Raw genomic sequence first — 72,089 nt, 5'->3', positions numbered from 1 at the left:
ATCAGAGATGCAGGCTTCAGACCTGAGCGCTGATAACAACTTGGTTTGCTCTTGTCCTCTTTAGTCCGGATGACATGGCGTTCCAGTTTTCCAAAAAGAATTTAAAATTTTGATTTGTCTGACCACAGAACAGTTTTTCACTTTGCCACAGTCAATTTTAAATGAGCCTTGGCCCAGAGAAAACACCTGAGCTTCTGGACCATGTTTAGATATGGCTTCTTTTTTGACCTTTAGAGTTTTAGCCAGCAACGGCGAATAGCACGGTGGATTGTGTTCACCGACAATGTTTTCTGGAAGTAATCCTGAGCCCATGTTGTGATTTCCATTACAGTAGCATTCCTGTATGTGATGCAGTGCCGTCTAAGGGCCTGAAGATCACGGGCATCCATTATGGTTTTCCGGCCTTGACCCCTTATCCACAGAGATTGTTCCAGATTCTCTGACTCTTTGGATGCTATTATGCACTGTAGATGATGATAGAATAATTGCAAAGAGATTGAAGTTAAGAGAAACTCCTTCCTGATATTGCTCCACTATTTTTCGCTGCCGCATTAGGGGAATTGGTGATCCTCTGCCCATCTTGACTTCTGAGAGACACTGCCACTCTGAGAGGCTTTTTATATCCAATCATGTTGCCAATTGACCTAATAAGTTGCAAATTGATCCTCCAGCAGTTCCTTATATGTACATTTACTTTTCCGGCCTCTTATTGCTACCTGTCCCAATTTTTTTTGAATGTGTAGCTCTCATGAAATCCAAAATAAGCCAATATTTGGCATGACATTTCAAAATGTCTCACTTTCATTTTGATATAGATAACATTTGATATGTTATCTATATTCTATTGTGAATAAAATATAAGTTTATGAGATTTGTAAATAATTGCATTCCTTTTTTTATCCACAATTTGTACAGTGTCCCAACTTTTTTGGAACTGGGTTTGTGTGTATATATATATATATATATATATATATATATATATATATATATATATATATATATATATATATATATATACATACAGTGGGTACGGAAAGTATTCAGACCCCCTTAAATTTTTCACTCTTTGTTATATTGCAGCCATTTGCTAAAATCATTTAGGTTCATTCTTCTTCCTCATGAATGTACACATAGCACCCCATACTGACAGAAAAACACAGAATTGTTGACATTGTTGCAGATTTATTAAAAAAGAAAAACTGAAATATCACATGGTCCTAAGTATTCAGACCCTTTGCTCAGTATTTAGTAGAAGCCCCCTTTTGATCTAATACAGCCAGGAGTCTTTTTGGGAAAGATGCAACAAGTCTTTCACACCTGGATTTGGGGATCCTCTGCCATTCCTCCTTGCAGGTCCTCTCCAGTTCTGTCAGGTTGGATGATAAACGTTGGTGGACAGCCATTTTTAGGTCTCTCCAGAGATGCTCAATTGGGTTTAAGTCAGGGCTCTGGCTGGGCCATTCAAGAACAGTCACGGAGTTGTTGTGAAGCCACTCCTTCGTTATTTTAGCTGTGTGCTTAGGGTCAATGTCTTGTTGGAAGGTAAACCTTCGGCCCAGTCTGAGGTCCAGAGCACTCTGGAGAAGGTTTTTGTCCAGGATATCCCTGTACTTGGCCGCATTCGTCTTTCCCTCGATTGCAACCAGTCGTCCTGTCCCTGCAGCTGAAAAACACCCCCACAGCATGATGCTGCCACCACTATGCTTCACTGTTGGGACTGTATTGGACAGGTGATTAGCAGTGCCTGGTTTTCTCCACACATACCGCTTAGAATTAAGTCCAAAAAGTTCTATTTTGGTCTCATCAGACCAGAGAATCTTATTTCTCACCATCTTGGAGTCCTTCAGGTGTTTTTTAGCAAACTCCATGCGGGCTTTCATGTGTCTTACACTGAGGAGAGGCTTCCGTCGGGCCACTCTGCCATAAAGCCCCGACTGGTGGAGGGCTGCAGTGATGGTTGACTTTCTACAACTTTCTCCCATCTCCTGACTGCATCTCTGGAGCTCAGCCACAGTGATCTTTGGGTTCTTCTTTACCTCTCTCACCAAGGCTCTTCTCCCCCGATAGCTCAGTTTGGCCGGACGGCCAGCTCTAGGAAGGGTTCTGGTCATCCCAAACGTCTTCCATTTGAGGATTATGGAGGCCACTGTGCTCTTAGGAACCTTAAGTGCAGCAGAAATCTTTTTGTAACCTTGGCCAGATCTTTGCCTTGCCACAATTCTGTCTCTGAGCTCTTCAGGCAGTTCCTTTGACCTCATGATTCTCATTTGCTCTGACATGCATTGTGATCTGGAAGGTTTATATAGACAGGTGTGTGGCTTTCCTAATCAAGTCCAATCAGTATAATCAAACACAGCTGGACTCAAATGAAGGTGTAGAACCATCTCAAGGATGATCAGAAGAAATGGAAAGCACCTGAGTTAAATATATGAGTGTCACAGCAAAGGGTCTGAATACTTAGGACCATGTGATATTTCAGTTTTTCTTTTTTAATATATCTGCAACAATGTCAACAATTCTGTGTTTTTCTGTCAGTATGGGGAGCTGTGTGTACATTCATGAGGAAGAAGAATGAACTTAAATGATTTTAGCAAATGGCTGCAATATAACAAAGAGTGAAAAATTTAAGGGGGTCTGAATACTTTCCGTACCCACTGTATATATATATATATATATACAGTATGGTTTCATGCCGAGGAAGAGCACCACAGATTTCTTATTTCTTTGCTTTAAGAATGTTGATGGAGAAGTATAGAGAAGGACAGAAGGAATTGCATTGTGTATTTGTGGATTTAGAGAAAGCGTACAACAGGGTGCCAAGAGAGGAGTTGTGGTACTGTATGAGGAAGTCAGGTGTGTCAGAGAAGTATGTGAGGGTGGTGCAGGACATGTATGAGGACAGTGTGACAGCAGTGAAGTGTGCAGTAGGAACGACAGACTGGTTTAAGGTGAAGGTTGGACTGCAGCAAGGTTCGGCCCTGAGCCCTTTCCTGTTTGCAGTGGTGATGGACAGGTTGACGGACGAGGTCAGACAGGAGTCTCCCTGGACTATGATGTTTGTGGATGATATTGTGATTAGTGGTGAGAGTAGTGAGCAGGTTGAGAAGAGCCTGGAGAGGTGAAGGTATGCGCTTCAGAAAAAGGGGAATGAAAGTCAGTAGGAGTAAGACAGAGTACATGTGTGTGAATGAGAGGGAGGGCAGTGGAGTGGTGCGGTTGCAGGGAGAAGAGGTGGAGAAGGTGGTGCAGTTCATGTACCTGGGGTCAACAGTGCAAAGTAATGGGGAGTGTGTTAGGGAAGTAAAGAAAAGAGTGCAGACAGGGTCGAGTGGGTGAAGAAGAGTGACAGGAGTGATTTGTGATAAAAGGGTATCTGCAAGAGTGAAAGGGAAAATTTATAGGACTGTGGTGAGACCTGCGATGTTGTATGGATTAGAGACAACGGCATTGAGTAAAAGACAGGAGGCGGACCTGGAGGTAGCAGAGCTGAAGATGTTAAGGTTTTCGTTGGGAGTGACGAGGATGGACAGGATTAGAAATGAGTTTATTAGAGGGACAGCGCATGTTGGACGTTTTGGTGACAAGGTGAGGGAGGCGAGATTGAGATGGTTTGGACATGTGCAGAGGAGGGACCTCCAACTTAGAGGTAAGTGTGGAGGGAATTATGGTGTTGAATGCTGAACTGTAGTCCACACACAGCATTTTCACATAATTCCCTTTTCTGCAGTCCAGGTGGCTCATCGTTGTGTTGAGTGCTGATAGTGAGAGACTTGGATGTGAGTTTGCCCAGCCTCACTCTCTGCTGCCTGTCTGTCAGGAAGTTGGTGATCCACAGACAGATTAGGGTGGGCATGAAAATCTGGGTCAGTTTGGCTGACAGAAGGTCAGGAATGATGTATTAAAGGCCGAACTGAAGTCTACAAACAAGTTCCTTGCGTAGGTCGCAGGTCTGTCAAGATGTTGCAGTATATAATGCAGTGCAGTAGTCGTTGAGGCAGGTGAGGTTTTTTCGGGACAGGAACAATTATGGACTCTTGAAGCATGAGGGGACAACAGACTGTTCCAGGGAGAGGTTGAATATCTCGGTGATCACCGGTGCTAGTTAGTCAGCGCAGGCTTTCCTAACCCGACCTGTGATGCCATCTGATGCTTTACTAGTATTTCCTCTCCTGAATGCCCTCCTCACATCATGCTCCGAGATGGTAAACTTGTTTCTCAGCGTGCATGCTGTTTGTGCCACTAGCGCCACTAGCACGGTTAGCTGCAGCCTCAAAGCGTATTTAGCTCATCTGCCAGAAAAGCATCCACATTCCCCACTTTGGAGGATAGTGTTTTGTAGTGCGTGATGGTTCTTAGTTCCTGCCACAGGCTCCTAGAATCACCATGTTGAAACTGTGACTCTAATTTGCTTTCTTCACCACTATGCACACACATGTAAGCCTTGTACTCGTCCATGTCCATGGTGTCAAGCCCCATGTTGTAGGCAGCGGAGTGGGATCTCAGAGCATCGCGGTTAGTATCATCTGCTAGTTTTCCAATGAATCCCACAACCGCTTCCATAAACATTTTGACATTATCAGAGCTGCACCTAAACATGTCCCAGTCTGCGTCCTCTAGAGCGTCCTGCAGAGCACTGACCGATTTGTCAGTGCGACCTCCCTCTGAACCGGAGCTTCCTGTTTCAGCCTTTGTTTGTATACAGGCATGAGGAAGATGCCGGCATGGTCTGATTTCCCAAACGGTGGACGTGATTGTGCCTTGTAGCTGCTCTTGAATGGTATGTAGCAGTGGTCCAGTGTCCTTTTGCCCCTTTGTGGGGCAGGTGCTGCTGAAGGTTTGGCAGTGCGAGTCCCCCACCACAATGAGCGCAGCATCACGATGCGGTGTTTGGTGGAGTGTTAGTGTCTCGTGTAAATCCCATATTGCAGTGTCCGTGTCCGCTTGAGGTGGAATATAAATGGCACTGACTATGACCAAGCTGAATATCTGAGGTAGATAAAAAGGGTGACATTTGATGGTTAGTAGGTTCAGATTTGGTGTGCAGGAGCATTTATGCCATGTCTCAGTGAAGCAGAGATGGTTGCAGTTCCGAATGTCCCTCTGGAACTTAACCCTTGCCCTGAGGTCATCGAGATTGTTTTCTAGAGTTTGCTAACAGGATACTAGGTAAGTGAGCACGGTATGCACGTGCCCTCAGCTTGTTCCTGACGCCGGCTTGTTTCCCACACGAATGCTGGTACGGGTTGCGTTTTTTGTTCCTCTTCAGGATCTCACTCAGCCAGCATTGGTCCGGGTTTAAAAGCAGCGAAAACTGAGTACATTGTAAACCAATAGATATAAGAGTGGCTCTGTTATATGTGATAATGGCCATCTTATATAAAGAAAATGGTAGATATTAAAATATATATTTAAAATAAACGAAAACAAACAAAGTGTAACCAGAGCACTCCTGACGGAAGCCGACCTCACCAGCACCATCTTCACCAGCTATCCCAATTTCTTTCCCCAGCCTCTTTCTCCATTTGCTTTCTTGCACTTTTTTATTCCACCACCATGTTTCCTTGTAATCCTTTCTATTTCCAGATGTAAGTACCTTCCTAGCGGTCTTTCTCATCACTTCTGCAGTAGTCCCAATCATCCAGCACCTCTTTACCACCACCACTCTCCTTCAGGTTGCATCTCCTGCATAGAATATAGTCTACCTGTGTGCACCTTCCTCCATGCTTATACGTCACCCTATGATCCTCCTTCTTCCTAAAATAAGTATTCACCACTGCCATTTCTATCCTTTTAGCAAAATCTACCTACCCATCACCTCCTCATCACCTCTGTTCCTTTCACCTACATGCCCATTTAAGTCTGCTGCAATCAATAATCTTTCTTTTCTAGGTACACTCTTCACCACTTCATCTAACTCTAGATTTTTCTTTCTCCTCCATCTCGCAAGCCATTTGTGGAGCAAAAGCACTGATGACATTTTCCATTACCCCTTCAACTTCCAGCTTCACAATGATCACTCTATCAGAAACTCTATTCACCTCCACTACACTCTTACCAAACTTTTCCCTCAGGATCAGCCCTATACAATTTCTCTTTCCATCCACACCATGGAAGAACAGTTTAAACCCACCTCCAATGTTCCTGGCCTTACTCCCATTCCACTTGGTCTCCCACACACACATGTCAACCTTTCTCTGCTCCATCATATCAGCTACCCCTCTCCCTTTACCAGTCATAGTACAAACGTTTAATCTGCCTACTCTAACCTCCACTCTCCTCCACTTCTCGTTTCCCTGCTGTCTCAGTAGACGATTCCCCCTTTCCTTCTCTCCCAGTCCCCGTACCCTGTTGGCTAACAATACCTGTGGCAGTCGTTGGCAACCTGGGCCTCAACCGATCCAGTCTGAAATTCTGATTAGTGATCCGCATATGTGATTTGGGACATATTTTACATTGGATGCCCTTTCTAACACAACCCTCCCCAGAGTGCAGTGGCTTGTGCAACCATAATGGCTGGGTTATGAAGTACTCTGGGTAAATTGAAGTAAAAAAAAAAACACAGAAATAAATCTGCAAAGACATTTTATACTGTTCTTCCCTTTGAAGTGTAGATACGATTTAACCTTTAAATGTACATTAAGTGCAGGAAATGAGTAAAGGAACACATGGCTGCCACTATCAAGCCAGATGTCAGCAGGTGATAGTCACCGGTATTTGGACCTTTGCTGGTGTCGACCTCCCAGCAGGTCGGGTTAGGATATTGTTTAAAAGATAATCATGTTCTCAGACACCTTTTTGGTTAGAAATAGTCCTTAATTGCTTGCTCCCTCTCCCAGACTGATTAAATTAAGACTATGATTAAGATTGATTCAACTGAAATTCTACATCAAACTACATAACTGCTTCTTTTTCTTTTGGCTGCTCCCATTAGGGGTCGCCACAGAGGATCATCCATCTTCATACCACCCTGTCCTCTACATCTGCCTCTTTCACACCAAATCAAACTACATAACTACTTTTGTAAAATTTAAGATGTTTCGCGGGTGAGCTCGTTTGATATAGCGTCGGTTGTATAGAGTCTGGCTTGAGGCAGTCTGTAAACTAGCATGGGGGTGTAGTCTGGGTTGAGGCAGTCTGTAAATTCTTACAGTCCACCCTTTGATGCTTTTAGCCCATCACATCCAATCCCTTTACACAGATTACACCTCCTGTCTTAGGCAGGTGCTCAGTGGCGGTGAATACCTATCTTAGGCAATCTGACACCCTTTGTGTAACACATACAACATAACATAATACCTGATAATAAAAAATCTAAAATTACACAGACAAACAGCAACACCTTCAGTAGGCATCACAGCCAATGGGAACATCCTATAGTCATCATAGAATTGTCAGCAACCTGACATCTTATCATGATACTCATACAATATATCACAGTGCACTGACAACTAATGAGAAAAATAAATACACAGACAGCAATTTTGAATGGTATTTCCCAAACACCAGAGTTGACAATAGCCAAATCTCTGTCATCCATTTGTCCAGTAAAAACCTTGTCCTTTTCTTCCAGACCTCGTTGAGCTTTCACAATGTGCTTATCTTTCCTTTGCATTAAAGACATCAGCATATTGTTTAATTCTGGTAAATCGAAGTTCAACTCCAGGATATCTTCCACAAACCTAGTTGATCCTCAGGATTTAAAGACATTGCTTGCATGGTTACATTTACATATAGAAAATAGTACATTCCTATGGACCAGGTTGATTTTGTTATTATGCAAAATTAGGTCTCATTAATTGGGCAAAGGTTTTGGTTATCATTACCAAAGATGGAGAAATGGTCTAGGGTCATGGTGATGCAGGTTATTTTGTCCGAAACTATTACCCTAGAACAGGTTAGGTTGATTTCACAAGCCACATAGTTTTATTGGGGTGTTTCACAAAAGAGTTGTTTTTTAAGGCATCACACTCACAGATAAAACCAAATGGTGTCTTATTACAAACATTCCGTGTTCACTCCTCGCCATTCTTCTGATCGTAATTGAGTGATTAACCTTCTGGAGTCTGAGGGTGTTTTTGGCCCCTTGAGAGATTTTGACATGCCCTCACATGTGGTTCTTTTTAAATATATTATTGACAAAAGACTTATTACACTGTATTCAGCACAAACTGGGCTACCATAATATGTAAACAACTTATATGTGCGTGTTTGTATTTTTGACAAAATAAGGTTTATGCGTGGTTTTTAAAATAGCTATAAAAATTTTTTTTTTTTTTAAACTCTGATATAAGACCACAAAACCGATAGTAAACATGTTTTCCCAAGACTTTTTGAGAACAGATCTTCTAATGTAGGTTTTTTTTTTTTAATCATGTGAAAATCATTCACATTAAACAATACTTTAATTTAAAATTTTAAAGACACTTTCTACTTTAAAAGGCCATATGCGAAGAGGCATCGGCATGCTGTGACTGACAGCTTCGTAGACAATGGGTCGCATAATGAGCTGTCGATTACATAATGAGCCGTGGATCACAGTGAGAAGTACTGTACTACAACAAGGAATGTGTTTCCTTTGTGGTTTATTTAAAACACACATTAGCAAGGACAGCATTAAAAAGGGAATTGTGTAACAATAAAACAATACAGTACAATACAGTAAAAAAATAAAGAGTGCAACAAAAACAATACACTACAGTAGGGTTCTGTAAATCCTAGCCTGTAGGGCTACAATACTATGCATTAAATAATAATAGTGTATCCATTTGAGGAATCAGCAAGAACAAACAACTTGAACCCCCACTTAGTTGGCTTGGCTTTCATGTACTGTGTCCTCCCAGTGTTAACTTTGCATGCTACCATCCTCTCATCCACGGCTAAATGTCTACTAGGATGATAAATTGCTTTGCATGTCTTACGGATTGTGTCCATAAGCAGTTTTACTCTGAACAGACGGTCATGTTCAGATGTGCCCCTCTTTCTGTCATTTTTTTTCTGAATCCGGGTGACTCATGTGTACATTCCACAAAGTTGTCCTGTATCTGTCCCTTGACATAATTGTTGCTGGAAAGGGAACTTTGAAAATTCTGCTCTGTCGCCAGTAGTCTATGATGGAGGGCAAAGTTACCATTGCCATGTAAAATAAGAGCCCAATGTAGCGATACATCTCACTCACGGTTACATCTCTCCATTTGTATTTGTGTCCCTTGGCTATTGACTTGGCAGCTTGAGCATTTGTGTTGTGGCACAGAGTTGACACAACACTGTCCGGGAAAAAACAGTAGTCTATATTTTATATAGACTACGTGGAGAATGAGAGTCAGGAGACCTCAGTTGAGGTTCAGGTTCACGTGCGGGCAGGAATCGCAGAGTCTGTGGAACTGCGTTATCTGTCTTATCCTTCCATGACATGGTGGATTGTGTGTGCTGCCTTTGCCCTTTTTTGGAGCAGGTGCTTGATCACATCTGTTTATGAAACACACACACGAACATCACTAATTGTGTCATTGGTAAAGTTGTTTGCATATGTCATACAATGCAATAATAATTCAAACTAAATATAATTTAAGAAAATATCAAATATGTACTTACTCAGGATGATTCTGGGTCGAACTCAAAATGGCCTGGTGTGAGTTTCCAGTGAAGGCAGGTGTGATGCAGCCACATTCCTAAAAATAATCAAACAATATATTTTAGGATGATGAATAAACTTGAACAATAGATATTTGTTAGCATGCATTGTACAGCCTATAGGCCTATTTGTTGATGGGCAATAGGACAGATAAATGTTTGTTGATGGGCCATAGACCATAATGCATCTCAGACATTTACACCATCACCATTTACAGCTGAGCAAATAATATTGTCATTGATAAAGTTGTTTGCATATGTCATACAATGCAATAATGGTTCAAACTAAATATAATTTAAGAAAATATAAAATATGTACTTACTTAGGATGATTCTCGTTCGAACTCAAAATGGAGCGACGCCTGCGTGGCCTGGTGTGAGTTTCCAGTGAAGGCAGGGGTGATGCAGTCACATTCCTAAAAATAATCAAACAATATATTTTTCAGTATTTTTGATGAACACACTTGAACAATATATATTTGTTATCATGCATTGTACATATAGCATTTACACCTCGGCATATTGGAACATCTCTGTTAGCTAACACTACATAACAGCATTTTAGGATGATCAGTGACACTAAACAAAACTGAACTGAGGCTAAAATATAACTTTATATAACGTCAACAATATTTAGGGCATACAATTACAAACAGTTACAAATGAGCAGATATTGGCGGATTTCTGCTGTAACATTAAAAGGCAATGCTGACAAAAGGTAGGCAGAGATGTCTACAAACAATATGAGTTTTATATGATCAGAATGTAAGACTAAATAACTTACTCATCGTAGCAACTTGCTGGAAAGTCCTCGCTCTTCAAAATGCAAATTTTTTTTTTTTTGGGGGGGGGGGGGTTGACGACTCAACGTGTGAACTGTTTTACCTGTGAATAACGGGGGGGCGTGTCCGCTCGCAGCTTATTATCAGATAATGAGCTGCGGTGGAAAATCTGTGCCTCTACTTGGTTTCACATGATTTATATTCATTGGAAACATATGTTTTTTCACCGACTTATTCTAAAACTACACACTTCTGTCTAAAGATATTTTTTTTTATTTCCGTGTGTCAGCTATTGGCCGAGTTTCAGCGCTTTTTGATGACGTGTTTCTAAACAAAGATCACGCAGACAAAGGCGACAGATGGCGCACCCTGACTATTTTATTCATTTTTTAAAAAAATACAACGTTTTGTTTATATAGTGAGCATACACAAATGAAAGTAGACCCTTTACAGATTTAAATGATGTATTACTTTGACATTTATGATCAAATATGACCGAGCAGTTCAGGGCCGCTGGAAGTAATTTTGAACAGGGGGTGCTGTGAATTTTCTTCTTTTTTTTTTTTGACAAAAAAACCTATTAGCCTATTTAGAATACATTAAAAAAAAATAACATAGGGCTGTGACGATGGCACTTTTTTTTTTTTTTTTTTTTTTTTACCACCACGGTGGTAGTGGACCAAATACCGGCGGTGTTGCGGTGGTTGGGGGGTTGTTTTAAAATAATAATAATAAAAAAAAACCAAAGAAACAACACACTAAAGCCTGTAAAGCATTGAAATAAATATCAGTAAATACTGATAACTTACATAATATAATAAAGTTGAATCCATTAAAAAAAAAAAAAAAAAACAGTTTTATATTTCCACATAAAGACGCGTTATAGCCTACCGCTCTGCGCTTTGAGAGGGATGTGGAACACGAGCGGGAAAGAGACCACCGATCTCTTTTTCTGATATCTTCATGTTGTTGTAAAAGGTATAAAAAGCAATTTTATTTTATCTTCCACAAGGGCAAGGCATTTAGGCTATGTTTGCGCGCTGCCAGAGAAAGCCAAACTAAAATCACCCGCGCGTGTGAAACGCGCTTTACAAATGAACTTGAAAAATCAATATAATTAAAATAATCAAAATAATTAAATTAAAATAATCAAAATAATTAAATTAAAATCCAAAATACACTTAATAGCCTACGTGTGTCAAAATCATTTCCTAAAATATTCATAAGGAATTTATAAATTGTGCAAAATATTTTTAATAGGCCTACATTTTTAAAAAATCTCTCTCTCGCCAATAGGGGGTGCTGCAGCACCCCCAGCACCCCCACTTCCTGCGGCCATGTATGCTTTTGCCTGTTTCTGTACCTTTTTTATTTTTTTATTTTATTTTTATTTTTTAAAAGAACAAGTGTTTAAAATGATCCTAAAGGTGGACAATCTGTGAATATTGCAGGAAAATGTACTAAAGAAAAGAAAGGACGTGCTTTTTTTTTTTTCAGATGCCAGCAAAAAGAACTTAATCTGCTCCATGGCCGCAGGAACCCCCTATTCAAATATATATATAAAAAAAAAAAAATAAAAAAAAATATATATATATATATATATATATATATATATATTTATTTATTTATTTATTTATTTATTTATTTATTTATATTTATGCGTTAAATTAAAAATTATGCGTTATAAAAAAAAAAAAAGTTCACAGCACCCCCTGTTCAAAATTACTTCCAGCGGCCCTGAAAGCATAGCATATATCTGTCTCATAAAACACCAGAACCTGTCAAAACTATTCCCAGCAGAGCAGGCCTAGGAAGTGTCCTTAGGTTTATTGATCACAGTATCATTCCAGCTCTGTTGGTAGATATTTTAAAGGTTCTCCCCCCTGCCGAGAGAAAGGCAGGTGGATGCCTTCCATCAAAAAACCGTAGTCTAGGAGACTGTAAAACCTGCCAGAAATAGGTTGAGGAGAAACTCTGCAATTGGCACTTACCCAATCTATCTATAAAGTTCTTTAAATCATCTGACATAGTATTGAAGCAGTATTTCATTCCAAACCTTTTTATAAGGACCCTTTAGTAAAAAGAGTCGACGGAAGCTTTCCAGCTAATACTTCCTCCAGTATGCGGGTGATTTCTTGATGTTTGATGGACAAAAACTGTATGCAGTATATATTGTTTCTGCAGGTTTTTTTAGTCTGTTATGTTATGATAGTGAGAGCAGATGTGATTGTGATATTTCCTTTTCTTTACTCAGTCCCTCTTGCAAATATGCATCTGTTTGCATAACATGTCCAACAAGGGCTTTCAGTTTGAGTTCAATCTATGTTCTTGAGCACTGATCTAATTGGATATGCCTAACCCCATTCCAGCTGCCCCAAGAATGCTATCAACAAATCCTAACAGTCCCTCGTGGTGGTAATTCTTTACCATAATGTCATCACCAAGTTCAAATTTGTTTGTGTACATCCTGATCATAATACATCCTGTTTGACTGAGTCCAGTTTGCTGAGCTGCCTGGTAATACATTGTTGGTAAAGATTTACACAAGTTCTTAAAAAACATTTCAGTTGTCCATACCTAAATAATTGTCTTAGGAACTTCGAAGAGGAGCTGTTCAGGTAATCTCAGTTTTCTTCCTATTATTAACTCATGGGAAATATAACGTGCTTCTATGTACCATTCCACTTACTAAGATTAGCCAATTGGGAACATTCTGTAATACCATTTTCCTCAAGGCTGATTTTAGTGTTCTATCACCTCCTGATGATTGAGGGTGATGTGCTATATGCAGCCAGTGTTTTATTCCAAGCAGTTTTGCTAGATCTACATAAATTTTGCCTGTGAAGTTGATGCTTCTATCAGAAGTATCAGGAGGGTTCAGGAGTCAAAAGCTTATTTGATATTTCCTTGCACTTCCTGGAGGAGAACAGCTGAGAGTCTCCCTGGGTGCAGCTGTCTGCAAAATAAATGTCAGTGTTCTATCTGGATTATGTAAGGCTGTAGCTTCAGTTAATGCTGCCATCAGCTTTTCAAAGGCTGTCTGATGCTGAGGAATCCAGATTAAACAATTATTCTTTTTTTTTTCTTGAAAGGAGGGGTGTTCAGAGGTTTAGCAATATCTGCAATTCTACTATTAAACTATTCCTAAAAATGATCACTGATACAGGAACTGGTAGTCTCTGAATAATTTATACTTTGTGTGGGTAAGGTGTTATCCTTACTATGATTCCTATATAAGTGTCTTCTGATTTAAGCAACTGGGCCTTTTTTGAATTTTTAACTTTCCTATATAAGTGTCTTCTGATTTAAGCAACTGGGCCTTTTTTGGATTTAACTTGAGACCTGCTTCTTTCAGTAACTGTAATTCTGCCAACAAAGTAAGATGTTCCTCTCCGGTGGTGGTCTGCAACAACAAATCATCCACATATTTGGAAAAAGACTTGGCTTGAGAGGTCTGACTCTCTTTCTGAGAACACAGTTCCTCTTTCTCTTTGCTCAGTCTGTTTATTGTGGCCTGTAAATGATTGAAGTAGTAATTCCCCGAGCCTGTCATTTAATCAGAGAATTTGCACTCTATATGTCATACATGAATAACAAACAGGGTTATCTGGGTTTTAAGGAGGTGGTTTCTCCTTTCTATCTTGAGTAGAGTTACCTTGTCTTTTCCAGGATACTCTGCGATTGCTATTTTGATAGGACTTTGTTTGAAACCTATTACTGACACAGGATGAGATTGAAACTGTCATTTTGGCAATAATGTCATTAAAATCTGGTAGGTGTGTCACATGCATTGCTACAATAAGTGAGGGAATCACATTTATTAAGCATGGCGGATTTAAAACTGACATAATTCAGTGTAATTTCAGGTTTGACAGTGAAAGTTTTGAATGCCTCCAGTAATCGCTCTGAAAATGCCACTGGGTGCTCCCCCTTATTCATGTGCATATCAGATATTTTATCCCAGTCAACTGACATCATACCTAGGACCTCAAGCATCTACTTATAGGCAATTCTATAGCTCTAAAATAGAGTATCCGGCAAGCACATAGTTAACAAAACACATGCATCACCATCGGTAAATCTGTAAATGCCAGCATAGTGTTCCAGGTTTTTCAGAAAATCTAAAGGATTCTGTTTATGCAGGATCAAATTTACCAATACAGTCAACCCCCAATAATTCACGGTTCAGAATGTGTGACTCTGGTTTCTGCGCATCGCTTGAGAGTTCTACTGTACTGGGAAATTTCTCACTTGTGGTATTCTTTATCATGGATTGGCCTCCAAATTGTTAAAGTTTTAACAGATGATTTAAGCATACTGTGTTTCCTTTTTAGAAATGCGATTTCTTTCTGCATTCTGACCTTTTCTTCTTTTCAGATTGTTTCACTGTCTTCGTAATTTTTTGTAGAAATGTCTCCGATACCGAGTCTAGAATGTAGCTGCTTATTTTCAGCCTCTAGCTCATCTAGCCTCATCCTAGTGATTTTATAGCAGTGGTCCCCAACCCCCAGTCAATTGGTACCGGGCCGCACCGAAAGAATACATAACTTTCATCATTTTCGTTATATTTATTTTGTGATTCTGAACGATGTTTTATTTTGGAAAAGTACTGAATTCTCTGTGCCACATTTGTCTATTGATGCATGTCATGATGCTTGCCTCGCTCACTTGTATTACCTACATCCTAGGACGCTAAATTGAAACCCCCAAGCTAGCAAAATGAACAAAAAACAACACGGTGGATTCACGTTTATTATTATATTGTTAAAAAAACAGATTTTTTTTGTTGTTGCAATTTTACCTTATTTATTCCTAGGCATTTTTGAGATCCTTGAATGCTTGCTGCCTCTTCCAGACTAATTAAATGAAGACTTACTGAAATTATACATCAAACTACATAACTACTTTTGTGAAATTTAAACCGTTTTGCGGATGAGTTCATTTTGATATAGCGTGGGGTGGAATCTGGGTTGAGTCAGTCTGTAAATTCTTACAACAGCATGCAGAGTGAAGCTGATGTGTGCTTGAGGGGATGTGCACAAATATACTTTAGTGGCACTACTGTTCTTTTAATAAAATGAAAAAAGCATACATTCAAAGCAGCGGTTAGTCCCCACCGCACCATTCCATTTTTGCATCGATTTGGCATTTCGATTTATTTTGACATTTTTGCTTTTGCTGAGAGGAATGTGCAATGATAGACTCTGCTATAATGCTGCACAGTGTGGGATGTGCTCAGTGTTAGCTGGGGACATTTAAGGTCAGAGATGCCTGGAATTTCTTGTTTTTGTAGAGTTTATTTGAAAACACAAAAGTCTGACTCAATATAAGCCATTATTCAATATAAATAGGTGTTGGAAAATGAATCAGTACAAATCTGCTAAACCAGTGTAAAAACACTAACATGTTTATGGAAAAAAGAGTGGGAGGCAGATGAGTTTCACTTCTAACTACTGATTTACATTTTTTTTTACTTCACGTTTCAGCATTTTAATTAGCACACATGGATATGCACACTATGCAGTTGGCTCTCTCATTGCTTTTCCTTTGCACCTTTTTAATTATCTGAAATCTCACTGCAAGAGAGCACACTCATAATTATTCTAAATCATGTATAAGTGTGTGATCCTCACAATCGCTTCCTTGTTATACCCTCCATTCCCAAACCAGCTCTAGGGCCATGTGCTGCCATATTCTCCCAGCACTCGGTCATGGGCATAAATGTCATTCAAGAGTAGGTGGGGGAAATAAATATAAAATTTCTCATGAGCAATTTTTGAAGGGGACACAAATAATACAGTCAAATTGTACTTGACACAGTGTCCCCACAGTGAAAAACTTTGCTTTTTCATTATTATTATTGTAGCATGGAGACTGCGTCATTATGGTTTTTCTCAGGTTCAATGACAAAGCAAAACAAGGAATTTAAAAAAACGTTACAATTTTATTTAAAATTAATTAAGACACTTAAGACCAGAATAGAAAAAAATACAGTGGGGTCAGTTAGGATGTAGCACAGTGCTCATTTAGTAAATGCACAGCTAAACAATATGCTAATTGTGGCTAATTAATTCTAATTAATGTTAAGTTAACATTATGCCAAGTCGTCCCAAATAAAACACTGCATGGGAAACAGCTTTGGCGTGTTAGTTGCAGTGCACTATGCTACAAGCGATTGTAAACAAGCTAACGTTCACTAGATAAGTCATATTTTAATCGCTAATAGAGCAGATTCATGGAAAATTACATCGCTAATCAGCATTTTTGCCGCAACTAATTTATGAACGAGTCTGCATCAACTACATTAAAGAGAATCGTTTTATTTAAAGTGAATAAAATCCCCTAGTTAATGGAGTTGAACATTAATTGAGCCGCAGACACACACCTGATTCGTGTGTGTAGAGTAGTGATGTCCAGTTTGTGAACGAATCGTTCATTTGAACTGGTTCTTTTTAGTGAACCGGTCAAACTGGTTCACCAAATCGGACTGAATCGTTCAAAACAGTTCACGTCTCAAATTAGCACTAATCAAGAAAATTACTCAAGTTACTCACTTTTAAATGTGTATGACCGTCTATCCGACTCAAAATAAATCAATATCCCTGAGAATGGGGTTCTTCTCTAGTTTCTCCAACAGTACACACATTAAACTGAAACATGCTGCTGAACAAGTGATCATCACTGAGCATGCGCATACCTGCCGATTCCGAGCAGCACACATACTGCTGTTCTCGAGTCACCAGTACTGTATCAAGAACCGTTTCTTTCGGACACGTCCGACATACTACTGATACCAACGAATTGTTGATACTGAGCATGCGCGACCTACCGAGCAGTACGCGTGCTGTCTGACATTAATACACACACACACACACACACACACACACACTTTTTGGACTCCGAATCAGATGCGTTCGACATACTGTAAAGGCTGGTGCTGCGCTGCTGATATATGAGCACAGGTGAACTGAGGACTTAAATGAAAAGTAAGTTTATTTACTAACAACTTAAAACATCAACGTTTTGCACATCAGTGCCTGTATTGGGTGATTTAGTGTAACACGTAAATGTAAGGAACATTTCTAAGATGATGATGATGATTTAATTTAAACAGATAAGCTATATGCCCTCATGCAATAGACATGACTTTATTTAAATGTGTTTAGTGTGTATGTTCATCCGCCGAGTTAATATTTGGATATGCATGACGTCATGACGTAAGGACGCAAAAGAACTGGTGAACCGTTTTTTTCAACCGTTTTTTTTTTAAATGAACTGTCCAAAAGAACTGATTCACAAAAAAGAATCGGACTTCCATTGTTATGCTGATGATACCCAGCTATATATTTCATCCAAACCAGGCGATACAGCTCAATTAGCTCGCATAACTGAGTGTGTTGAAGAAATAAGAGATTGGATGACCCATAACTTTCTGCTATTAAATTCTGATAAAACGGAGATTTTGCTCATCGGCCCAAAAAATAGTACACAGAAGCTCCAGCATCTCAGCCTGCATTTAGACGGTTGTTCTGTAACTACTAGTTCAACGGTAAAAGACCTGGGAGTTATTTTAGACAGCAACTTATCTTTTAAAAATCACATCAATCAAGTTACAAAAACAGCCTTCTTTCACCTTAGAAATATTTCTAAGCTAAGAAATATGTCATCTATATCTGATGCAGAGAAGCTCGTCCATGCGTTTATGACCTCTAGAATAGACTACTGTAATGCATTACTAGGTGGATGTCCTGCATCAACAAGCTTCAGTTAGTTCAGAATGCCGCAGCAAGAGTTCTTACTAGGTCAAGAAAATACGATCATATAACCCCAATCTTATCGTCCCTACATTGGCTTCCTATTAAGTTTCGAATAGACTACAAACTACTGCTACTCACTTATAAAGCACTAAATGGTTTGGCTCCCATGTATCTATCCAGTCTTTTAACACGCTACAATCCGTCACGCTCCCTGAGATCTCAAAACTCTGGGCTTCTAGTAGTTCCTAGAATAGCAAAGTCCACTAAAGGCGGTAGAGCATTTTCACATTTAGCTCCTAAACTCTGGAATAGTCTTCCTGACAGTGTTTGGGGTTCAGATACACTCTCCCAGTTTAAGTGTAGATTAAAAACATATATTTTTTAGCAAAGCCTACACATAACACACATCACACACATCACATCACAACCTTGTGCTCCAGAATATATGATCACATGCACATTATCAACTTGTGCTGTTAATATCATGAACAGCAGCTACGCTAATTCCTCTCCACTGCTTCTCTTTCTCTTTCCCCATCCCGAGGCATCCTGAGGTTTGGCCAGCTCCAGTCACATCCCACCTCGTGAAGATTATGGACCTATGGATGATCATGGAGAAGTAGATGCCGAGTGTTTAAAGGCCCTGGCATGGAGAAGCTGATGCTGGATCTATGATGATCACAAATTGTTCTGTATTGTTGAAAGATTTATGACCAAACTCTTGATGTCACCCATATGAGGATGGGTTCCCCTTTGAGTCTGGTTCCTCTCAAGGTTTCTTCCTCATCAAGGTTTCTTCCTCATATCATCTAAGGGAGTTTTTCCTTGCCACTGTCGCCACGGCTTGCTCATCAGGGACAAACGCACACCATTCACCTTCACTGTTGTTTTCTGTAAAGCTGCTTTGAGACAATGTCTGTTGTGGAAAGCGCTATACAAATAAACTTGACTTGACTTGACTTCCCATCACTAGTGTAGAGTAGGTGAGATGAACTGGGAACGCAGGCAGTGGGTCAAACCACTGTGAGGAAGGGGAGGGGGAACTCAACTGTTTCTAAATGCATTTTTTGCGTTTGTTTGTTTTTCTACTTACACAATTATTTAGGTATACATACATATATTTTTCACAATAGAGAGTGCGATATTTTTCAAATAATATTTTTTGGGGGGACAATCCTCGGATGGTGAGGGGGGGACAACCCTCAAATGGTAAATCCCCCGGGATTTACGCCCATGCTCTCGGTTTAAGCTAGGGCCCCTGACTCGAGAGGAAATCAACCATCAGGCACGTCTGTGCCCCTACTCATATAATAAGTGATCCGTGCATTGGCATCTTTCATGAGGTGGAGCCACTAGAGTGGTGCATGGTCCTGTAAGTAATTTAGAGCTTGATGTGGGTAATACAAGAAGTTGGTGGTGTAAATTCCATTAGTCTTATGCCCCTGTTATACATCTAGGACTTGTTCTTGTGTAAATGTAGCAAATGCTTAGTTGTACATATGCTAATGGTTGAGTGAGGGAGAAGAGGAATGCACGGATGTTAGGGTCAAAATTTGGCAAAAACGGCATGAATCTAAGGACCTGCCTGCCAGGTATCAACAGTCCAGGCTGATGGTATTGACTTGTATCCACTCCAGTCCAAGAGAAGCATCCCCAAATCTTATGCTGTCTTTAAATGATACATTTCTTTAGTTTTACCATTTGATGTTTTCTATGTTCTATTGTGATATGGATTAATAAAAAATTTGGCAACTTTAAAGTGGCATACTGCTGTCAGTTTTTGTTTCCCATTTGTATGTTCTTTTTAAACATATCAAAATAAGGGTGTGCGGGGAAATGGTGGCTCCAGCGGTTAAGGCGCTGGGTTGCCGATTGGGAGGTCTGGGGTTCAAGCCCCGGTATCGCCAAGCTGCCACTCTTGGGCCCTTGAGCAAGGCCCTTAACCCTCTATGCTCCGGGGGTCCCGTACGAGGGAAATATCAACTTCCGTGATGTCGGAGTGACGTGGGGCCGCCTTCCCGTGGGCTCACCACCTGCAGGAGGGACCGTAAGGGATGGTGCTGTGAGGATTGGGCAGCAGTCGAAGGCGGGGGCCTGCTTAGACTGCTGCCCCCGCGACCCGAATTACGGATAAGCGGGAGAAAATGAATGAATGAATGAAAAATAAGGGTATAAGAATGAAAGAGACAGTGAAAGAGTTTGTGTAATTTTAAACAACAAAAAAAAAGCTGCAACAATGCTTCCTGGAAACATGGTCTGCTAGGTTTTTTCTGCTATATAAATTTTTATACAGGAAATGCATTTACCTTTAAAGAAAGATGAGTAACCTAACAGAGCATCTAACTTTTGAGGTAAGTACAACTACTTAAAAAAATATATATTTTTAATCTGAGGTCAATTTATAGAACGATTACCAAGTATGAGAAAACAAAGTTATTTGTGAACTTTTTAAACCTTAAAATATTCTGCTTTTGACATTTGTTTTTATGTCCCATAGAAAAAAAGTTAATTTCACACACTTTTCAATATCAAACCTACTTACTGAATAATTATTCCAAAATTAAAAGATATAAAACAAAATCTGGAAAATTTTAAATGTTAAATCCATTTTAGACTTTATAGGATGTGGGCGAATGTACTGACAAATTACAATAAATGTTTGTAAATAAATTCTTGTTTGCATTGAAATAGATATAGACAACGCTTATGTATTACTCTTTTCTGAAAGTCCTTAACAAAAAACTTATTAGGTGAGTTTTTAGAATCTTAAAAAATGTTCTATTTAAATATGTTACATTAAAAAACTTATATAGATCATTGCATTGCATTTTTTTTATTTCACAACTAAAATGGCCATTTTATTATGTTATGGTAAGGACATTTTATAAAGATTATAAAAATCCCCTGAGCTTAATGTACATGTGTAATGCAGTCAAATTCAGTTCTCACTTTTTAAACTCAGACGGTGTAAATAGTTTCCAAAAGACATGCCTGTTTGTATGAAACTCTATAAATGTCAATACCTTTTTTTAAATGTATCTCTGCTTCTTTATTAATAATAATAATAATAATCATCATTATTATTATATATATATATATATATATATATATATATATATATATATATATATATATATATATATATATATATATATATTAGAGCTGTCAAAATTAATGCTTTAAGAATGCGTTGATGCAATAAAATTTTAATGGCACAAATAAATAATAAATAATTCTGTTTGACCATTTTTATAAAAAATATTAATAAATAAATATAAAAGAGGTGAAATTAAAATGACTCCATAGTGCACACATAGTACACACACACACACACACACACACACACACACACAGTGGAACCTCGTTTTGTAAATGTAATTTGTTCCACATAAGTATACTCAAACCAAATTATACGTATTATAAAGCGAATTTCCCCATAATAAATAATGTAAATTCGGATAACGTGTTCAGGACCCAGAAAATATCCATATAAAATGTAAAATACATAAAAATATCCAGTATAATAATACATTTATAAGTGATTTGGGTTTTTTTTTTCCTGTATTTTGTAATATAATAAAATAAAATAAACATGTATACCTTGGAGGAGAGTCAGTGCTGGCGTGAGGGAGGTGAGGTGGAGTGGAGGATAAGGGTTAATGCTGGGAAGGAGGGGAATCCCCTTTCATTATGATGTCGGGGAAGTACTAAGTTTTAAAAAAAAATCTCTTTTAGTTTTTAACTCACTTGAATCTATTTTCTTTTCAACTTTTACTAAAAAACGATCTAATGAAACTTCTTGGCTGTTGTCGCAAAGTAAAAAGCGTTTTTTTTTATAAAACAAAGTTTTATACGTATTAAGAAACATAATTTCCCCAATGTTTTTGTTCATATAGAAAGAGAGAGAGAGAGAGTGTACATGTAACTGCAGACGTATTTGATACAGTGCTTTTGCTAATGCAATCATTTTTACGTGCAGAACATTGCAATTGTAACTGCAGAACCTGCAGTTACAATCTGAGTCCCTCAGAAACGAATTAATTGGCGGACCGCAAGTTTGTTTAGTCTCCGCCTCGCACTTTGAGCGAATTTTTGTTTATTATTATTAAAACTTGAAAACATACTGTACACAACAACATCAGGTGTATCAAAAAGAAAGTTAGCACAGTGTCACTGTGGCTACTTACACGGTACTGGAAATAAGATTTGTTTTTCACATGCATGAAAAAAACTAAAGAATCCATAGGGCAATTGTTAGCTACTAACCAGGAAGTGGCTAGCGGCTACAGCTATGGATTCTTTAGTGTTTTATGTCCAGCTTCAATAATTTCTCTGAAAATTCTGACTGTTCTGCATAACGAGGGAGGGAATAATAAATAAATGATGAAAGGAATGAAGACATTTATTACAGTATGCTGAAATAAGTAAAACAGTAAGTAGATCATATCTTTATAAAATTTTATATATTTTAATAGTAAAACACACACACCTGTATTACCCAAATGTAGACTATTTTATAACACTTTTTTAAGTATTAAATTTAATATAATCAATTTAAATTGTGCCAATTTATTTTATTACTCAATTTAATCAATATAAATGTTAAACTGCACCAATACAAATATGAATGTTAAACTGCATTAATAAAAAAAACTAATTTTTTTTTATAAATTGCATTTCTTCCCCCTAACTATTGAACCAAAACGTGACTTACATTTTTAATTACATTTTATGTTTTGTTACACACCTATTTTATTTATATATATATATATATATATATATATATATATATATATATATATATATATATATATATATATACACACACATACACACTGTATGTAGATATATAAAAGTATTCAGACCCCCTTAAATTTTTCACTGTTATATTGCAGCCATTTGCCAAAATCATTTTCATTCCTCATTCATCGTTCATTTTTCTTCCTCATTAATGTACACATAGCACCCCATATTGACAGAAAAACACAGAATTGTTTGGCTTTCCTAATCAAGTCCAATCAGTATAATCAAACACAGCTGGACTCAACTTAAGGTGTAGAACCATCTTAAGCATGATCAGAAGAAATAGATAGCACCTGAGTTAAATATATGAGTGTCACAGCAAAGGGTGTGAATACTTAGGACCATGTGATTTTTCAGTTTTTTCTTTTTAATAAATCTGTATTTAATAAAGTATGTGTTTTATGTAATTTTCTGTCAATATGGGGTGCTATGTGTACATTAACGAGGAAAATAAATTAACTAAAATGATTTTAGCAAATGGCTGCAATATAACAAAGAGTGAAAATTTAAGGGGGTCTGAATACTTTCCATACACTGTATAGTAGGTAATTCTATATTTTTTACCTTTTGTATGTTTCATCAGTTTACAGAGGACTATGGTTTGCCAGACAACTTAACCAGTTTCAACATCGACTTTACCTGTGAAACTAAACCAAACATCACACTCCTGTACCAAACTATGCTCCAGCCACTGGTCTACAGCATGGTGTTTCTGTTGGGCATCATAGGAAATGGCCTCCTGCTGATGGTCCTGCTGCGGCGTCGTGCTCACCTACGAATGACTGACATCTACCTGCTGCATCTGGCTCTGGCTGATCTGCTCCTGCTATTTACCTTACCCTTTGTAGTAACCCAGGTGCTGACAGGCTGGGTCTTTGGAAACTTCCTGTGCAAGCTTGTAGGCCTGTTAAACTACCTGAATTTGGTGTGTGGGAGTCTTCTCCTCGCAGGCATCAGTTTTGATCGCTACCTTGCCATTGTTCATGTTGTTTCCAGCCTCCAGATTCGACAGCCCCGAACAGCTCACCTCATCTGTGCTTTGCTCTGGCTATTTTGTCTTGCGGTCTCTGTGCCAAACATAGCATTTCTTTCTGTTGAACCAAGATGGAATGACCGTACATGGCTGCAGTGTTACTTCAACAACCATGGTACCCATGCTTACAACTGGTTACTGGTTAATCGCTTTCTGACACACCTGTTATGCTTTCTCCTGCCCTTAATCGTCATGGGCTACTGCTACACCGCTGTGGTGCTCACCCTGTACCAGAGTAAGCAAAGTCTAGAGAAGCAAGGAGCTATTCGTCTCGCTTTGGTGATAACCCTAATTTTCTGTTTGTGCTGGCTACCCTATAACATAACCCTTTTTGTGGACACCCTTGTGAGGCTAGAGATTATATCTCTGGAAACCTGTCAGAATTACAATGCACTTTCTCTGGGTCTGATGGTGACTGAGAACATTGGTTGTATACATTGTTGCCTTAATCCGATCCTATATGCCTTTATAGGGCTGCGTTTCCGGAATGATCTAAGATTTTTGGCAAAATATTTCCGTGGCTGTTGGCCCATGTTATGCAGCAGATGCTTCACCCATGTATCTGGTTCAGACATGGCTACCCCCACCTCTACTAGCCAATACATATAAACAGAAACAGGGAGGAAAAAAGCTCACTGAAAACATGCAATCATTCAATGATAAAAATGATTTCTAAATTGAAGCAAAGCTTATTTTAATTTTGACTCTGGGCTATCTGTCTGATCATCTATGGCTTATATATTTAGCTATGCAGTAATGCAGTTGCTGAAAATTATTTACAAAGCATCCATGAGTGTGCTGGATCTGAATGAGATTTTGCTTTTCTCATTTGTACATATTCTTCATTATAATGTGCTGCATAGCTGGTGGGTGCTCTTTAGAGGAATATATGATGCAGGATAACAAAAAATGTAAGAAATTTAAATAAAAATAAAACACTTTCCCTGCTTGTGTCTACCTCTCTTTTTTTTTTTGCAACCATTAGCAATACTGTCTTATCATCAAACAACACACATTTCAATTTTTTTTCTTATTGTTTGCCTTTAGACTTCTATTAAACACAGTTATACATAACATTTGTAAACAAGCAAATTGCCTCTTATTTACAGCAATTATACAGATATTTAATAATTATATATAATACATGTATATACTTTCTTGCACAACAGATTGGTAGGCAGAGAAAACAATTAGAAACTGATATGTGAGTTTTTTTTTCTTTCTCACAAAAATGAACACATTTATCTGTCAAATGTACATATTTTACAGACATTTAAAAATGGCTTCAGAATTTGTTGCTCGACTGCAATTTTCCACTATTTGGCTTTTTTTAATTAAGACATTATTACGAATAATATTAGCATCTGATTGCCACAATCAATAAACATTGAAAAAAAAGCACGTCAGGGTTTGAAGTAACCCGTAAGGAGAAAAGATTTTTACACTTTTACCTAAAAATGTTCAGAAAGGCATGTTTGCCATGCTTCCGGGTCCATAGCCCAGCGGACTATCCAAGGACAAGCCCCTCTGTCTGATTCCCTGGGGTCCTATCATGGCTGACTGTGAATGTTGGGGTCCCATCATGGGCCCCTGTGGGGACAAGACAGGCCCTTGCTGGCCAAAGTGCTCCCCGGGAATTGGCATACCCCTCTGCTTAGCTTGCATCATCATGTTATGCTGAGCTATAAGATTGTGTGGGTGTTGCTGTGGTGTCATTGTGCCCTGTGACATATGGGACTGGTGCTGTAAGAGGCTGTTCGCCATCATGGACTGCTGCTGGTGGTGATGCTGCTGCTGCTGTTGCTGAGGGATACCTGTCCTACTCATGAGATGACCTGGATGGCATATTGGTCCAGGCCCCATCACACCACCTGGGCCCATACTTCTGGATCCCCCCTGGGACATGCCTATGCCAGGGCGTAATCCACAATGGGATGGCTGCAGGGAAAGCTGTTGCTCAGCCATCATGTTTTGCAAATTGGCAATGTGTGGGTTAGAGGAGGGTGTGTTGCTCTGAAGGGGGCCAGACGAAGAAAGCTGCTTTAGGAGTTGTGCTGAAGGAGCCTGATGAGGTAGATGCCCTTGATGAGGGGTCTGCTGTAGCTGTGTCATTGCTTCACTCTTGGGGAAGTACTGCAGGGTACTGCTGGGCTTGTCGGCTGGAATGATTCGAGACAGGTCAAATTCTGGGATGCCTGTGTGTGTGGGTCTGATTACCTCACTCAAATCTGGGCCTTCTCCCATGGGCATGGATGGAAAAGAATCAGCTGGGTGAGGTGGACGCTGATTGGACAAAGCCTTCCCAAGATGGTGCATTTGCTGGGAAGGGATAATGTCATCAGAAGGATGTGGGTACTGCTGCCCCATACCCCCACCTGGGGAGTGCAGGGGGGCCTGCATGCGTGAGAATCCACCCATCTGACTTGGAGGATGCATAGGGGACATGTTACAAGGTCCAATCCCATCTGGATGGCCCCCTGCACCCCCCATCATTACTGGCATGGTAATGGGGTTAGGAGAAGGCAACAAAGGTCCAGAGGGGTCAAGAGATAACGGCTGATTTCCTGAAAGGACCATTCCAGTGGGACTTTGAGGGCTACTGTGTCCCATTGAGCCTTGAGAGGACAGAAGCATCTGTGTGGACTGTTGATTAGCCATATTTCCTACAATAAAACACAGCAAAAACAGTCACCTTCTTTATGTCACTATGTGTAAAAATAATAGTTACACAAAATGTGTAACTATTAAGAATATATAACAAAAATGCAAAAGTGTGTTAAATTCTAGGCTTAAACATGCATTTTTCATTTTCTATAGCATACATTTTTACAAAAGTGACAAAACTAACTTATTTTTCAGTAAAAAAAAAAACTGCAAAATTAATTGAAATACTGTTCAATATCTCCATTAATAAGTAACAAGACAGATTTTACTTGCATTGAAATCAGCTGGAAACGCTTCTTTTACATTCCAACAGGTTAAAATCACAATTTGAAGTTTAACTAAAGTTTACAAGGTGGCCTGCTAATTTTTGACACGATTCTTCAGCCAACAAGAATATTGTGATAAAAAAAATTATATTTTTATTTTGCATGGAACAGTAATAGGATTTCAAAATAACCGGGACCTAAAGGTTGTTATGCTAATAGACTGCACCTTGAATGTTGGCTCCAGGAAGGAGCAATCTATCTGTTGGCATCTCATCGTCAGACGTGGCTATTGTCTTGATGGCATCATGATAGAGTGGAATAGAGGTGGGCATTGCATACTTGGACATCTGAGACATTATGAGAGACAGGGGATTCTGTGATGGAGGTGCACCTGGGGAGGAGGTGAATGGCATGTTTGGAGGTTGACTGCTGGGTGTTGAGGTGGTACTCCTGGGAGGAAGGGATATACCTGAAGTAGAGAACCAAGATGATGCATCATTAACAAACTAATAATTGAAGCAAATAAAACATAACATTTCTGATATTTTAAAGTTCTCTTGTATAAACATTTCGTTACCTGTCTCAGTTGAACTGCCTCCTCCATTACCTACTCCTTTACTATTAGATGTCCCTCCAGGGCTGGCCAGGGAAGTTTTGGGTGAGGCAGTCCACCTTGGAGATGCAACAGGCATCGCTGGAGATTTGTGATGTCCAGGAGAACCAGATGGTGACCGGAGTCCAAGAGATGATCCCATTATTTGCGGGGATTTCATGGAGTTGGCAGAAGGTGTTCCTGCTCCAGATGTTGCAGAATGAGGAGGGTGTGGAGGACCAGTAGCTGCTAACTGGTTAGGGGATTTCAGGCCTGTTGCAGAGGGAGAGGGCATGAGGGGAGAAGGTTCCTGGCTAAGAGGAGGTGACTTCATCTGATGGGGTGGGGGCATGGCTGGGGAACCAATTGAGTTAACATTAATGGGAAGGTCAGATGGATGACATGGACCATGATCTGTTTTATGGCCAGTGTTCATAGGCATATGACTAAGCCTTGAGTTTCCGCTAATTTGGGGATTGCCCTGCGGATCAGATCTAAACATCTCAGGACCTACCTGCTGTAGGTATGGCCCATCCCCTTGTCCACCTGGAAAGGGATTCTGATTGGGGAACTGAAGAGTTACATCTGGTCCATGGACCATTAATTTGTTAGCACCAACCCGGCCATTTGGTGCAGCCCTAATACGAGTGTTGTCCTCAGGGCTTGCCATCTCTGACCCAGGCCCTTCTCTTAATTTCTGGGCCAATATATGTTGTTGCTGGTGGAGGTTCATGTTCATGTTTCCCCCTAAAGGAGAGTCAACCATATCCCTCATTAAATTGCCACCTCCTCCACCGATTGGAGAGCCAATCATTGTGCGAGAACTGGGAAATTCCATTGGATCTCCACGTGAAGGTGGACCTCCTCCCATATTAGGATTTGGAAAGCCTGGCCCACTAGGGTTATCAATCATCCTAGGGCCTCCAAGGCCACCCTGTTGCTGCCTAGATAACTGCTCCAGGTCTAACCTACGCAGACCTTGTAGTTGACGTTTTTCCATAATGTGAAACATCTCCTCCCGTGTTAAGGGACGATCCATACCACCCTGCATTTGCTGAGCGGGTCCTCCAGGCCCCCCTGAACCATAGCACCCATGAAAAGGACCTACTCCAACCATATTTGATGGCATGTCATCCAACCAACCCATTCCTGGTCTGGGAGATCTTTGAGATCCAATTGCTTCCATGGTTAGAACTCCACCTGGGCTTCCTGGGTATCCACCACCACCTGTGGGTCCCCGCTGCATCTGTCCAAGAAACCTGGGCCCCCGGGGCCCCTCCTGATGCATGTCCATCATCCTTAAATTTCCTCCCATCCCTCCTCCAATTATAGGTCCTGGTCCCCACTGTTGGTCTCCAGGTTTGCTGTGATATGGAGGTGGGGGACCTCTCATCATGAGGTGTGGCCCCCCTGGCATTCCCATTTCAGACATCATGCGAAAATGCTGGGGGTGTGTGTGAGGATTCATCTCTTGCCGCCGCCTTTTCTCTTGATAATATTCCTCCTGCAGCTTCCTCCAAGCTATCTGTTCAGGTGTTAGTCCTTCAGGACCTAGCACAGGCACCATATCTAATCCCGAAGGTGATGACAGGTGGTGATGTGTGGGCAAGGTGTGATGCCTTAACATCAAAGTGTCATCCAAAGGCCCACTGAGGTTCTGTGTTTGTGAAATAATGGATTGCAGAGGCTCTTCATGCTTTTTCATTCCACGTATAGGGGGAACACCATCAGAAAGGCAACTGCTCCCAGCCCTCCCACTGTTATGTTCCTCATCCTCAAGACCTTGGTATCCATCAGTATTATTGTTGCTAATTGGCCCATTGTTGGGATGGTTTGGGCCTCCTGGGTCTCCATGGCCAGCACCAGCCCCACTGCGCAGAAGCAGCTTCTCAATGTCCCTAAGCGTCTGCAGGGAACGCTCTCGATGCTCTAGCTGCTCTTTAGACAGTCCTTCAATACTCACTTGTCCTCCTTGCTGGCTGGAGTCACCCTGAAGCTGCACAGATAACATTAATTGATTGGCACTTGGAGAAACACCTGTTCCAGGATGATTTATAATGCCTGACCCATCTACTCCACAACCTTGGGCCACTCCTCGCTGTGGCCCTGAGCCTCCAGGTCCTATTGAATGAGATGTTGCACAGTTATTGTGACTAGGTGTGGCTCCCGGATGGACATGGGTCACCTCACTGTCCGGCTGACCTGTGGAAGTAGGAGTATTGCCACCTGTCAGGTGTCCTCCAATAACTCCACCAACAGAGGCAGGACGAGGTGTACCGCTTTGAGATTTGGGGGTGCCCATGGGAGGGGTGCTACTTGAGCTAAGCTGCTCTGATAGCCTGGGGAGCTTTCCAACACCCGTGCACTGCTGAGCAAAATAAAAACAGAGAATAAAAGAGAAGAGAGAAGGAAATAATTAAAGATATTTAGAGAGAAAAGAAAACAAAAACAAGAAAGCTATCAGATGTTTATTCTTACTGTATTTTGCATTATGACATTAAGTATGCATATTATGTGCCAACTTCTTAATAACTGAATTACATTTATCTTCATTTTAATTACAATCTTTACAGACATCATAACTAGATTACAAAATTAATTGAGGCAAATTATTTGTAATTTAATATATATATATATATATATATATATATATATATATATATATATATATATACACACACACACACACACACACACACACACACACACACACACACAGTGAGGAAAATAAGTATTTGAACACCCTGCTATTTTGCAAGTTCTCCCACTTAGAAATAATGGAGGGATCTGAAATTGTCATCGTAGGTGCATGTCCACTGTAAGACAAAATCTAAAAAAAAAATAAATAAATCCAGAAATCACAATGTATGATTTTTTAACTATTTATTTGTATGAAACAGCTGCAAATAAGTATTTGAACACCTGAGAAAGTCAATGTTAATATTTGGTACAGTAGCCTTTGTTTGCAATTACAGAGGTCAAACGTTTCCTGTAGTTTTTCACCAGGTTTGCACACACTGCAGGAGGGATTTTGGCCCACTCCTCCACACAGATCTTCTCTAGATCAGTCAGGTTTCTGGCCTGTCGCTAAGGAACACGGAGTTTGAGCTCCCTCCAAAGATTCTCTATTGGGTTTAGGCCTGGAGACTGGCTAGGCCACGCCAGAACCTTGATATGCTTCTTACAGAGCCACTCCTTGGTTATCCTGGCTGTGTGCTGTGTGGGTCATTGTCATGTTGGAAGACCCAGCCTCGACCCATCTGCAATGCTCTAAATGAGGGAAGGAGGTTGTTCCCCAAAATCTCGCAATACATGGCCCCGGTCATCCTCTCCTTAATACAGTGCAGTCGCCCTGTCCCATGTGCAGAAAAACACCCCCAAAGCATGATGCTACCACCCCCATGCTTCACAGTAGGGATGGTGCTCTTGGGAGGGTTCTCATCATTCTTCTTCCTCCAAACACGTTTAGAGGAATTATGACCCAAAAGTTCTATTTTGGTCTCATCTGACCACATGACTTTCTCCCATGACTCCTCTGGATCATCCAAATGGTCATTGGCAAACTTAAGACGTGCCTGGACATGTGCTGGTTTAAGCAGGGGAACCTTCCGTGCCATGCATGATTTCAAACCATGACGTCTTAGTGTATTACCAACAGTAACCTTGGAAACGGTGGTCCCAGCTCTTTTCAGGTCATTGACCAGCTCCTGCCGTGTAGTTCTGGGCTGATTTCTCACCTTCCTTAGGATCATTGAGACCCCACGAGGTGAGATCTTGCATGGAGCCCCAGTCCGAGGGAGATTGACAGTCATGTTTAGCTTCTTCCATTTTCTAATGATTGCTCCAACAGTGGACCTTTTTTCACCAAGCTGCTTGGCAATTTCCCCGTAGCCCTTTCCAGCCTTGTGGAGGTGTACAATTTTGTCTCTAGTGTCTTTGGACAGCTCTTTGGTCTTGGCCATGTTAGTAGTTGGATTCTTACTGATTGTATGGGGTGGACAGGTGTCTTTATGCAGCTAACGACCTCAAACAGGTGCATCTAATTTAGAATAATAAATGTAGTGGAGGTGGACATTTTAAAGGCAGACTAACAGGTCTTTGAGGGTCAGAATTCTAGCTGATAGACAGGTGTTCAAATACTTATTTGCAGCTGTATCATATAAATAAATAGTTTAAAAATCATATATTGTGATTTCTGGATTTTTTTTTTTTAGATTATGTCTCTCAAAGTGAACATGCACCTATGATTTCTAAGTGGGAGGACTTGCAAAATAGCAGGGTGTTCAAACACAGTACAGTGTGGTTACCATTTTTAAAGTAATTTAAAACTGATTTCTAATTTTTATTTATATACAGTGCGTTCAAAGAGTCCCTTCACCGTGGCCGTGTAGGTAGTGGAGCAAGTTTTTAAAGCTGGCGATAAATGCATGGATTTAGTGCGTGAAAAATTTCAAGCAGCTTTTCCGGAGACAAGAAAACCACATTGCGATACTGTGCGATATCCAATAAATAAATACATGAGTGAGAATAATAATGAGTTTTATTAAATTAATATTTTCCCATAACCTACTGTACGCAGTCACTGCAGAGTGACTTTTTGAATGTACTGTATTTATATTTATATGTTGAAGTAATATGGCAATTAAATAAACAAATTTAGTTTTCACAAATATTCTTGTGTGCAATTTCAGCAACAAAAATTGAATTTTTTCTAAAAAGTAAACATTCATTTTAAGAGATCCATCTTATTTTCGCTTATTTTCTTATTTAGTATTGCTGCTGAATAAAGAACATGTAATCCTTGTCCGATTACTCGATAAATTGTTGGAAAAAACGTTGGAAAACTAATCATAACAATGTTTTAGCTTATGTCCAAATGGATAAGCTCGTAAAAAAAAATTTTTTTACAGACAATTTACTACATTGTCTTACTCAAATAAAGCATACAGAAGTGGAACAAAACACAATGACTTAAATAGATATTTAAACAAATGTGGCATCCCACACTCATCACCACCTGCATAAGCAGTAAACTATGAACGTGCATATGTTCTCCTTCCTCTTTTTGGAGCACAAACATGCCAAATACATGTATTTACATGTGAAACACAAATTGCTCTCCAAAACATGTTCATTACAGCTAGCTGTAAATTCTGAACATTGTAGTGTACATGAATCCTAAGCTACAGTATTTATTGTCTGAAAGGTAAGTATGCATGCATACAAACCTGGTCCAATTTGGTGCGAGGAACATTTTGCTGGTGAAAAAGGAGGATGGAATCTGTATGGCCATGGATCACAGCCTCTGCAGCACTGCAAAAAACGAACACACAGGCAATTCACTGGTTGCACTTAAAAACACACAGTGTACATATTAAGTTATAGTTCAGTAGCTTCAATTATTTGAAATGGCTTAAAATAATAGGAAACTGAAAACCTAAAGAAACACATTTAGACACATTTGTCAAGAAATATTTAACCATTTTTAAATAATTTAATAATTGAATTCTTTAGGTTTTCAACATTACTGTACACTAAAAATTAACATTGGACACTGTGGTACATCTGCAGACATTTGCACTCAGGGACTAACTGTTTGCTATAGACATCTGTTCATTCTGTTAAAATATGCACATTGGATATTGCACACACTTGCACAAGGTCACCTCTGACTGTGCATTCGCGTGTTACTCTTGTTTTTACATTACTTACATTTCAATATCATTTCTTACATCTAACTCATTTATCACACCTTAGCATGTTTAGTGTTTTATGTTTAATGTTGACTCTTGCTGTTTCACAGTTTATGCACCTTGGTCCATTAGAAAAGGCATTTCATTCTATTGTATACTGTGTTGTGGATAGTGATGGAAAGCCAGATTCTTTTTTGCGAATCAGTTTTTTCGGACGGTTCGTTTTAAAGAACCGGTTCACCAGTTCTTTTACGTCCTTACGTCATGACGTCATGCATATCCAAATATCATCTCGGCGGATGAACATACACACTAAACACATTTAAATAAAGTCATGTCTATTGCATGAGGGCATATAGCTATCTGTTTAAATTAAATGATCATCATCATCTTAGAAATGTTCCTTACATTTACGTTTTGCACTAAATCACCCAATACAGGCACTGATGTGCAAAACGTTGACGTTTTTTGTTAGTAAATAAACTTACTTTTCATTTAAGTCCTCAGTTCACCTGTGCTCATATATCAGCAGCGCAGCACCAGCCTTTACAGTATGTCGAACGCATCTGATTCGGAGTCCAAAAAGTGTGTGTGTGTGTGTGTGTGTGTGTGTGTGTTAATGTCAGACAGCACGCGTACTGCTCGGTAGGTCGCGCATGCTCAGTATCAACAATTCGTTGGTATCAGTAGTATGTCGGACGTGTCCGAAAGAAACGGTTCTTGATACAGTACTGGTGACTCGAGAACAGCAGTATGTGTGCTGCTCGGAATCGGCAGGTATGCGCATGCTCAGTGATGATCACTTGTTCAGCAGCATGTTTCAGTTTAATGTGTGTACTGTTGGAGAAACTAGAGAAGAACCCCATTCTCAGGGATATTGATTTATTTTGAGTCGGATAGACGGTCATACACATTCAAAAGTGAGTAACTTGAGTAATTTTCTTGATTAGTGCTGATTTGAGACGCGAACTGTTTTGAACGATTCAGTCCGATTTGGTGAACCAGTTCGACCGGTTCACTAAAAAGAACCAGTTCAAATGAACGATTCGTTCACAAACCGGACATCACTAGTTGTGGAAGAATGACAATAAAGCTTGAGTTGAAATAAGTTATGGTTGTTTACATTCACAGCATATGCAAAAATATATTTATTATGCTCCTCCATTAATATTAAATCTCACCTGTTTGCTAGGCTAGTTGTGAAAACATACACCACTTGCTGGGAGGTGTGAGTTGGCTGGTCAGAACGTAGACCTGAACCAAGGCCACATCCTAAACCAGGGCCACTTACTGACTCAACAGTGCCTGAAAGGGACTGGCCAGGACATGACATCACATGCTCCCCTGAAAAGTGAGAAAAAGGAGAAAATAGTTAGCGGAGGAAAGAAGAAAAATCTTATCACCATACAACTAGAAAACCTCAAATTAGGCGCAAAAAAAAAAATGCTGACATTGGTAATCCAGCAGTTTAACCATGCTACTTGAGGAAAAAAAAATTATAAATTAAGCACAGAGCTGTCATAAACGCTTACCTGAACTACCATATCCAAACATGTATTATAATCTGGTTGAGGCCGAGTGCATCTACACATGAGATGCAGAAAAGACCTGTCTGCATGTCTACAATTACTTTTTTTTTAGTGAAAGTCAGAAACATTTGGTCACTATGTGGATGATGTTTATCTTGTGTATGGTAAGGGCTGGAGCAAGTCAAAGGTAACCGGAGCGGTTATTAGTGCACATTGCACTTGCATGTCCAAGGTAAGCCTGTAAATCTATGCCAATAGTTAAGCACATTGCTAACTGAATTTTATTCAATTGTAGGGAAACAAATTTAAGGTTATAAATTATGTACTTCAACTTTAAATAAGATCTGGATCTTATAATAAATGCTTATGATAATGCCATTAAAGCAATGATTTGGAATCGCAGGACTTGTAAGTGGAGAGATAAGATGCACTCACTGTTCAATCCGCTGTGTCTTATGTAAGAGTTTCACTTCCTGATGTTCAATAAACTCTTGTCGATGTCTGAAGCCAAGAAAGCTTAGAACCCACCAATGCGCATGAATTATGTTTCATTATAATTTTTTTCATACGTTTAGAAATGTTTGTGGTTAGATTGAAGTGAAGTGTGTAGCAATGTTGCTGTGATCCTTGTTGTGTTGGAACAGTGTGTGAGGGTTCGAATGCTTCATCTGGGACATCGGAGCTCTGTGTGTGGTCATGAATAAACAAGAAGCTGTATGCAATTAAATGCTGGCTAAAGTGTGTGTGAAGTTAGTTCATGCTAGTTTTAATTTAGACATTTTTAATCGCAAGGATAAATAAACTGTCGCAATATCATTGTTTAATGCAGTTCCTGCCAATGTGTTTTAAATGTGTGCGTTAGCTAACCAGCAGCATCCGAGGACCAAAGACATCACTTCATCACATGAAAGATTAGCCGTTGAAATGGTCCACGTAGCACTACTGCCGATACAACGTGCCAGCTACATTTCATTATGTACTTCTTTTTGAAAAGAAATTGGAACTTAGCCACTAGGTGATGCTAAATACCACAATATCGCACAAGGGTGTTGTCGGTCATGTGACCTTCACTTGTTTACCTGCATTTTGTGCCATGGAATGACATTATGATGAAATGCAAGGCCACACTCAGATCAGAAAAGTCTGTCTCAGTTACATGTTTTTTATGAATATACATATAGTTGCTGGTGCTTGCAACTGAGTCATTGGTAAATCAAAAACATCTATATAACTAATGTTTAATGATGGAAAGTCACAAAAACATGTTTTTTTTCCCCTCACAGATTTACATAAAATGTGCATTTCTGTGACCAGCTGTTAATGTGTATTGGGTGACTGGCCTTTTTAATGAGAAAAAAATAAACATGTTCTGGTGTTTTGGTAAAACATTTATTTGCAACTGAACTGTTGTACCAGTCTATGTTTAATTAGCTGATTTAGAAAAACCCATGGTAACATTAAAAGCTAGTATGATAATACTTAAGTGTGTGTGTGTGTTTGCGTGTGTGTGTATCCGTATAATAATTTCTAATAGAATTTTATTTTTTTTCATATGTGTGTATACTCAAACTATACTGAATTAATCTAAATCATTGCTGATATAACATATTATAGGAAGCAAGGGAAATAAGATAATTACAGTGCCTTGCGAAAGTATTCGGCCCCCTTGAACTTTGCAACCTTTTGCCACATTTCAGGCTTCAAACATAAAGATATGAAACTGCAATTTTTTGTGATAAATCAACAACAAGTGGGACACAATCATGAAGTGGAACGAAATTTATTGGATATTTCAAACTTTTTTAACAAATAAAAAACTGAAAAATGGGTCTCTATTGAACTAAACTTAACAGATCTCTGAATGATCCAATGTTGACCTAAATGACTAATGATGATAAATAGAATCCACCTGTGTGTAATCAAGTCTCCATATAAATGCACCTGCACTGTGATAGTCTCAGAGGTCTGTTTAAAGCGCAGAGAGCATCATGAAGAACAAGGAACACACCAGGCAGGTCCGAGATACTGTTGTGGAGAAGTTTAAAGCCGGATTTGGATACAAAAAGATTTCCCAAGCTTTAAACATCCCAAGGAGCACTGTGCAAGCCATAATATTGAAATGGAAGGAGTATCAGACCACAGAAAATCTACCAAGATCTGGCCGTCCCTCTAAACTTTCAGCTCATACAAGGAGAAGACTGATCAGAGATGCAGCCAAGAGGTCCATGATCACACTGGATAAACTGCAGAGATCTACAGCTGAGGTGGGAGACTCTGTCCATAGGACAACAATTAGTCGTATACTGCACAAATCTGGCCTTTATGGAAGAGTGGCAAAGAGAAAGCCATTTCTTAAAGATATCCATAAAAAGTGTCGTTTAAAGTTTGCCATAAGCCACCTGGGAGACACACCAAACATGTGGAAGAAGGTGCTCTGGTCAGATGAAACCAAAATCAAACTTTTTGGCAACAATGCAAAACGTTATGTTTGGCGTAAAAGCAACACAGCTCATCACCCTGAACACACCATCCCCACTGTCAAACATGGTGGTGGCAGTATCATGGTTTGGGCCTGCTTTTCTTTAGCAGGGACAGGGAAGATGCTTAACATAATGGGAAGATGGATGGAGCCAAATACAGGACCATTCTGGAAGAAAACCTGATGGAGTCTGCAAAAGACCTGAGACTGGGACGGAGATTTGTCTTCCAACAAGACAATGATCCAAAACATAAAGCAAAATCTACAATGGAATGGTTCACAAATAAACATATCCAGGTGTTAGAATGGCCAAGTCAAAGTCCAGACCTGAATCCAATCGAGAATCTGTAGAAAGAACTGAAAACTGCTGTTCACAAATGCTCTCCATCCAACCTCACTGAGCTCGAGCTGTTTTGCAAGGAGGAATGGGCAAAGATTTCAGTCTCTCGATGTGCAAAACTGATAGAGACATACCCCAAGTGACTTACAGCTGTAATCGCAGCAAAAGGTGGCACTACAAAGTATTAACTTAAGGGGGCTGAATAATTTTGCATGCCCAATTTTTCAGTTTTTTATTTGTTAAAAAAGTTTGAAATGTCCAATAAATTTCGTTCCACTTCATGATTGTGTCCCACTTGTTGTTGATTCTTCACAAAAAATTACAGTTTTATATCTTTATGTTTGAAGCCTGAAATGTGGCAAAAGGTCGCAAAGTTCAAGGGGGCCGAATACTTTTGCAAGGCACTGTAGGCTGTATTAGTCTGGAAATTAGAAAGATCTATAAACGCAGTTTACATAATCCATAAATAAATTAGACTTCTCCAATTCTCCGTCAAAAGATTAGTTAACAAAAAAGTCGAACATAGTAAAGTCTTATTTGCTCTGGTAGTAACCTTACTGCAAGCCGTCACAGAATATGTGTAACTGAGTAAAAAATCAGAATCGCTGTCTTCAACTGGCAGTAAACACTCTCCAGACATGATTGTGGAATAATGGTTTAGATTCTTACGACCACAATATCTTTATTAAATGTTACCAACTTTGTTACTTATTACATTTTGCATTATTTTAAAGGTAACTTGAAGCCTGGGAAGGTCCTGATGGAAGCTAAGCCTCAGGAAGCTAAGGCAGGACATGTGTAACCAAAAAAAATAATTTAATATGTCACTGGATGTTTCTTTTCTGCAGTGTTTTCTTTTTTACATGTATGAAGTTTGTATTTACACTATTGGGCTCCACTTACTGTGTGAAGTGGTGGAGGGTTTCTCCTCCTCTTCCTCAGTCTCGGCACCTGAGCACCACTCATCTCCACTATAAGGCTGCTTCTTCTCCAGCACACACCGCCGCTTTCTGCGTATTGCGCCATCTAGTGGATAACACCAACAAAACACAATACCAAACTAAATGACGGTTTTGTGAATAATTTTGTCAGGAAACACTAGTTAAGGACTCTTTGGCTTGTATATGTAAGTGATTGTCCAGTGAAAGAGTTCCAAAATATTTTACACACAGTCCACTGTTTACAAGACAAAAAATGTCTGTCCACAATACCTGATTACAATAGTATATACCGCACGCCCTGTCCTTAATAGGGAGTAACCGATCCCTATTTCCATTTGGGCTTTTCCCCAAACACTGTGTGCCAGTCATGCATTATTATTTAAATAAAATTCAAATAATTTTCTCTGGCATGCTAAAATGATAAGATGAGAAAATATTGTTCATTATCTCACAACCTTAAATACCAACCAACCAGACAAAATATGAGAGTCAGACAAAGAAAATGCATGCAAGGGGGTGTGAAGTTAACTTGTGGTGTCATTAGCCTGTGCAAGCATTGTTGGAAGTGAGCAGAGATAAAGAGCTGACCTTTTCTGCATCCTCTTTTCATACATCATATTACATAAACGTGAGTCGGCTCTTGTACTCTCTGTTGCTCTTTCTATTCCTCTCTCGCTATCACTCTGAGCCCCCCCAACCCACCAACATACACACACACACACACACACACACACACACACACACACACACACACACACACACACACACACACACACACACACACACACACACACACACACACACACACACACACACACACACACACACACACTGACAAATCACTAGCCCTGACCAGGTGTGTGTGTGTGTGTGTGGGGGGGAGCAGTTTGATGTGGCACAGCAACTTGCATTTCATTTGAATGAGTCTCTGTTTGTTTTTCCTCAGGCTAAAATAAAAAAAATTAAAAGTGCAAGCAAAAATGAGAGTGGACAAAAAGCCCAAAAGTTCAAATTCAAAATCCTGTCCTCCTATTTTCACTGACTTTTTCTCACTACTCTGCCAACCTGTTACTTGTTGCCAGTTGATGGTGACGTTGATGATGTATCACAGTGTGCGAGTGTGTGTCTGTGTCTGTGTGTTCTTATATATGGTTGTACAAAATAGCTTAAATTATTTTATATTCAGAGTTCTTTTTTGAAAGACGCACGAACACAAATATGCTTTGCAACACACAACAAAATGCAATAAAAAATAAATGCAAATTAAAATGCAAACCAACCCCCATACACACAGTGACAGCGCCTACAGAGTATTCTCCTGTCTAACGTTAAACACGTTCAGGTTTAAGAAACCATGCTGCTGTATATGCATTTTCATGTGACTGTGTGTAGGCGGTGCAAAAACATTGGTATACAGAAACTAGTTCACTAGTCATTCTCCTTTGTTGTGTATTTATGCATTATCAGCACATATATATTTTTTTATTTCTATTAACAAATTCTATGTAAAAACTCTAAGTAAAATTACAACAGTATGGCTTCTCATATGTAGTGAAAATAAACGTGTGTGTATGCACGTGTGTGCAATTCTCATTACGTTGGACTGGGCATGTGTGTAAGTGTTTGTGTACATTTATGTGTGAAGGTTTTGGCATCAACCTCCAGCACTGAGTTAAGTAGGGAGCATGCAAGCGTCTGTAGACAATTTGAGTGTCTGTTCCTGTAGTTTAAACAAACATCTGCAAAGGTCAGTAGAAACTAACATTTATTTGCTTTGTCTATCAATGCTACTGCTTTGTCCACCCCTGTCCCATGCAAACCAGTCTTTGCTTATAATCTCTGATAATATTGAGAAACGCAGACCATAAAATCTAACTCCTCAATACAAAATCTCATAGGCCCAAGCTCCACCTTTGTAATCTCTACTCTTTTGCTCCCTCTAGAGGTTATTGATGGGATTTAGGTCATGGGTAAGATATAGACATGTCCTAAAGCATGATTAAACCATTTTGTTTAGCCTTGATATAAAACTTTATGGGTTATTGTCCTTTTGGCTGGTATACATGACCAAACTTTTTATTGTTAAATCTTTGTCATGTATTGTAACAAGGTTCCCAGGGGCTATGGAGGAAAAACAGCCTCTCATCACCACAAAGCATCCTTCTTTTTAAACTGTGTGGATGAGGTTCTTTGTGCATAACCATTCTTCTTCTTATACCAGCTCCACCTTGAATGTTTGTTGCTAAACAACTTTTTGTTTCATCTGACAACAGAGCATTGTTGTAGTACCAGAAAGTGTTTAGCAAACACCAGACATTTATGGCTGTGTTTACTTGAAAAAAAAAATAGCATTGGTACAGAATTGCTTATCAGCTTGGAGATTTAAAAACACCAGAACGCTATCATATCCTAAAGAGTTTCAACCTTGATTCTTGAGGAACCTTGATCCTTTCAATACAGCTGATATCGAGAACTGGCTGTTCTAACCTTCGTATTTGGGACAGTTATAAAAAACAAAAAAGGGGAGACTGGAAAGAAATGCAACAGAATTCATACATTTAAACAAAAGGCATTTCCATCTCAAAAAGGGAATGTCTACTGTACACCATTGCACATTGTAAAAATACACACACTAAAAATGTTTTCCTTTCTTTTGCTTTAATGGAAAGCTGTCACTTCATAGTGTATTACTTTGAATTGGAGGTTCATGAAGAACTGTTTTTAATCTAAGTCAAACCTGCTCTCAAAGAATATCTCTTGCTGTTAGTAAAAGCAAAACAAAGTGAAAAACAGTCCTTGCACTTTCACATGGATTCTGTCGAAGATTAGGTGTCATTGGTTGACCTGCACGCACTATTTAAGCTCACTAAGCTACTTTACAACCCTGCTAGCAGCTATGCACCTTTCTACTTGTGCTTCAAGTTGAAAACTTATTTTTTTTTTAATTTTTTAGATATCTAGAACATCCACAAATCTAGTAGTATGAAAAATTGTCAATTTAATAAGTTATTCAAAAAGCAACAAGGTTAAAAAATTTTCAAACAATCATAATTGGTATTAGACGAAGTAGGTATTTTAAAATAATAATCTGCATGTTAAATGAAGAAAAACTGTACATTGAGAGTTTCTCTAACCAACCAATTTGTAAATCAGGTAGTCTAGTAGCTAATGTTCTAGTGAATGCCTGATTTGTTAATTAAAAAGAAATACAGCTTTGTCTAATTTCATTTGTGTATTCACTTCCCCTTGTTGATAAATGACTATATAAAATTGGCCTCAGTTTCACCTGATATGTATACCCTGATATACAAGTAGAGCAGGATGTAATGGATAACCTCATAGGAGGTTGTAAATACTATGAGTTGAACAAAATTGTAAAATATATATTTTTAAGTTTCATTTTGTTCCTATAATTTTCAGTAGGTCAGTAATTGTGACATGTTGCTTTGTTAAGTCATGCATATGCATATGTCTGGCGCAAGACATTACCTTTAGCATCAGACTCCATCACTGGTGCAAGTGTATCTTTTTGTTCTCCAGCATCCACAGAGATGCTTCTCTCCCTTTTGGATTTGGTCTTCATGATCCCAACCACACTTTTTAGTCCTGGAGATATCTGGTTGGATTTTACTCCATGGCTCCCTGGCCCAGCGCCCTTTGACCCTAAGTTGCTCGCAGGTCCTTGCTGTTCCTGCTGATTCACATTTGGGATCTGTGACTGGGCACCACTGGTCACTTGCTTTCCATGATTGGTCAGTTTATTTTCAGAGTGCATTTGATTAGCTGATGATGTAGAGAAATACACGGGGTGTTGTTAAAGAAAGAAGATGTGTTTGTATGACAGTGAGCCTTGCACTGTAAAAAAAGAATGAATGGGAGAGTTTCAGAGTAGATCCCTATATGTATGCGTCCATTTATTTAAACAAAATTATATGCCGTCTCTCTTTCACACTTTAAAAACAAATTTATTCACACATTGTCCTTAATCAGAGCTCAATGGTCAATGTCAAGGACACAATGTCGCTCATGATGGGAATAAAATGAAGGACAAGCAAAAGAAAAATAAAGAGTAAAAGTAGCAATGGAGAGAAATGATTTCTAGCAAAAGTTTATTTAGCGCTTACTTTCCTTTAGTAATTGTAGTTGTAATACTATAAGACAGAATATGTTGACTTTGTTACAGAATTTCAGGAAAGTTAGTCAAGCAAAGAATGCTGCTATTCACTTATATGAGCTGAGACCTCCAAGTTATGAAAATGATGATGATATATCTCACGACTCACCTCACTTTAATAAAAACCGAAAGCTCTGGGTCATTCCTGCTTCAGATCTCCTCACTGACCACACATTGATCTGCAACACAAATATACAAAGATTTAAATGACAAATGACAGGCAATGGTAATGTTAATGGTAATTGCATTGGTAAATACAATTTATTTTAAATATGAGGGTCACAGCTCAGAAAGGGCAGGGAGGAGAGGAAGTGTTTAACTGCACCTTTAAAAAAAAAAAAAAAAGTAGGTGGAGACTGTTGCCTAGAAGTAAAGTTTCCCCTTTATTACAAGGTTCTCATATGACTCACAATTTAAAACCACATAACTACCTTACATTCAACACTATTAAGTGAATTGGTGTCTTTGCCTTCCTTTTTCAAATTTATTTTCAATTTATTACAATTTTAAAATACCATGATATAAAATGTTATAGTGATATAGAAAGTTTGGGCCAGCAAAATCATTAGTACATGCCTCAAAACAATACAAACACAACTAGGTGAGGTCACACAAACACACTTTTTTTGTCATACAGTTTTCAAGTAAAATTCAACACACACACACACACACACACACACACGATACTTATAATACCTATTTCTTAAGCAAAAGCAAAACCATCATCAAAGCTATAAAATATTTTTAAAGGCTACTCAGTTTACTACTCTTCTAAAGTTAGTATAAGTCAACAAATACACTGACTAGGCTGGACAAGTCAACACACACCCTTTCTGACTTAATCAGTGCTGCCAGGACTAGACGTAAAGCTCTCTTTTTACTGATATTCACATTATACATTATAGACAAGACATCCCCTCCAAGGGCTTTGGGTGACAGGATTACAAGATGCAATCGACAAATTCAACACCTTTACATCTGGAGTTAGTGCTGTCCAATTGTAATCCGACTGCCCAAAACTCCCATTAATACCAAAGTGAGAATGAGTAAGTGAATGATGACACAGCATTACTTTTCTGTAATTTACATGGGAAAAGGCACCTCTCAGTGCAGTCTAATGCAGTCTAAAGACTAATGCTGAGGCATCACATACACATCCAGGCCAAGCAGCTGACTGTCATAAACTACACTAGGAATCTTCTGTGTGTGTGTGTGTGTGTGTGTGTGTGTGTGTGTGTGTGTGTGTGTGTGTGAGAGAGAAAGAGAGGCTCTTTATTAGCGAGAGGGTGTGCCTCTGAGCCTATGAAATAGGTGTTAGGTGTTACGGATCATTGTGCAGACTTGTAAGAACATGGGAACTCAGTACATTTCTTTCTGTGTCTACAGGCCTTGACAAGTCATTTCCACAACTGTTGCACAAGAAAGACACACACACACACACACACACACACACACACACACCTTCCAGTAAGATGAAAGACCTTAGCTGGTGACGTTGACAGGCTCCCACACAGCTTTCCATCTCAGAACCATTTCAGGGTGATGACCTCAAAAACACCTTCTTTCAGACCACAAATGTCTTTCTGCTCCTGTCTGTGTCTCTCTCTCTCACTCACTCACTCACTCACTCACTCACTCACTCACTCACTCACTCACTCACTCACTCACTCACTCACTCACTCACTCACTCACTCACTCACTCACTCAAACACACACACACACACACACACACACACACACACACACACACACACACACACACACACACACACACCCCCAAATCGCCACTGCATCTCCCTGAAAGCTGCTTTTCCCTTTCAAATGCCGCCTTTCAGATACACCTCTCTAACTTTAAACAGTAACTTTCTCTTTTTTAGGTGCAGCTGTTGCTCATTTAACCATCTGTATTTCTTACTTTTCATCACATTTATTACTTATCCACCCATTCTCTATTCTTTTCACCAGTTATAGTCCTCACATTGCGTGTCATGGTGGGTGTAGTAGTAAATATTCAATAACTAGCATACGACCCACACAGAATATTCCGTTGCAGTCTTCACCATTCATTAATTTTTTGAGAAAACAAAAAATAGTATTGACTTCTAGACCACTTTATTATGTGACTCTATTTGTCCACAATATAAAGGTGTCAACCGTCTTCTGCTCATGAGAGGAAAAGGAAATAAAACCTAAAACATGTTCAAAGTTTTACACACATTCGCACAACTATTTTCCTCATACAGTCTCACTGCCAGATAAACGTCAATATAGACCATACACTCAAACAGAAACGATCTTTGGGAGGCCTTAGTTTGTGTGTGTAAGCTTAACCCCAACCCCAATCTTAACCACAGTAACCAAAAGCAATACCTATCACACATTTAATTTTGCAGGGATCAAACAGCGGTTTACATATACACATACATACATGCTCTGACAGCGACGGACAGTAATGAAGTAAATGTCGTTACTGTACTTGAGATGCTTTTTCACGTATCTGTACTGAAAAATGTTTTATTTGGGGGAACTTTAACTTCACTAGAGTTTAAAATCAAATATCTTACTTTTTACTCAACTACATGTTGTGAAATCAGTCGTTCCTCTTTATTTATAAATCGATAAAAACTTGAGCCACCATGCTCTGTTTTTAACATGTTTTGATTGTCGCTTGGGGGTATCGACTTAGCAAGAGCATAAAGTTCAGCGTCAGTTCAACATTTTCAGAATAATAAATTATGGACTCCTGAATCTAACTTGCCACAAAACCCATGGCCTTGTGTGTGTGATTTTTTTGAAGCAGTTGAAAAGAAGGTTTTGGGCTCATGATCATTTTAATAGATATCAATCAGTGTTTGACTTTGTTGACAGTTTTTGTTAAGTCTTTTCACATAAACTGTTGATTAAGCAAAGAGTCTTGTGAGAGAAATTATAATAGAACACAATAGCCATAATAAATCATAGTACTTTGGATACGTAAGTACATTTAAAGGCAATATATATATATATTTTGACTTTTAATTATTTTCAAGGGATTACTTTTACTAGAGTTATATTTACCTAATGTATCTCTACTTACTGAAGTACATGGTTTGTGTACTTCACCCACCACTGTGCTCCAATACCAACTTATCAGTTAGTCACCTAATTATTCCACATATGGCATTTTAGTCATTAGTAGCATATAATAGTACATGTCCTAACACTAAAAGAGTATGAATTTATGTTTGTATGTATGTGTTAATGGACCTTAATATTTGTTTTAATGCTTAGAAATGTTGCCTGACATTTCATGAAGTCTATAAATACTGTATGATGAACTGATCAGAGGTTGATCCCACCTTTACTTTGTCTTTAGGCCTTAACTTTTATAGTATAATAATGTAAAATACAATATAATATAATAATGCCCAAACCATTTCCAACACTGTGGGGTCTTCATTCTTAACTACAAACTCTATATGACCAAAATGATGTGGACCCCTGACCCTTACATTAATATGTTTGTCTTCCCCGCAAGGTTTTCACAAAGGTGGAAGCAGATCTCTTTGGATGCTATAGCATTATAATTTCCCTTTACTGGAAATACGGAGACTTGCCCAAACTTGTACCTGAACTTTAAGTGAGTTCCATGAAGAGTTCTCAACCTTCAAGATGTAGCCCAGGCCTCTCTGTCTAACAATCAGTGAATGATCATGTTCAATAATACTCTTAAATGGAATTAATGCTTTTTGAATGGCCAAATCCCCATAGCCACGCTCCAAAATTTAGTAGAAAGTCTTCCTAGAAGAGTGAAGGTTATTATAACAACAAAAATGTATGTAATGGTCAGGTCTCCAAAATAAATTGGCCCAATCAAATAAATAAATCCATTTGATATTAGGAATGCCCAAACCAAATCTGTAAAATTATGTTTTTGTTTGACCAGTAAAACATTCAGATACATTCTGACAAATACATTTATTACTAACCTCAATAAAAGTATTTTATGGAATGCGAATTAGCTGCCATCATTTGCTCTCTCTTCATCAGCATGCTTCGAAATTATGTTTCTTTATCCTCTGTTGACCAATATGGACATTTTGCATGTACTGCACATTGCACTGGTTTCAGAAAAACAAACTGCACTTAAATAACCTGCTATTGGCCTCTGATCAGGGTTGTGTCTCCTTACTTGTACTCAACCTTAGTGTAGCTTTTGACACCATTGATCAAAACATTATACTTGCTAGACTAGAAAATGTTGCTGAAATAAAGGGAACAGCTCTTTCCAGGCTTAGGTCTTATTTGACTGATCACTATCAGTTTATAGATGTAAATAGTGAGTTCTCCACACTCTTTAAAGTAAAGTTTGGTGTTCCACAAGGATCTGTCTCAGGCCCACTGCTTTTCTCTTTATATATGCTGCCTCTTTGTGAAATTATACGTCAACATGGAATTAGTTTCCATTGCTTGATGATGATACATAATTGTATATTTCAGAAAAGCCATGTGAGTGGCTCGGTAAATTGGGATATTTGTATGCTGTCGTACCCTCACGCTTGCATGTTCTCTCAGGTTTGTTTACGGTGGTGTGGTGGGCCGTCTCTTATACCAGAGATCACTCATGTCTGTGTTATCTTCTGGCTCTCCCTTTTAGTTTTAGCGAGTCTTGCCAGAGTCTCCAACTGCACAGTGTCCTAAACTTAAGCCACTCTGTGCAGCTGGGAATGGTTTCAAATCAACGGCCTGGGGATCCATGAAACTACGGAGTGACACAGGAGCTTTGATGTATTTGAACTGTACTACTTTTAGCTGTAATTCAGTGTAATTCAGACATTCGGTGCCACCTAGATGAGGATGGGTTCCCTCCCCAGTCTGGTTCCTCTCAAGGTTTCTTCCTTATGCCATCTAAGGAAGTTTTTCCTTGTCACAGTTGCCACCAGCTCGCTCATTGGGGGAAATTTACACTTATAAAGAACATCTTATTTATTCTTTCTTACCAAATTATCTGAGTAAAGCTGCTTTGAGACAATGTCCATTGTTAAACAAATAAAAATGACAAATACCAATGAATTAAACTTGTGCATGGCAACAGTGGAAATTTGAATGAGGGGAAGAGAGAGAGAGAGAGAGAAAGAGAGAGAGAGAGAGAGAGAGAGAGAGAGAGAGAGAGAGAGAGAGAGAGAGAGATCAACAGAATTGAGGCAATATGAACATTGGATAATGCTTTCCAATTTCCATTTATTTTCCCCTTCATTTCCACCAAAAGTGTCTCCTTTGTTTGTTCTTCTGCATTCCTGTAGACCAACTCAGTTTTTAACAGTACTAAGTGGAAATTGCCATCCTGTGGAATTCTAGTCTTTTAAAGAACGGCAACCCAAATACCTCAGTGTTCCTGTTTAGGCAGCCACATGCTCCATAATCTCTTATACAGTCTCCAGTATTATCAAATGCACAGCACATGTTAAATTAACAAATTTGCTCCCAGATTATTTCTCTCTGTCTCTCTCTCTCTTTCTCTATCTCTCTCTCTATCACACTCACACTGACACACACACACACACACACACACACACACACACACACACACACACACACTTAAAAATCACCTATCTGCCTAGTTAACACAGCAGATCAAAGGTCAGTTTGTTCCATGCTGTTCTTTGGCCTGCTCAATGTGGGACTCACCGAGAGGTCCACTATGTCATTCAGCCTGAACCTTGAGCATAAAGAATTGACTAGAATGGTACTTTCATTCTTTATAAAAATCAGTTTTTCCGTTTTCCTGTGGTGCTGACTGAAACTAGGCGTTACGTAGACGACCACTTTGAGTGCAGAGAGTGCAGTCTCTCTCTCTCTCTCTTTTTTTTTTTTTTTTTTTTTTTTTTTTTTTTTTTTTAAAGAAATGAACCTGTGGTGCAATACACACAAATACTTTTTTTAGAAAACCTAGCACAGTACACAGTAAAGATTTTAACCTGCTCCAGAGTGCTCTGGACCTCTGACTAGTGTGACTATTCATCTTCCAACAAGACAACGAACCCAAAGCACACAGCCAAGATAACAAAGGAGTGGCTACGGGACAACTCTGAGAATGTTCCCGAGTGGCGCAGCCAGAACCCAGACTTGAACCCGGTTGAACATCTGATGCTGAAAATGGCTGTTCACTACTGCTTCCCATCCAACCTAATGGAGCTTGAGAGGTTCTGCAAAGAAGAATGGGAGACACTGCCCAAAAATAGGTGCCAAGCTTGTAGCATCATACTCAAAAAGACTTGAGGCTGTAATTGGTGCCAAAGGTGCTTTAACAATTTGTTGAGCAAAGGCTGTGAGTACATGTAATTGTTTTTCTTTTTTTTTTTTTTATACAGTTGCAAATAATGTTAATAATGAATTTAATCTATTTTGGAAAAAGGCTGTAACATAAAATGTGAAAAAAAGTAAAGTGCTATGAATTTTCAGATGCACTGTACTTTAGTGGAAATCTTGGACCAGTCAATATAATATGTAAAAAATGATTTTGGTGAAGTTCATTGAAATCAGAGATGGAGGAAATGTACACATTAATAATCACATTATTCAATTTGAACATATTAATCAAATCTTCATATGAATTAAGTGACAGTTGATCAGTCAGCTTCAAGGTTACTTGTAATTGAGAAAAGCTTTAACAAATACACTGAATGGACAAAGTATTGGGACACAACTTTGCCAGCCATATGTGGTTCATCACCAAACTGTTACCATAAAGTTGAAGCCACACAATTGTATACAATGTTATTGGATGTGGTAGGAAAATTTCATTTTCCCTTCACTAAGAGACCCAAACCTGTTCCAGATGACAGTGCCCCTGTGAACAAAGTGAGCTCCATGAAGATAAGGTTTACATGATTTGGAGTGTAAGATTATAAATAGCCTGCTATAGAGCGCTGACTATAGACCTAGTGTACACATCTGAAGTAAATTGGAATGCTTTCTGCACCCCAGGCCTCCTCACTGTACATTAGTACTGACTCTAAAAGCACCCTTGTGGCTGAATGAACACAAATCTCTAGAACCACACTCCAAAATATAGTAGAACATCTTCCCAGAAGATTGGAGTCTATTATATCAGCAAACAGGGACTAAATGTGTAAAGGGATTTTTAAAATGCACATATAATTCGTATGGTCTGCTGTTCACAAACTTCTGTCGATATATTGTAATATCATTCAGCACTATTTATATTTATTCAATTATAACAAAAATAAGAAAACAAATTAAATTGATTCGAATGCACTAAATTATGAAATAATTTTTAACAAACACTAAACTGAGGAACACTGAACAAAATGCATTATATCTCCAAAAATATGTAGTGATGGCTGACCATCACATATATATGCATCCTATCCCTAAAATGTTGACACAAAGCTGAACGTAGACAATTGTCCAAAAATTGTATGTTGTAACATTACAATCTAACTTGAATTAAGAAACCCAAACATAAAACATAAAGCACAAATTCCATAAAGTCATGGTTTGCTAAAGTTGGGAAGAAAACCATAAATAGCCTGCACAAATTACTAACCTCAACCCCACTGAACATCTTTAAGCAAAACTTGAACGCTGATGGTGCACCTGGTCACCTTGTCCTCCATCAATAATGTGCTTGTGGCTGAATGGACAGAAATGTAAACAACCATGCACTCAAATCTAGTGTAAAGCATATAATTATAATAGCAAAGAAGGGACAACTGTGGAATAGAACATTCAAAATGTGATGGGAAGATGTCTACATAGACTATATGGCCAAATTTGTTTACATCTGAGTATCACACCCATGTTTGGGTCGTCCACTAATCGCTCTCCTCATTGTTCACATTTTATTTTTTCTTGTAGTCCAACCCACAAATTTTTGTATTCGCCTTGCTGTAGCTTTTGCTTTCCTGCAGTTCATTATCTCAGATGTTAGAGAATGTTCGAGCTGAATAAAATGTTACAAGATGACTAGCAGCTTACGTGTAAACCAAAGGCTGTAGGAATGTGTGTGAATGTGTGAGAGTGTGTGTGTGTGTGTGTGTGTGTGTGTGTGTGTGTAAAGTGATTCACTGCCTACACATTAGGAACTGCTTTGACACCACCCACTTAACAAAATGACATATTTTATAAAAAAAAATCATTTAAAAATCATCTGTTAAAAAAAACTGCCAAATTAATTGTTTGTTGGATTATTTTTCAAAATGAAGAAAATACCAACAGAATTTATTAAAAGTATATATTTGTGTTAAATCAGCTGTATTCTGAAATATTAAAATATTCATAAATGAAATACAGGCATAAGTATAGTCAGAGCCACAAGAATTTATAACAGTGACCCAGTTTTTGTAATTGTGCCTCTGCATACCACCACAATGTATATCAAATAAAGTGACTGGAGTGAAAATCTTTTGAGTCGAGATTTACACATCCATTTTCTCAGTCATTCCACTTTTACAAGTTTGAACTTTTTTTTTTTTTTTTTTTAACAACTGACAATCAATAAGAAGTTTCATGACAAGGTTATGGTTCTTCCTTTTTTTCAAATTAGATGGAGATAATGAATCTAGTAAAGAAGTTGCAAACCTAGTTTGACTGTACGCTCAAAGACAAAGAATAAAGTTATTCTGTAATAGACGGTTTGGAAGGGTGAAACGGTTAATATTTTTCAGACATGCATAGTCTATCTGGTGAATAAAAGCAGCCTATGTTTTGGGCATACCATTAAATAAATAACATACAAACATTCTTGCCAGGTTACCTACCAGGTATATTATTTTTGTACAACAGCATGACCTGAATTGTGTTATTGTGCTTATACCACATAGATTTGTCAACAATGGGATCAAAAATTCACTAATGAAGCCTTTTAAACGTATTTATGATTTATTTTTAGATTTACTGATTTATCTTTGCTTGTAACAGAACGTCCATGAGACAACTTACAAACTTCCTCACAGCCTCTCATGTATTCTCTCTTGAAGACACAAATGTGCCTCGCCCTTTTTACTGAGAAACTGGAAGCAAAAAACTTTTACCAAATCACTGTGACCACCACAAAGCACTGACACTCAATACTCCTTACATTCTCTTTCTAACAAAACAAAAAAAACCTCAAAACATCAATGATCATCAATGATCATCAATAATCTTTGGTAAACAGCAACATGCTTTTTCATATGTTTACTTTGTGTATGATAACTTGGTCTGTCCACCATACCAAGTCCCTGTAACTGTGCTGTTAAGATCAATGCAATAATCTAAAACAAGAACAGGGGTGTTAAAATAATCTTATCGTTCATGTTACAGCCGGAACCACTGTTAGAGCTGTGAGGTTATATTAATCCACACTTTCTGACTAATAAGGCAAAGTTTTGTATTTGCTGCTACACCACAGCAGTGTTAAAGTCTCAAATCTGTATAAAGTGTCAGCTTTTAACAATACTGATCAATTAGCGGTTAGTATTTTTACATAACATGTTCGTTTAAGCAACACTTATTATTAAAACTTTTTTATTATTATAAAACACAGTCACCTCACCTCGCCTTGTGTATACATTTACACAACTCTCTGCTACTTACAGCAAAAAACACCCTCCAAATATCATCTGTTACTCGTGTTTTACAGTAAACTATATATACCATCTCTGGACTGTTTTCATATACAATGCATTTACTGCTACTCATAACAGTATTAATTTCTTGTTTAATTCCTAAACAAAGCAAGCAGTCATCCTGAGCATAGTGTTACCATCTTGAAGTAGATTTTGCTTACAGCAGAAATCGGAATAGGTTTTAAGGAGAAACTCATACTTAGGAGCTTTTAGTGCCACTTAGAAGTAGAGCAATCCAATAAAACTATTTAATATTGCATTGCTTGACATAACAGGATGGTTCAGAGCCAGTTCTAATGATAATGTTAAACTCTCATGTCTGTCTGAGGCATGAATTTTAAAAACCGAAACACTGCAACTGTACAGCTGCTTGTTATAATGTAGAGCGTAAATGGGTAAACACAACAAATACAGTAATGTTCATTCTGGAACACTGATTGTATTGATTAATGGAAATCTGTAATTGCTTGCACATTTCTAACATTTATTTGGGCACATTTTATAATTAAATAAAACAGTTGCCCAGGCCCTTAAGCAACAAAAAAGAGACTCTAAACTATCACGTTTGACCATCTTTAACTGGTGGGATGATGTTTTTAGTGTGTTTGTGCTATGCTGATTGTAATAGTATCCATGTCTTCCAAAAAGTTCCATTACTGACTCAACAGTCCACAGAACATTATACCAAAAGTCTTCTGCGTCATCAAGGTGTTTCTGGCAAATGCAATTCAAGCAGTCATGTTTCTCTTCCCCGGCTATAATTTTTGACCACACTTTTACTAATGATGGAATCATGAACACTAAATCTATCTGAGGTGAGCAAGACCTGGGAGTTCATTATGGGTCTCATTTTGGTTTACTGGTGTCCAAGAGCCTTGATATGGCATTTCTAGAATAATTTTTCTTTGAAACAGGGCTGGCAGTAAACATTGACCAGTGAGTGTCCAGTCTAATTATCAGTTTATCAGTTACACAACTAATAAGGTAATTATTTTTGTACACAGGGCAGTTGGTGTAAGACAAATTTCCCAATAAATAACTGGAATAATAATTTATAGTGTATTTTTATTTTACCCTTGTTTTCCCTGTCTCATATAAGATAAATTTTTTTGTTTGAATTTTGCATGAAGATCTGAAACAATTAAGTGTGAGAGAGCTGGCTTTTGGTGAGCTGTGGTAGGTTAGGTGTAGTCCAGACAGGACCAGGCTAAACAAAGATTTGTCTTAAGACTGAGGAAAAAGAAGTAGGGCTGGTCGTGTTTCCCATATTTAGTTTAGTAACAGTATTACAGATAGTCATGTGGTCTGCTCACAGTCCCACATACTGACCTTAAAATTAACTTTCTAGATTACTAGGCACTTGGACTAGCTGTCAGTCAGTGTGTTCACAAGTCAAAACCATTCTATGATGTAACAAAAAAATCCTTCATTCCGGAACCCGTGGGTCTCGTTTATAAAGCTGGATATGTTCCGAATTTTATTTTTTTTTTTTAGCGGATCAAACCTGGCTCATAAGTCAGTTCCACTTGTCACGGCATCTGTTAAAAAGTTTTAAATACTCTTTTTTCCAAACTATTTTCATATGACCTCACATATTTGACTGTATGGACTATACAGCGCATGGAATGATTACAATTGTGGAAAAAAATGATAGTGACTCCATGTTCGTCTGTTGTTAGCTAATTTTCGCTTTAAAATAGCGACCTGTGTAATCGAGGTTATAAATTTAACAAGGTGAATATGAATGTATGCTGACTGACCTAATCCAAATACTTGTATATGCAACATGATTTATTTAAAGGTAAGAAGTGCTGCTCTGATTACCTCTGATGCTGTGCACAAGCTGGTAAGATAAAGGTGCTGCTTATTAAATGTTCCCCCCTTGTCCCAGAGCAGAGGACATATCCATTCCTTTCTCATGATAGAAAACGATTTAACCAGAAGTATTCATGTTTATATGAAGACTTGTGCATTTATGGATATTGCACTGATTGCAGCTGTATTTGCTGCTGTTTCTCACCATCACAGTTGAGGTTTTAAAATGCTACTATACATGCTTCTGCATTAGTAAACACCAAAGGGCACAGTGGTGCTAAATGAGCACATGCTGAGGGATTTTCCGCCAGTAAAGCACTGCAACAGTGCTTCCATGTCAATGGCGGAAGACAAACTGAATGGAGTGAATGGACTCAATGCCTTATTTTGTATCCATCAAAATGACAGTCGGCCTTCGGAATGTACCATCAACGCTTTATTAAAAAAAAAAAAAAAAAAAAAAAAAAAAAAAAAAAAAAAGGAAATTATGGGAAATTCTCAGAAAAAGCAACCCCGTTGCGTGAAAGCCATTGCTTAACCTTGTTATAACCTTTAAAAAAAAAATCATCATTTGAAACCGTGATTTGTGTAAAGGTTTCACCCAAATCCAAATGTACAATTCCAGTATTTTTTTGTATAGTTGACTACAGAGTGCCAGATTATTAATCCCTGCTCTTTATCATCTACCTACAGCCAGAATCACAGTTGGATTTATAACAGTTGGAATAATTGACAGCTATTTAGTTGTTTGCTAAACAGTATCATTAAAGCAATACACTATTATTGAGTGTGTCTAAGGTAGGTTGCCATGACAACAAAATTTGTCACTGGCCTGAGCAAGGTCATGCAGAAAACGAGCTACCTGACAGTCAAAGAGAGGTAAAAAAAAAATTATAAATAAATAAATAAAGGGTAGAAAACGCAGTGTCACAGATGACAGCTTCATAGCTGTGCAGGTTTTAAATCAGAGGCACATACAGCAACAGTGTAGTGATATCTTAACAACACTGACAACCGGCAACACAGAGTATTCATGCTAAAACACAAAGAAAGTTGGAAAATTGAGGACACAAAAGGCAGGCAGAGAAAACAGAATGCAAAGGAGGCCGAGCGAAATCTAAAATTCCATTGTAGATTGAAAATGAACATATTGTGAAATGGATCATAACCTTTAGTATTTATAGATACTAGTCATAAGTATTTCTGATTTGGATTAATGAAAATAAAAATGTACGAGAGAGAGAGTGAGTGCAGTATATGGCCTGGATTGCTGAATATAGCAGCATGCTGGATGTGAATTTGTCTGTGTGCTTTACGCTCCCTTCTTGGAATAAAATTTCTCAGAGCAAGCATCATGTGACCTTTATGAGCCATGACAGAGAGAAAGAGCGGGAGTAAGAGAGAGAACGAGAGAGAGCGAGCGAGCGAGCGAGCGAGCGAGAGAGAGAGAGAGAGAGAGATCTGCACAGGGACAGCACAGATTGTCATGGCCACAGTAGTCAGCGTGTGAGCACACAGTGTTAAGTGCCCTCTCCTTGTCTCTGTACCCGCTCTCTCTTGGACGTGGAAGTAGTAGCTTACTTTGCTTTGGCGGGTTGAGAGAAGGCGGGGTCAAGGGTTGTATCTCTTCCAATACATTCTGGGCTAATGGCCAACTAGACCAAGGAAAAAGAACAAACCACAGCCAAAGCACAGAAAGGCGAGAGACAAATAAAAAGCACTTGGAATGTAAGATCGGCAGTTTAAGGCCTTCAACTAGCCAACTCTAATTACTAGCTAAAATCACATTATATTTCTGTGAATGTATCGGAGATAAAATACTTGTACCATTTAGCCAAAAGGAATTTCTTCAAGTACACAAAGTACATATTTTTCTACAGACCAATAGGTTTTATAAGAGTTTATTCTAATTTGTATTATTTCTCTTAATCTCTTTCAATCATATTAAAACAATTTGTAATGGCAGCTTACATTTTGTAAGCTTAAGCATTGGAGATTTTTGTTTCTTTACAGAAATTGAACAAGCCAGACATTTTTATGCCTTGAAATCAACATGATCTCTGAAAGGAAAAAAATTAAAAAAATTATAATTCCACACTAACTCACACTTGGTCTGTGTGGCACTTTACTGTACTGTAAGTTTGAGTAGTAGACACCAACAGTGGTGGTGAGGGTTTTTTGGGGGCATTTCAAATGGCATAACTACCCATTGTGTATTACACATTGCCATTTCTATGTTCAATGTGTTTGCTCAATATTTACATTTTATGACAAAAATAATATTTTTCTTATTGCCCGAAAAGTGTTTAAAGTATAAAAGAAATAAAGCTCTTTTAGTTTTTTAGTGATAAGTTCAGTAAATTGGGTTCAGTTTAAATACTAAAATAAAACAAAATTGAATAAAAGAATTTATAAATTCAAAAAACACGAAGGATCATGTCTTTTCTGTTTGGTTTTTTTTTTTTTTTGTACCAAGCAAAATGCCTTCTTTGTATTACTGTGATGCGGTAACAGGGGGATTTTCCGTACAGGAAAGGGGAAAAAATGTACATCATATAAAAACATAAAATATATATTTTATAAGATATTCCATAACCTTATTGAGAGCGTGCAGTAATTACTAATAGTTAAAGACTTGGCAGGGTTTTTTCCTACTCGGGAAAGGCTTATGTGTATCAACTTAGTGCTTTTGAAAAGTACCTTGCACATTTAGGAGAGATATCAGAATGAATTATTAGGGCTGAGTGATATAATATCGATAACAAATTATATATAAAATAACTGTGTGACTTTTCTGAGATATTGTTTGTTAGTATCGCGACACGATCTTTTGGTCATATTGGCCAGCCTAACTTTCTATGCACTGATGATAAACACAGAGGGGGCTTGATATTTAAAAGATGCCTATTTTATGCTCATCAAAACTATGCTAATCGACCAGCTGACTAACAGTACAGACTTCTCTGTACTGTTAAGTAGGGAAAGGAACTCCAACCATCGACTCAAAAAAGCAAGGATAAGGTAAGGTTAAGGGGCAATTCTTGGTGAGTCACAATAGCAATACCAAAAAAACCCTATTGATTATAACTAATGTAGCCTGTTTCACAATACATTTATATTCATGTACTAAACTAAAGTACATGAGCCTGAAAAAACTAGTTAATTGTCGATACGTCACGATACTTCAACTGCACTGAAACATTAGTATTTAGCATTAGTATTAGTATTAAGATAAAAACTGCTGATCCAAATCAAAACTAACTAACAAAAAAATGCTGTTCCAAATTGCAGTTTTGAACATCACAAAAGGAGCTCAGGGCGTTTCTGGAAACACAATCTCCTCCACAGGATTTTTATGTAAAACATAGGTGTAGGTTGCTCAAAAAAATGTTCTGTATGAACACAGCCCCAGGTTGCTTTTTCTCCAAACATTTGCGAGCTGTGCGGCAGTTCCCACGAATGTCCCTCACAGAAATAGTTTTCTCCCCCTGTTCCTGCAGTGTAGTGTGAGAACCGAGCACAGACAGTGATGCAAGGCCTCATCTAGACAGTCATGCAGTACAAGTTGCCCTGCCTACCTACAAAATAACACATTTACATATTTCATTTTTGTAAAAAAAAAAATAAAAACTTACCGCATATCTTCCCTTAACATAATGTGAATGATTCATTATTATTTGTGAATATATTTATTTTGGTTGAAACAATTATTGGTGATATTTTCAGATATTTTCAATAAATCTCAAACATCTTATTTGGTCAAATGAATAGACTTTATGTTCAATAACTGCTGCAAGGTTCCCTTCACTAATTAGATAAAGACAACAAAATAACTTTCAACCACCACCCCTAAAACCCAGACAGCACCTAAGCCCTCTAAAAACTTGGGACAAACCCTGGCTTTTCCCGTGTATCAACTTGTTCCTGTTCTTTGGCAACCTGAAGAAAAGACTTCTCTAGATCACATTATTCTTTCAAATTTTTCCATTTTATCATTAATTCCTTGTAGTAACACATCACAAGCTCTAAGATTTCGCACTTATTAGAAAGCTCTTTGTTAGCAGACTGAAATCCTGATGCATATTTTGTATTTTATCAGCTGTCATTAAGGCATTGGAAATTGGAAGTTACTTCACAAACGTTCAAATGCATATGCAAATATGTGTTGAACTCCAATGATTAAACTCCTGTTAGCTGTGGTTTCATTTAGCTGTGAAACACCAGAACACACACAACTTAGGTGCTGAATCTTTTTCCAAAATATCAAAAGTATAAAGCACACATTCTTTCTTTAATTAAACCCATATAGAAGTGTTTGGTGGTATCCAGAGAAATATAAGAATAATAATATGGATGATTCTTGACACAAGAAGTCGGAAGAAGCTGACAAAACGCTGATAAACTTACAGGGTTTAAAGCAGACTGGTCCTGATTCACCCTCTACAATGACCAAAGGTAATAAACCATTCAAAGGATAAAATAACTTACAGTCACATGACTAAAGTGCACAAGCTGCACTACTGCCATACATTCTCCAAGACAATAATGTACTAACATTTTACAACTATTTATAAACTAGGGTTCAAAAATAATTATAATATTTTTGTTTTACCCAACTACTGAATCAGTTGTACACAAATAGATTACAAAAGACGTACAGTATCTTATCTCAGAAACGTATTGACGTCTACACAAGGATTTCCAAAATACTGTGAAGGTCATCATCAACAAGTGGAGAAAAGATGACACCACAGTAATTAACTAGAACACATGAAGAATGACAAGAGGGAAACCTAATAAGAAGGCTGCTGAGAAACGTACAGCATCAGTGAAGGAGCTGCAGGAACATCTGTCAAGTTCTAGTCACTCCATGTTTTTTTGTTTCATTTAAAGAATACCACACCCACACCGAAGCATGGTGGTGGCAGCATCCTGCAACAGGGCTGCTTCTTGTCAGCCGTGAAAAAGTTGGGTTGGCTGCTCAAGATCGTGGGAATAATGAAGATCTTCAACTACCAAACTCTTTTGGCTCGAATCCTCAGGTGTTGTCTGTTAGACATTTGGAGATGAAAAAAAAATGCCATCCTTTTACATAAAAATTAACCAAAGCACAAATCAAAAATAACAAACGAAATGCCTCAATATTTTGGAGTATCCAAATCCAAACCAAGAAAATCCAATTAAATTGTCTTGTGTTGTCTTTACACTGTCCTGTGTTGCCTCGCACTGTCCTGTCCTGTGTTGCCTCGCACTGTCCTGTCCTGTGTTGTGTTGCATTGCATTTACTAGTCCTTAACCCTGTGTTTTCTGTGATTGTTGTTGTATGTAGCACCAGAGTTCAGGAGGAACGTTGTTTCATTTCGCTGTGTAATGCATCAACTATATATGGTTGAAATGACAATAAAAGCTTTTTGACTTGACTTGAAACGGGGCTGTGCACAGAAGACCTTCTTGCAATTTGATCGATCTGCAGTATTTTTGTAAAGAACGGTGAAATTAGTTAAGTGGTGTAACCACACTTGTGCAACCAGGTTATTATACATCTTTACCTAAAACCTTTGTGCTAAATCTAACGATTTAACTTTGTTTCATTTTTTATGTAAATTCTTTTATCCACAATATATTTGATACACTGTGATCATATCCCCATGCATCATTCTAACATTAAAAATGTAACTTGCTAGAAACTGTCATTTTTTTCACTTATAGCCTTCCAGATGTGAGTTTAACCAAAGAGGATCCTTAAGTGCTTGCTACATCTTTTATGTATTTAGAAAGCATTTTGCTTTCCTGCACTCTGCATTTAAATTATAATCCACTGTGGTAAAAATAAAAGACAATTTGGAGCACAGAAAAATTCCAGGTACAGAGCGTCACATTTCGTACACAACTCTTGTGCAGCAAAACCTCAAGCTTAAACAAGTTAGTTTCCAAATGTGACTGGAATGAGAATGGACAATAAGGGGCCTAAATGGTTTTAAGTTTGTGTGCTGGAAAGGCATACTGGAGCTATCAGGCTTCCGGATCAAGTTGCACACTCTGTGTGCTGCTATAAATAGAAGAGTAGGATATCACTCTTACAGTGATGGCTAATGAAGAGACCAACAGGCCAAAGAGCAGCCACGTGCAGTCAAATTATACTTCACACATTCTTCCATCTGCCCCTCTCCCATACACACAGTCCACAATATACATTAAGATGCTGCACGATTTCAAAACTAATTATGACTTATACAAATGACCACAGTAGCCATGCAGTTATTCAGGGTGTTAAGTCTAAGAGCAGTTATGGAGTTAAGATTCCAAGTTACAGTTCATGAACACGGAGCACAAATTCGTAAACTGATATTTTGCACCCCTTCATTTTGCTGATCCCAAAAAACTACAGGACTAATCAAGCATCCCAACAGCACTGTAATGTGCAGTCCACATTTAGTCAAAAATCTGTTGCTGCGTTCATTCTGCCTTGTAAATGATAATTCCCAAGTTGTAATAACGTATTCCCAAGTCCCAATTCTTGACACTTGAAAGTTTAAGTAAAACAAACAATAAGACATTTGTTTGCTTTTTTAGAGCATGTAAAGCTAATAAAAAGCTACCTTAACAATACCTTTGCAGTTAAAGACCTAAATGGCCATTGGAACTGTTCTACTATAGTAAACTCAAAACATTCATTCAACAGCAGTGGACAATATTAAGCAGTTCAGCAAGCGAGCTACTTAACAAAATTGATAACTAACATCGACGATTGCTTTTCCAAAACAGCGAGTTGTATGGTCAGTGTTATATATTCAACCATCTACAATATTTGTACATTAACTAAAGCAATACTGCTATTACTAATGTTAAAGTGGAGGTGTTATTTCACACTGTTTACAGTGTGTGTGGCCATGGTGATTTCATGTTACTCCATAAACATTTCATGTTACTCCTTACTGAGAACACAATCTTATAATATATAATTATCTTATTATAATATTTAGAATAAAAACCTACAAACACATGTAAGTGGCTACTGTGCATACTTAGATTGAAAAACAGCTGCCAGTCTGTCACTCTTACACAACACACTCAGGATTACTTCCCCATTCTTTGTTATTACCTTGTCTTGTAATTCCATCACCTGCGAGTTAGATTCCATCACTTCCTTGATGCGCCAGCCTGATGAGCTCACAAGACCTCCTCCCGTTCATTTTTTATATCATCAATCACTCTACAGCATCTGGTTATGTACTGACTACATTCAAGACAGCTTGGGTTATTCCCATCTTGAAAAGAAATCCACTCTGGATATCTCAGACATTGGCAACTACTGGCCAATTTTACTTCTCTTCTGCACACTTCACATGAACTGTTCCAGTGGCCATTACTGAGTAGCTTCATGGCACTAGATCAGCCAAACAGTCAGTCCTAATCTGCCTTAACCTTTCAGCAACCTTGAACAGAGTAAATCGCTAAACTCTCCAGTCCATCTACATGCGTCTTAGAATTCATGACACAGCACGGAAGTGGTTTTCTTCCTACCTAGAGGGATGCTCATATCAGATGACATGGAGGGAATCCACATTCCGCCAACACTTATGTTTCTGCATAGATCTCATGTCTGGTAGACATCTCATGATGAATGGCAACTCATCATCTGAAATTTAGTTCCAGTAAAAATGGAGCTACTGTACATCCCAGGAGATGCATTCGCATTTAAAGATCTTGTGATCTTCCTGGACAAATCTCAGATTTTAGCATCGGTCCCTTCACACCGCCTTAAGTCACTAGATCTAGGAAATATAACCACATCACCCCTGTTTTAATCAGTCTACACTGCTCCCAATCAAATCTCGCATTGATTATAAAATACTACTACTGACGTATAAAGCACTTAACGGTCTCGCACCGCAGTATCTGAGTGAACTTCTGTACCAGTATGATCCTCCACGCCTACTTAGATCAAAAGGTGCAGGCTGTCTGTTGGTTCCTCAAATAATGAAGACTACAGCAGGGGGCAGTTCTTTCTCTTATAAAGCCCCACAGTTATGAAACAGCCTTCCAACCAGTGTTTGGGACTCAGACACAGTCTCAGTGTTCAAGTTGAGGTTAAAAACCTATTTATTTAGTCAAGCCTTTGATCAGTAGATTTTTTTTCTGAGGTAAAGGCTCAGATCTGGAGGGAACATGGATATTAAGTGTTTGGTGAACTGGGATATTTGTATGCTGTCGTCCCCTCACATTCACACGTTCACTCAGGTTTGTTGACGGTGGTGTGGTGGGTCGTCTCTTATCCCAGAGATCCCTCATGTCTGTATTACCTTCTGGTTCTCCCTTTTAGTTAGGCTGCCATAGCGAGTCTTGCCGGAGTCCAAACTGCACAGTGACATTAACTTTCATACAACAATAAGGACACTTAATAATCCATATTCTTCTCTTTCTGTCACCCTCTTCTCTCTCTCTCTCTCTCTCTCTCTCTCTCTCTCTCTCTCTCTCTCTCTCTCTCTCTCTCTGTCGAGTTAAACATGCTCCTGCGGCTCCAGTGACCACTGTTCCTGCCCCTCTCCCCTCCGTGGATCTTCCCACATCGTCCAGGCCTGCCTCTGGATAGTGTTCTCTTCGACTGGAGGCCACTCTGTGCAGCTTGGGACGGTTTTTTACCAACGCCTTGGGTGGTTCCATGAAAATCCAGCGTAAGAACGGGCACTTTGAGGATGGATTGGACTGTGGTTAATGTCAACAGTGACTCCTACACTGACTCAGGAATACAGTTCGCTTCTGATCATCAACACTGTACCCCGCAACATTGTATATCTGCTTCAAATGGACATTCGGTGCAACCCAGATGAGGATGGGTTCCCTCTTGAGTCTGGTTCCTCTCAAGGTTTCTTCCTTATGCCATCTCGGGGAGTTTTTCCTTGCCACAGTTGCTCATCAGGGACAAACTTACTTACAAAGAACATATTTACTTTTAATCACCACATTATCTGTGTAAAGCTGCTTTGAGACAATGTTCATTGTTAAAAGCCCTATACAAATAAAAATGTATTGAACTGAATTAAGTAACCATGGATAGCAATTGTCATTCCTGCATCACACAACTAACTTGACCTGCTCATGCTGTTTCCTTCTCTACATTAGATGAATCCGAGGGCTTCAATCCACAGAAAGCACTTGGGTGCTTGTTTGGCTCCTTAGTCTTGTAGTCAAGACTACACTTGCTCCTGGGCAAATCTGCCCCTGCACACAATCCAACCTCTGCATCTAATCCAGAATACAGCGGCATAACCTGTTTCCAACTTCCCCAAGGTCTACCATAGTACCCCCTCTCTACACACTCTTAGATTGCTTTCCGTTACAGACTGAAAACAATGATGCTTGTCCATAAAGACAAACAAAGGACTAGTTCCCATTTCCTATAAAGCAAACCCTACATCTTTGGATCAATTATCTTTTAGTGTCTAAGGAAGACATGCATCAAGCCACTTCTATGTCTCTGACAGCCATGTGGTGGAATTTAACACAACTTAACTTTTATAAAGCACCTTCTGCAGGGCTTTAGACTGATGGTATCTTTAATCCCAGACCTACTCAACAAGAATAAGGATGTGCCTTTTATTTCTTTTTATTAAAGAGACTAAAGCTGTAACATGCACTGAATAAAATTACCAATATGTTTGCGGATTCTGTAGATTGACACAGTGTAATAATCAGGGGGTGATTCTGTACAACACTATGCCCAATATCGGTTATTATACATGAAATGGGTAATTCTGTAAATTTAGAAGCAAATCTGAAACGGACTATATAAGAGAACAGTGGAGGATAGTTGTTTGTGAAATCCATGGGCAAACCAGTGCTTGAGTGAAGGTTTAAAAAGGAGTTCATTTTCAATGGGTTTTAGTGTTTCGAGACATAAATACAGCCTGATGGTAAAAAAATGTGATCTGAACCCTCATACATAAGCAAAGATCATGGCAGTATGAGATTGAGACAGTATTAAACATTGGCAATACCTTGAGGGATTTTATCATGCTGAACTAAATGCAAATGTTTGACGGCCCATTGCAGCTAGAACCTAAATTATAGAATCCTAGTGGATTGTTAGATGTGAAAACAATCAACCCTTTGTGCTAAGAACAGTGTTGGGATTGACTGTGAATGGACAATTCAGAAACAGTGCTGGCAATGTTATAAATGAAAGCTCAAACAGGATTTATTTTCAGAAGCCTAAAGGAATGATGGACTTGAAATATCCAGGGACGATGCCCAGTTAATGGACAAGGCTTCATAATCAGCAGACACTGTGATATTACAGCTTGTGCTTATCTTTGAAGAATAGGGCTGTCTGAATGCCTGATTATCAAAAGATGACTGTGCAATATGCACTTAAACTCAGAAGTTTTAAAAAATCCAAAGCTCCTTGCTGATTGTAGTATAAAAAAATAAAAAATAAAAAAAATAAAAAAAACACACACATATACTGGAAGTATATGGTCTATACATCACCACTGCATAGTGGTGCCAAGCAGAAGCTGAATGTCACGTTCGAAGGTGGAACAAATTTTAGGGGGCCAAATCTCACCAGCATGCTTGTCAAAGTCATTCAGACAATATCCTGTGGCTATTCAGAGACATGCGTAGACGTTTCATCAGACTCCACCATGAAGTATCAGACCTACAGTTTTTGAAAATTATCTGAATAAAAGAAGAGGGTATTCAGTGGTCAAACGGTCTGAGAAAGTATGTGCCAAAGAAGAATTCCAACTTTCACTGAACATATTCATTCACACTAACTGTAAGAAATGTGGACTTTCATCTGGTTTCACCTGCAAAAAAATAAAATCATGGAAAAATTTCAAGACAGGGTGGGATAATTACTTATCAGAGTCATGTAAAAGTAGATTTTCTGGCTACCATGTTTTATTAAAAAAACTAAACAAAAAACCCACTACAATGAAGTTTCGATCAAAAATATTGTGGAATAAATGAACTTGTGCACAACCAGTGAAATCAAATGCACTGTACATTTATTATGTCATAACCTACACTAGTACATTTGTACAAATCTTCCTGTATGATTGGTATGGTCACATCATGCAATGGCTTCCAGAAAACATAATAAATATCTGACCACATGACAACACTAGATAGCAAGGAGACAGTCTTATTTGTTTAAACATTTCACATTTTAAGAAAAAAGTGTCAAACAATGAAAGCACCTGAACCCATTTATGAAGTAGCTAAGATAGTGATGAAGACAAATGCCACGTGAAATGTCAGATTGTCTGCATGCAGGTTCAATGACATTAAAAAGTTTCTTCTGTGGAATTCTACAACCATTAGACACCTATGTATGTTCTGCACATCTTGGGTTCTTTTGTAGTAACTATTTCAGTATGATTTTTTTCTACAAAGCACCGCCTGATAAAATAACAGGAAACGAGGTATTGATCTTGAACAGGAAAAAGTGTCTGACTATAGAACATCACATTTTGATTATGTATGGCGGTCTGATGGCTTTTTCCCCATGGCAAGGTTTTGTCATGTATACAATAGGGGAGGAATAAAAAAACTTCTGCATGATCAAAGATGAGCTGTTGTTCATAACTCTCATACCTGGTTGATGCTTTAAGGAATTTTAATCACTGGATGAAAAAATGCTTCACTAACATTCAAATTGCTCAGATTCGGATACAGTACCCTGTGGTACTGTTTCATTGGAAAGAAGAAAGTTAAAAAGGGCACACTTTAAATGGTTCCCTTGTCCAGTGTGCATTCAAACATTGTACTACCTGGACTTCCTGCTTTTTCAGTTTAGGGGTTTTCATTTATACTTTCCATCAGTGTCTTATGCGACCCATGGAGTTTATCTGCAACTGAAAGCTCCAAGACATGCTGCTGCAAGCACAGTGCAACTTGTTGAACAAAGGGAAGTTTGCAGTTTGAAAACAAAAGTTCCAACATAGCTTTGGAGAGTTTTTGGATTACCGTTGAGAATGAATATCCAGTAAGCACAAGTAGTAGCATTGAAAACTGTTTTATCCTCTTCGTCATGTTTGTGTAAAATTGGCTTTACAAACCTGAGGTAAAAAAGTAGAGAACATTTAAGCACAGAACGGAAGCTCCACATCAGTTCTGCACAAATTGCTGCCAAAACAATTCCAGCATTTACATGTACAGTATGTATTTACTTTTTTTATGGACAATTCGTTTGCACTAACACTGGTTTGGTGATGCGGTGTCACTGTTTTCTACGATCACTGTCTTATGCTGTTTTTGCATTAAATGTCATACACATGCACTTTATGTAGTGTCCTAGTTTGTTTTTGTTCATTTATGTTGTAGTACCTTGGTCCTGGGTGAATCCTTTCTTGTTTCACTTTGTTTGGTACTGTATACGGTTGGAATATTAATAAAAGCCTACTTGACTTGACATCTGTCTCTCATTCATACTTGCTAGAATATCAATGCTGTATGCTTTATTTCAATGCATATTTTTATATTAAAAGTATGTGTGTGAGGTGGGAGCACTTGGAAGTTACAAGATTAGCAGGTGCTGTTCAAGATATCATAGAAGCATCTCAATTCTTAGTAAACTGAGAAAGTACCAGAAAACTCTCAGCAATGTGTTTTTTCATGAGATAGACATCATGGAAGAAATGTAAAGAAAAACAGCCCAATCTATAAACTAAACTCGGTTATAAAGTGGAATTCTGTATTCTGTTGCTTGAAGAGTGAACAACCTATGAATCTTCTTCCCTAAAATCTTCATTGAAAATAGAAACCATATGATATCCAATCTGCATCTGCTGGATTCCCAGTAAAAGGTCAGCAACAAGGAAATCCTTTAAAAATGTGTCACTTACCAGTGACTGCCCTCCCCTACAGGAAGCTAATAGCTGACATACCTGCTGACAGAGTATTGCTGGATCACCTACTGGTTTTTTTTGTATGCCTCTGCCATTAAATTCTGGAGGCACTCCATTTTTCCATTTGTCTGTCAATTAGAGATTTTCATTACCACGGTATCTCAGCAACAGGTGTTTGAATGTGTGCAATATTTATAAGAAAACCACTCCATGTGATTTTTACATTGTCAACTGTTACAAATACTATACAAATAAAAAGAAACGTAATTAAATGTGTTATTATCCTGGTAACCAGCAGATATACAGATTAGGTTTTGGAACTGATCCAAACAGGGTCAGGGTCACAGCAAGGATAAATGCCTGAAGAAGAATTTGTTTTTCTATTAGTCATATTAAGATGTTTTTATAGTCCAAGAAGCTAGTTTTTGCTAGGTATAATCTTTGCCATTAGTCAATCCACATTCCTGAACTCAGGAATTAGTTCAATGTACATTTTATACTGAATTTAATTAACCAGCATTTGAACAGATTTGATTTTGGAAATATTCCAAACAGGGTCACGGTCACCTTTCTGTGTGAAGTATATATTTTTACTGAGTTTAAGGAACACACAATAGTAAAAAGAAGGACTAGAAGCACTAGCAGAGGCAACCCATCGATGCTGTGTGTGAAGAGTTGTTTGGACCACTCACAGTAAAGAGTGGAAGAACCCACATCATTTGACATCAAGTCAAAATCCTCCCTGGAAACATGCTTGCATCAACATTATCCCTTAATTTATGGCCAGTAGTCTTATTTTAAGTGTGCAAAGAACAAGCTCTAAATGTGTGTGCATGAACTACCAGTTGATTTAAAAAAATTGGCATTTATTACACTTGCCGATATATGCCACATATTCTAAAATGCGCTGCTTGTGGGTGGTCACACATTTGCAAAAAGGAATGTCCCCAAATCACCATATATGTTCAATATATATGTACATGGGATAAAAGATTAGTCAGTTCAACTGCCATTACCTTTTACTACCACCAGGGCTTCCTGTATCCAAAGATAAAAACCCTTGATAAATTAGATAAATTGTCTGCATGGAAACACAAATTCCATTCTCTGCTTAGTTTTCACACAAAACTATGCATATGCACATCTGATAAATGAGACCCCAGGGAGAACAAGTAAAATAACAATACTTGGACAGAGAAACTAAAAGTACTTAGAGTAAATTGTGACAAGCCATCAACGAACAGAACAGCACTTGCTGGTTATTTAACCCTATCACTGCATACAAGCATGGGAACACTCAATACAAGCATGAGAACATTTCTCAGCACCACAGTCAAAGAAGAAATACTTAAAAAGAAAACTTTCAAAGTGTGTTTTGTGAAATGGAGCCAGCAATAATCAACTAATCACAAAGCCATCAAATGATATCGGTGAGCTGAAGTCACCTAACCATATTCTGTTATTCAATCATTACCACTAAGACCAGGGATATATCATGTTGGATATACCCATACTAAAAAGAAATTTAGTAGCAATGTCTTAATAATGAACTTATCCAAACAAGGTCAAACTTACAGCAAGGTTAAATATCTGAAATATTGTTTTTCTTTGATAGCACCCGTTCTGTTTACTTGCACCTTCTTGATCAGGAACTTAAGGCCCATTTTCTGGCAATCTAAGATTTCTGTCCAGACGTCTGTCTGTATTCTCATAAGCGTGTGTTAAAAACTAATGTTTGAATGCTTGAAGGTTTTAAATAGTACTATCGTTGATTTTGGAATTGATCCAAACACAGGCCAAAGCAGGGTCAAGTGTATGAAGTAGTTTTTCTACAGTAGCCACCATCCTGTTTGAAGTATATTTTAAGTGAGCTGTAGGAATACGCGCTAGTGAAAGAAAGGGCCAGACAGAGGAATCCCCGTTGACGTCATTGGCATCGAGTTCTACTTAATGGTATATGGCTCCAGTCATTGACATATAGCCCGTTCTTCTTAAGAAATCCTTAAGAACAATTCAACACCATAAACACAGCTGGCATTTTCCATCTGGGACATTTACACAGTTATATAATTTAATAGTATATTTGTTATAATGTATATTGCAAACTTTGTATGCTCATTGTCAGCAGTCATGTGTGTAGCACGTACAGTACATGGGTTTTAATTTAATGGAGTGTAAAGAAATTTAGTTCCTGGAATGTGTATGACTACTGTTTAGTTTACAACACTGTGCACATTTTTTAAACTTATCTTTTATGACAGAAAATAAGACAGTAGCTTTTTTAAATGGATTTGTGATCACCATGTTTAGTTTAGATACATACAAAGGCTATCTACACGAATCAATAATCCTTATATCAATGCAATATAGAGCTGCGGTCCTCAAAGTTTTTTGCAACACAGACCAGTTTAACAAAACTGGGTGTCACGAACATAACTAAACACAACAATGATCATATAATATTACTATTATACATACTCTATGACAATATTAATTTAATTATTATATGTATAATGAAAATGTAACTCAACTCACTATAATGCAGAATCATTGGGAGCTTAATTTATTGATGCATACGAAGGAAATGTGAAAAGATGAAAAAAAAAGGTTTAGACCATGAAAGTCAAGGGAATAGAAATAAAATAAAAATGAAAAAGTTCACCCGATGATCCATGACCCAGTCTGTGGGGACCCCTGACGAAGAGCACCCAGATTTTCTAGTCATGAACAGAGCATCATTTAATAATCTCGCTATGGACTTTTAGCCCTCTAAGTATCCCTCTAATACAATCTGGAAGTGCTTTAGGTATGAACAAGGCCCCACATATAACACTACATGAAGTTTATAAAAAGTTGCCAAGAATTACTCTTACATATTCAGTTGAGATGAATAATAATCGCAGTCATTACACATCACCGGTTCAAGCCTAACCATAAGTGCCAAAGCCAGGCCTTTTTGGCACTAATGCAGTTTACTGAGTAACACACTCAAACTTTGTGATTGCATTGCGAACAGGAACTCTTTGCTATCATAAACTACCAAAACCTCAGCTCTAAGTCACAGCAAATCAGGTTTATTTGTTTAGTTTGATCAGAGATCAGGTTTAGTTGTTTCCTGTATGATGAACCAATAAGCAGAAATCCTAATGTTTATACTGTAGAAAAAAACCCTTACTGCGCATGCGTTAGCGTCCAACAGCACGGCGGAGAGACGTAACAGTAAAGTTTGCAGAAAAGAACAAGATCTGAGTAACTTTTTACTCCCGACATGGCGAGGAAACAGCACTGCTCCTTCCTCACAACCTCAGTCAACACTCATGACACCGAGCATTAGCCCCAGTCCCTGTCTCTGACCGTCTCGCCTGTGACACTGATAGCAGACAATTTATTTCAATCTCCTGCCTAAGTGTGACCCATCCCGCTTTAACTAAGTGACATTTACAAAAAGCGTGAAAAATAACCTACAACCGACAAGATGCCCGTCCATGTTCGTTCGTAACGTTTTGTTCTGCGCCATTTGACAGTAATATGGAAACGGCCTGACGTCTGCCTTGTTTGTCGCCAGCTCATTAGCTTCCACTGCATGAAAAGCGTTAGCTAGCCACTTAGCCACGAGCGCTAGCTAACTGCAGCAGGCTAGCTAACACTGCTGCTCTGCTCTTCCGTTCAGCTAAGTAACGTTTCCATACATCTTCGAGAGATATGTACAGCAAGCGCCTCAGCGATCACGAATGTTCACTATACACTATATATTGCACAAAACAGATGCTGGGTCTGTTGTTTTAATAGTTGCAGTGGCTCGAACAGTAGTGAGGATTTGTGTTGTAACTGACACTGAGATATTTCCTACTACCTTTCCGCCGTGTCCGGGAGGAAAGCCGATGACGGTCAGTAGTGACGGCCGAGCTGACATCACCAAAAGTGGCCACCGCGAAAGATCTTCAGGCTCCGGGAAACAAGAGCTGCGAGTCCCCCCGCGATCGGAGCACGAGTAGGAGCACAGGCAGATCGGCGGCGATCAAAAACGAGACGCTTTCACAATCGCCCTCGCTCGGCTCGAGGCGGAAGAGTCCCGGGGAAGACAGCAGCAGATCATGATTCCGCGATCAGAGACGACGGGGAAGGGCAGGACATCGCCTTCATATCACACACCATAGGTACCACACAACACTCGCACGCACGCACACACACACTCACACACACACACACACACACACGCGCGCGCGCGCGCACGGGCGGACGCACGCACATAGAAGCACACACACAGCAGCTGATGGAAACGATTCGCACACCCACTCGAACCTCGTTTGATCAGGTTACCCGGGTTGTCTTGTACACTGGAACAACTACAGAACCTAAACCGGGTTTTTTTTTGGCCAATCAGGTGCAATGATGCATAAAAATCCTTAAATGTAATTATGTATTATAAGTAAAAATAAGTAAAATTACACGCTGTTACTTATTTCTTTTATATAAAAATAATATCAAAAACAATAATAAAAATAATGACAATTATATAAAAAATATATATTATAATTGAATTCAGGTGTTCTAATCATGTCCATGGTTACATAAAACATAAAGAACCTGGGATTGCAGAATGCTTCTACAAACGTTTGTGAAAGAACTGGTCTCTGTCAGGAGTTCAGTGTGGTACTGTGATGGGATGCCACCTGTGCATTAAGTCCAGTCGTGAAATTTCCTCCGCTAAGACGCATAGTGCACAGAGGTCGCCAACTTTCTGCAGAGTCAAAGCTACAGACCTCCAAACTTCATGTGGCCTTCAGATTAGCTCAAGAACATACATAGAGGGCTTCATGGAATGGGTTTCCATGGTCGAGCAGCTGCATCCAAGCCTTACATCACTATGTGCAATGCAAAGCATCGGATGCAGTGGTGTAAAGCACGCCGCCATTGGACTCTAGTGCAGTGCAGACGTGCTTTTTGGAGTGACGAATCACGTTTCACTGTCTGGCAATTCAATAGACGAGTCTGGGTTTGGCAGTTGCCAGTAGAACTGTACTTGTCTGTCTGCATTGTGCAAGTGTAAAGTTTGGTGGGGGGGGGTATGTGGGGTTGTTTTTTAGGAATTGGGCTCGGCCTGTTTGTTCCAGTGAAAGGACTCT

The 72,089-nt window shown here is 38.6% G+C and overlaps 2 protein-coding genes and 1 long non-coding RNA gene across 6 annotated transcripts; 2 read left to right on the top strand and 1 right to left on the bottom strand.

Annotated features, from left to right (window-relative positions):
* Positions 1-16,942: 16,942 nt before the first annotated feature.
* cxcr5 (chemokine (C-X-C motif) receptor 5) lies at positions 16,943-24,945 on the top strand. 2 transcript variants are annotated; one of them, XM_083552719.1, is made up of 2 exons: positions 16,943-17,398; positions 23,556-24,945. In XM_083552719.1, the coding sequence occupies exon 2, from the start codon at positions 23,652-23,654 to the stop codon at positions 24,612-24,614; it is 963 nt and encodes a 320-aa protein (XP_083408845.1). In that variant the 5' UTR covers positions 16,943-17,398; positions 23,556-23,651; the 3' UTR covers positions 24,615-24,945. The 2 variants fall into 2 exon arrangements, with proteins under 2 accessions (XP_083408845.1, XP_083408844.1); XM_083552718.1 differs by lacking the exon at positions 16,943-17,398 and adding an exon at positions 20,330-20,520.
* Positions 24,946-25,107: 162 nt separating this feature from the next.
* bcl9l (bcl9 like) lies at positions 25,108-71,343 on the bottom strand. 3 transcript variants are annotated; one of them, XM_083552595.1, is made up of 9 exons: positions 70,817-71,343; positions 42,793-42,862; positions 41,999-42,364; positions 38,472-38,594; positions 34,402-34,564; positions 32,756-32,840; positions 27,513-29,895; positions 27,162-27,404; positions 25,108-26,668 (listed from the first exon to the last, which is right to left on the bottom strand). In XM_083552595.1, exons 3-9 carry the CDS (start codon positions 42,282-42,284, stop codon positions 25,467-25,469), a joined length of 4,485 nt encoding a protein of 1,494 aa, XP_083408721.1. In that variant the 5' UTR covers positions 42,285-42,364; positions 42,793-42,862; positions 70,817-71,343; the 3' UTR covers positions 25,108-25,466. The 3 variants fall into 3 exon arrangements, with proteins under 3 accessions (XP_083408721.1, XP_083408723.1, XP_083408722.1); XM_083552597.1 differs by having other exon boundaries at positions 27,513-29,892; XM_083552596.1 differs by lacking the exon at positions 70,817-71,343 and adding an exon at positions 55,691-55,710.
* LOC310732370 lies at positions 33,688-34,457 on the top strand. The gene is made up of 2 exons (XR_014535470.1): positions 33,688-33,771; positions 33,807-34,457. It is a non-coding gene; the product is annotated as an uncharacterized lncRNA (long non-coding RNA).
* Positions 71,344-72,089: the final 746 nt, after the last annotated feature.

Source organism: Silurus aristotelis (genome assembly GCF_946808225.1).
Source record: "Silurus aristotelis genome assembly, chromosome: 10".
Classification (NCBI taxonomy): domain Eukaryota; kingdom Metazoa; phylum Chordata; class Actinopteri; order Siluriformes; family Siluridae; genus Silurus; species Silurus aristotelis.
This window is presented reverse-complemented; position numbering and strand designations above follow the sequence as displayed.

Excerpts from the sequence above, each read along its gene's own strand:
- cxcr5 (XM_083552718.1), top strand. The coding sequence starts at position 20,488 with ATGAGTAACCTAACAGAGCATCTAACTTTTGAG. Across the intron at positions 20,521-23,555 it reads CAGAGCATCTAACTTTTGAG|TTTACAGAGGACTATGGTTT; the intron begins GTAAGTACAACT and ends ATGTTTCATCAG.
- bcl9l (XM_083552595.1), bottom strand. The coding sequence starts at position 42,284 with ATGCACTCTGAAAATAAACTGACCAATCATGGAAAGCAAGTGACCAGT. Across the intron at positions 38,595-41,998 it reads GATGGAGTCTGATGCTAAAG|ATGGCGCAATACGCAGAAAG; the intron begins GTAATGTCTTGC and ends GTTATCCACTAG. Across the intron at positions 26,669-27,161 it reads TCCTGGAGCCAACATTCAAG|GAAATATGGCTAATCAACAG; the intron begins GTGCAGTCTATT and ends GTTTTATTGTAG.